This window comes from Homalodisca vitripennis, chromosome 4, assembly GCF_021130785.1.
Source record: "Homalodisca vitripennis isolate AUS2020 chromosome 4, UT_GWSS_2.1, whole genome shotgun sequence".
Lineage (NCBI taxonomy): Eukaryota > Metazoa > Arthropoda > Insecta > Hemiptera > Cicadellidae > Homalodisca > Homalodisca vitripennis.
The window spans coordinates 99,919,433-99,984,864 of record NC_060210.1 but is presented as its reverse complement, the minus strand read 5'-3'; the positions used below and the strand labels follow the sequence as shown (position 1 = coordinate 99,984,864).

General features: G+C 33.9%; 2 protein-coding genes across 2 annotated transcripts; one reads left to right on the top strand and one right to left on the bottom strand.

The window, feature by feature from the left end:
* Positions 1–20,685: 20,685 nt before the first annotated feature.
* On the bottom strand, positions 20,686–21,873 carry LOC124361135. Its single transcript, XM_046815172.1, has one exon. The coding sequence runs from the start codon at positions 21,871–21,873 to the stop codon at positions 20,686–20,688; it is 1,188 nt and encodes a 395-aa protein (XP_046671128.1).
* Positions 21,874–32,425: 10,552 nt separating this feature from the next.
* On the top strand, positions 32,426–55,304 carry LOC124361478 (polycystic kidney disease 2-like 2 protein). Its single transcript, XM_046815527.1, has 9 exons — positions 32,426–32,550; positions 33,276–33,459; positions 34,861–35,004; positions 37,435–37,646; positions 39,772–39,875; positions 41,005–41,082; positions 41,542–41,730; positions 51,872–52,101; positions 54,415–55,304. Exons 1-9 carry the CDS (start codon positions 32,513–32,515, stop codon positions 55,078–55,080), a joined length of 1,845 nt encoding a protein of 614 aa, XP_046671483.1. The 5' UTR covers positions 32,426–32,512; the 3' UTR covers positions 55,081–55,304.
* The last annotated feature ends 10,128 nt before the right edge of the window (positions 55,305–65,432 follow it).

Genomic DNA, 65,432 nt, shown 5'->3' with positions numbered 1-65,432 from the left:
CCTTCCAGAGCTCAAATGCTGAGATCTACGAGACTTATCATTAGTGGTATTGAATAAGTAGGTTTAAACAGTTTAAATAATGTTGTACTTTAATTTTGAAGTTTATTTGAAGTTTTAATTAATTAATTTAGGAAGTAACTTTTATACTTAAAGAAATAGACCCGTAATTGTGATATAATACAATCAAAACATCCGCAAAATCGTAAGTAATATTTTTTCATCCATGCTCGACAAGGTTATAGATAGTTCTAAGACATTAGTGGTGTGGAGTTAATTATATCTATAACTCTTTTTCGGATACGTTATATCACCGTATTTCTTTATAATTAGATAGTTGGTATAATTTAGAATCAACAGTAACGTTGTATTTAAAATAATTTTAGTATTTATAGGTCAAGCTTTGAAAATTAACACGTGCAATATTATAAAGTATATTCAACTTAATTCCAAGCTTAGCCTTAATACACTTCATTTTTTACCCTATAATTTTGACCCACCAGTTGACTCTACAGTAGTAGTGTACTAACTACAATATTGCAGTATAATATGCCTGATTTACAGGTTCATTTAATAATTATGAACGTAATGTATGGACTAATTCAGGTAATCCTGCAGAACTCTCAGAGTTTGTAAAGAGTAAGTATCCAATCCCCATAGTGCGCACTGGCACAGGCGCGACTGAGAAAGTTATCTAGCCGTAAAAAGGCGCATTGCGAATGTTGCCAAGTCCATAATACCGGACCGCTTTCATCGCAAGGCTGGTCACACGGAGTACGGGTACGAGCACATCTCGGTGTCAAGAGAAAGTTGCTAACCGGTCATTTGTCTTTCATTATTTTAATTCCTGTAATAGTTAGGAGAATATTTATGTTCTCTGCCACCGTTCATTCTTTAAATAACATACCGATAAAGTCGTGAATTTTCTTATCAGAACGTTGATATGTACATATGAAATCTATTTCAATAAGTTTTCGATCCCTATATCAGAACACAGGAGAGCCCTCAATATTACCGTTGTGTTATGTTGTGTGGCTGGCATCCGTGGAGTCATAAATGCAGTACATAAATACAATATTTTTTAGTAGAAAAGTATAAATTTATTTGATTTTTTAAAGGCTTTTATCATAATATAATGTAGTAAATAATGTAAAGCGTTGTATTTCCTACACTTCCTCTAAATTATATGAAATCATAAAAGACACAGAGGTGACACTGTGTGTTGTGTTGTGTGTGTGTGTGTGTGTGTGTGTGTGTGTGTGTGTGTGTGTGTGTGTGTGTGTGTGTGTGTGTGTGTGTGTTTGAGCTTGTGTTTGGGTATACGAACATCACCTAACCCACAAACTGAACAGGGGGGTGCGCTACAGAGCTTTATACTATGCCCGTGTTGCTAACCTACGTTAATGGCATTGTCTATAATACTTTCCGTATGCTGCATCCAACGTACAAGACCTACTTATTTACTGTCACTATAATACTCACGTCTCTATAATACTTTCCGTACGCTGCTGCATCCAACGTACAAGACCTACTTATTTACTGTCACTATAATACTCACTCTCTATAATACTTTCCGTACGCTGCATCCAACGTACAAGACCTACTTATTTACTGTCACTATAATACTCACGTCTCTATAATACTTTCCGTACGCTGCTGCAATACAAGACCTACTTAATTTACTGTCACTATAATACTCACGTCTCTATAATACTTTCCGTATGCTGCATCCAACGTACAAGACCTACTTATTTACTGTCACTATAATACTCACGTCTCTATAATACTTTCCGTACGCTGCTGCATCCAACGTACACAAGACCTACTTATTTACTGTCACTATAATACTCACGTCTCTATAATACTTTCCGTATGCTGCATCCAACATACTAAAGCACAAGACTACTTATTTACTGTCACTATAATACTCACGTCTCTATAATACTTTCCGTATGCTGCTGCATCCAACATACGTAAAGCACAAGACCTACTTATTTACTGTCACTATAATACTCACGTCTCTATAATACTTTCCGTACGCTGCTGCATCCAACATACTAAAGCACAAGACTTACTTATTTACTGTCACTATAATACTCACGTCTCTATAATACTTTCCGTATGCTGCATCCAACGTAACACAAGACCTACTTATTTACTGTCACTATAATACTCACGTCTCTATAATACTTTCCGTACGCTGCTGCATCCAACATACTAAAGCACAAGACTTACTTATTTAAAAAAATAACAATCGTTCTTAATAAATATGGCTCTTAATAAATCTACTAAAATGCATACAGGATGTGATGTTACTTACAAAATGGAGTAAAGAATCTGTGCAAAGTTATAAAATATATAAACCCTTGTTTTAATTTCAATAAATTGCATTGATGAAGTGAACTTTTTTAAAAAGTTGGCGGGCTAGTTCACTTATTTTATATATTTTAGAATTTCTAACCAGAGCATGTTTTTTTTAAGTATCGTGATTATGCCATTACTGCCATAACTATATTTCAGACAAAATATACACAATCTTCAAAATTTTTGTATAAAGATTGTTCCTAATAGCTTTCGAGATCTACATTATCTCATTTATTTATGTATCTTAGTATTTCTCGATATAGATTTGCTGTTTATAGTTATTCCTTTGTCTGATCTGTTTACTACGTATTATTAAAAACTCTTCCGTACCATACTATTCTTATTATATCTATTTTTCAAACCATTATTACTACTAAAATATATTAGTAATAAATAAAGACAAAGTAGCAGGTTCACTACATTCCAGTAGGCCGCAGTATTAATTATCTCGTGTTTCGCTAGCCTCGTAATTAGCTACGTTCCGGTGTATTTGTAGTTTCGACATTCTTTGACGGTCACCAAGGTTCCAACACATCGATCAAATGTCTTTTACTATAGTAATTTAATTTCAAAATCAGCCCATATTACTTTTTATTTATGCTATCCTACGAGGCTGAATGTATGGTGCGAAACGATAGACCCATCTTTACAAAGATTTAGTGCGAGCATTCCTATGTAACAGAGGATTACTTCGATGGATAACATATCGTAGGTAACATATCGACATAAATTCTCATTTCTAGTCCATTTCAATTCATTTCGATTTAAACATTAATTTGTTTTAAAATAAAGATACTGCGATGTCACAATACACTAATCCTAATACAATTTTAAATGCAAAAGTTCCTTTGTTTATTTTTTTTTCAAGCGTTAACTATTCAACCGATTGTAGGCTACTAAAACTTTTCATGGACAATTTTACCGTCCCTAATATGAATATAGGCCTATTTTTATGTTGAAAGCCCTTCCGGACTCCGTCCCACTGGTCTTTAAAATAGCAAAAAATCCCATTTTGGTCTCTAAAGTTGTGAAATATTAATTGAAAGAACATGTCAAATGTAATCAACTGTTCAATGTGCAAACATTGTTTATTATTTTTAATCATTATGTATCACACTATTTTAGATTTCAGCGATTAGGTAAAAATGATTAGGTATTTAAATACTCATCTAACTTAGAAAATGTCTTAACACATAAAATGGTTAGAATGTGGCTCCGAAGACTCCCATTGGAGCAGTCAGCAAGAACTATGCTAGATGGAAGTTCGCTGGACTGTGCTTTTGAACTAATGTAGCAATTCCAGCTTTAAATCTACAATGATACATATATTTTTTCAGGTTTAAATAAACAAACCGCGTAGTGTAATTGTTAATGTACTTTTAACTGTACATTTTTATCAAATTTTAGATTAAAAATTAGATATAAAAGAATAATTTACTATCTAACTTTGACTAGAAATTTAAATATTTATATAAAATCCGTCTTTGTTGTCTTTTGAAAGAAGTAAGCTTTCAGACCTGTGTGTGTATATATATATATATATATATATATATATATATATCTTCTTTCTTCTTGGCCGGAAATAAGGCTAAATCAACTTTGGATCATAACATACTAAGAAGGAAGTAAATTACAATAGCTATAAATATAAACTTTTTACGTATTTTCTTGATTGTGGCAACAAGGCAAACTGAACATAGTTGAAGAAATACTCGAACAGCAGGTAGGTAGGTAACGCCTACTATGTAGTTTGCACGAAAAGCAGCGTGCTAACTAGTAAAGATGTAGGAGATAATGTAGTCTTTTACTATACATTGAAATACTGCTATTAGACACGTATATAGGTATACATACGAGTAATTCTCATTGATATTTATATCAATCAACACTGCACATATTGTCACAAACGTATGTTTCACTCGTAAAACTGCCACAGGAATGAAGTTAAAACCATTATACAGTAATTAATACCATGATTGGTTCGTAATGAAATTGGTAAGAATTTCGTTTTTGGAAATATTTTAAGATGGTAAATTTTACCAAACCATTTTTACAAAGGATAGGCCACGCAATGCCTTAGTTTTAACTTATTCTCATAACTTCTTCATGTAGTATAGCAGAATCATCTGCAAAGCGAACAATTCCTTCATATGAATATTGGCAAGATTGTTAATACAAATCAAGAAAAGAATGGGACCAAATGTACTTCCCTGGATAAATCCGTAGTCGACTTGATTTTCTATTCACTACTCTTTGCTCCACAGATTGATATGTCTTGCTTCCTAGCCAACAAGTAGCTCCAAAACCATTAGTATTTGCTACCTCGACTACCTATACAATATAAATTTTTTAGGAACTTGTTCCGTGAAATGGATTCAAATACTTAAGCCAAATGAAAACAGTACTATGAGGAAACGCCTATTCGAACTAATAGATCAGTTAGTTCCTTTAGTCAGCATGTACAACATAGCTGTTATATGTTTATCACTTCTGAATCCATACTGACTCGAGAGTAAAATATAATTGTTTTTTTTTTTAATTTTTAAATAATTGATTTTTCATTAATTTTCGAGTATTTTAGAAAAATGCTTAATAATGATATTGGACGGCAATTACTTTTGCTACGAAAATTATTACTATGGAAATGAATAGGTTCGGCCAATTTAAAAAAGATGGCAAATTTCCTAGAAATGCTTAAGGTAATATGCAATAAGGGGTTAAATAATGCAATTTTATTTTTGAGACCCTTCTCAAAGGCCGACACACCATCACGCCCAGGCGCAGACGGTCCACGTAATCTATTAAATTGTTCAATCATGTCAGTCTCAGTAATAGTTGTTAAAGTAGAACTGGAGTCAGTTGAGTAATCTTAGTCACGTGACACTGATGGGCCACTTGAGTCGATTGCAGTTGCCAAGTTATATCCTACTTTCGAAAAATAGTTATTGAAGTCGTTGGCTATGTTCACATAGTGAGTAATGTTACTGTCCGTCCCCTGCATATATTCGTACTTCGGTATTGGGAAAGTCTTTTGATTCTACGCAATGCTGTTTTAAGGTGATGCAATCGACTATTGTTTGAAATGCCTATATATGCTGACTCGATTTGGACGCACGAGAAGAAATCGACTAATATGTTATGTATCTTAGATTTCAATCTGCTGTATAAAAGTACTGTAAGTTGTATAAAGTTTTGTGATCGTACTGTACTGTATAAACGTCGAAATCTGAAAATTTTAATGGTATACCAACAATACTCTGGAATCACTGACACTTCGTTAACCATAGAACATAGAGTTCGGGATAACAGAAATTTCTGCGCAATTTTGGGATTTCTTGTCCATTTCTACCGTTGCGACGTATATTTACTAACGTAAATTTTTTTTATTGAAGGCCAAAAGTTACACCCTCCTCAGCATTGAGTTCTATAAGTTTTCAATACCGCATACGTCTGTATCTGTATACGCTGTTTGACACATAATACTAATCAAAACCATATGTTTTTCCTAAAATCATACGATAGCAATTTATAGTTCAAAATAAAAAAATAAAAATCTTGTTATTGCAGCGACAATATGTACATTGTATGGCAAACGTCAATACGGTTTTTCTAAAATTCCAGGCATACATATAAACAATACACATTCATACATACAAACACGACTCTTTCATTCATCGCCAATGCAACCCACTTAGTACAGCAGAGTCTTCTAATTGGGGGCGGTCTCCCAGTCGAATGCCAAAAACTCACCCGCATTATAGAATACTTTAGACACCAAGAAGCGTTTGAGGCGAGTCTTTAACGCCTTAGGCGTTGGAGCATCTTTAATTGAATTGGGCAATCTGGTGAGGAACGCACACCCGCTTGCGAGGGTAGGCGTTTGTAAACCACCGTTCTGTGTCTCGCAGTTCGGTAGTTTGCTCTGCCACGTGTCTTATGCATGTGTATGTTTTGGTCTCTAGTTAAGGCACATCTACTCATACAAAATAAGTTGTATTCAATGTGACATTAACACCTATTTTTAACGTGCTCTCAACGTAACACATAATTTCATTCAAAAATATTCAGGAGACTGCATGTGGATCCTGACAGTAAACCGTATTTAAACTTTCTCGTTACTTTAAGAAGCTTTAATTTTTTAAATACTGACCGGACAATAGATACTGATCGGACGATAGATACTGACCGGACGATAGATACTAATAATAATAATAACTCTTTATTGCAGTAAGACAATTGACAAAATTGTAATGCAAGCGTCATTTCATAATGTTGATTAAAAATGTATAAACTACTAAATAATCTTACGTTATCATAGGCACAGTCAACTCCACATATTAATGCGTAAACCTAACAATATATTGCATTTTGCATGTTTTGGATATCGGAAAAGGAGAAATAGAATAATAATAAATTGCTAATGTTCATCCCAGCGGCCCATCGTAAACTCATCAACGAAGTAAAGTGCCTTTGACAACAAAAAGTGTCTTAATCGAGATTTGAATTGTTTGGGTTCATTAATTCGTTTGAGATCTCCAGGGAGCTTATTGATTATCTTGACACCCATTTGCGATGGCAAGTGTTTGAACATAGCCGTTCTATGCTGTTCAGTTCTAAAGTTGTTCCTGCCTCTGGTCTCGTACTGGTGTACGTCCCTGCCCTCAACCAGTTCACATTTGAATCGGCAGTACAGGGTGACATGGAGGATATAGAGGCTGGGTAAGGTCAGAAACCCAAGCTCCCTGAAGACAATTTTACACGACTCTCTGGGATTTAATTTCGAAACTATTCTAACAGCTTTCTTTTGCGTTCTAAATACTCTATCAAATTTGTATTTAGAACAACTGCCCCATAGTCTCAAACCGTAGGTCAAATGTGGATGTACTACCAAAGTAGGCTGTTTTCAGTACATCCAACGAGCAGAATTTTACTAGATTGCGTAAGACATAAATGCCTGAGGCAACCTTTGAGCAAACTCTGTCAATGTGATCGCTCCAGGTCAGTTCCCGGTCAAGGTACATCCCCAGAAACTTGGTGGATTCCGCTTCATTTATGATAGCTTCATCCGCCATCACAATGGGTCTGTATTCGTCTTCTTGTTGACGGAGACAAAATGTGATTACGTTAGTTTTGGCATAGTTAGTTTTCAGATTTATTTTTGAAAAGTGCTCAATGCATGCGTTTAGTTCAATAAAGACTTTGATCTCAAGATCTTGTTTCGTATTTTATCTGATGCAGAGAGTCGTATCATGGGCCCCAAAATTGAACCCTGGGGAACACCGTACTGCATTTTTACTTTGCCTGACAGGGTGTTCGCTATCTGCACACATTGCTCTCTGCCACTGAGGTATGACGAAAGCCACAAATGCGGCTGACCTCGGACACCACATGTCCATAACTGATGCAACTGTGTCCCATGATGCACACAGTCAAAGGCCTTTGAAAGGTCGAGAAATATGCTGAGCACTTGTTCTCGCCTCTCCAAGCCATCAACAACACAGTCAATGAGTTTTGTTACCGCATCAATAGTCGATTTGTTTTTCTTGAATCCGTACTGCTCAGGGTTAAGAATTTCAAACCGTCCAAGAAACCCTCAAGCCTTCTAATGAAAACTTTTTCGAAAATTTTGCTCATGACTGGAAGAATGGAAACAGGATGATAATTACTTGCCATGCAAGGATCATCCTTTTTAAAGATCGGAACCACTCTTGCTGTCTTCAAAGCCGAAGGGTAAACGCCTTGGGCGAAGGACAGATTTATCAACTTAGTAAGTGGTCTCAAGATGTGCTTGAAGCAACGCTTGATCAGCCACACTGACATTCCGTTGATGTCGCTGGACTTCTTCGGCTTGAGGTCTCTCAAGACCTCAAACCGAACCATTGAAGTTTTCTTCAATGGTTAACAGAACCATTGAAGAAACCGGTCTCACAACAAGAGTTTCGATAGGGCTGTCACAACTGAAAGATGTGTTTGGTACAGCCACAGTCGAGAAAAATTATTGAATTCGCTAGACACTAGAAAGGGGTCGTCTGTTAATTTACCGTAAATTTACCGTCACTGATCGGACGATAGATACTGACCGGAAATAGATACTGATCGGACGATACATACTGACCGGACGATAGATACTGATCGGACGATAGATACTGACCGGAAATAGATACTGACCGGAAATAGATACTGATCGGACGATAGATACTGACCGGACAATATATACAGACCTGACAATAGAAACTGATCGGACGATAGATACTGACCGGACAATATATACAGACCTGACAATAGAAACTGACCGGACAATAGATATTGACCGGACAATAGATACTGATCGGACGATAGATACTGATCGGACAATAGATACTGATCAGATGATATTGATCGGATGATAGATACTGACCGGACAATAGGTACTGATCGGACAATAGATACTGACCGGACAATAGATACTAACCAGATGATAGATACTGATCGTGTTGCAGTTTGTACTTTGGGGCTAGATTGTCACAATTAAACTTCCCTTGATCCAAATTCTGACCATTTTTTGCAGAGGTGTAACGGATGCTGCTGCTCACATTATTCAACGTTCCTGCATAATACTTGGCTATCGCAACAGACATCATGATGTTTTATGCAAGCGGTAAATGCAGCTTATCTCTACGTCGGTATGATTGTGGAACAATATGCATAACATAATCGATAATGATGAGGCACTCCGCGCCGCTTAAAAAGGCGTCAATCTATGACGTCTAGACGCTCAGGTAAGTGCCGTAAAAATTGCAATGTTTTGATAGCAACATTGCCTCCTCCTGCACGATTGTTTAGCGATGTACCTGTATGTGGCTGGAAGCTCAAATGAATTTAACGTATCTTTTCAGTTAAGGGAGTGTGTACAATGTACAAGTTTTTCAGTTATAACTTACTAAACTCAGAAAAAACCTTTGGTAGTAGTAAAAAGACGCATTTGGTTAAAAACGTACATATTTGCAATAATATCGTTTTACTATGGGGTTTTATAAGTCAGCAATCTTTTAACACAGTTCCAAAGGAGTTTGGCCAATTTCATAGCTTCTTCACTCTGCTGATGAGTTTTACACATTTTTCGGTCACTGAATGTATCCATTGTTAATAACGGGTTTTGCTGACGTTACGAACATAACTAAGATCGTAGAGCGATTAAATATTTGCATTTTGTACCTGTTTTAAAATCGATTCGTTTGTTCAGTATAGAAGTGGATTTGACATTAAAAGAGATTTTAAAATCAATGCATTGGTATGAAAAGTGCATGGGGGAAACTTTGGTGATTTATAGATAGCGCTACCTAACTAAAAATGTTGGTTATTTTTGTGTTACTTTCAGAGTTTACTCTATGCAACATTTAATACTCTTCTGTAATATATTTATAACCACTGTTTTATTCGTTTGCCACTAGATAGCGTGCAACTACAACCTTTTAAGTGGCAATTATTGCTTTTAGCATTGGATGAAATATTTTCTTATAGACTTTTATCTAGTCAAAACTTGAGTGGACATAAATGATTTCAATTAAAATTCACACTGCTTTGTGACAGGTGATAAAGATTGTAAGAAATTATACTTATCAATCACTTCATTATTGATTATCCGCAAGGTAATAAAGTGTGCAATCTATATTTATTTCCATTTCAATTCATTCTCTTTAAGTGACCGTAACAAATTGATTTTTACATTTGTAATGTAGAATTATATTACATAATACTATTACATTTCCATCATATAATTACAAAATGAAAAGAATATATGATTTATTTTTATATTTTATTGCTATAAAATATTTTTATTTTTGAACGAATAAAAATTATTACTGTTACATCCGAGTTAACTACAAGGCGTTTTAAATCCATAGCAATATTTTGTGTTCCTGCAAGAGTCCTAGTACAAGATTAGTTTATCATTCTCAACTGGTAGAGCCAATGGTCGAGTGGTACAATGAAGAGATAGTGCAGGTCCAAATCCTGTCTGCAACCGTAGTAGCTCTTTTATCACTACCATCGACCTTGTATTGTATCGACTCTACCACTTAATCTGATAAGATCCTCGTACAGACTTGTACCTATACGAACGTAGCAGATAAATTAATAAACTAATTTTTCCACACCTTCCGCTGCGTTAGACGGGCACCCCACGTTGCAAACTTTCCTCCTCAATTTTCTGGTTACCTAAACAAACAATAAGGAAAGGTACTGGTACCGATTGCGCAAATGAGATCTGCACATTACAATACACGTGACGTAGTGTAACGGCCTGCTGACTCTACAGCTCGCTCTTGCCGCATCAATGGATCGCAATCAAGGTGTTTTAATTGTGCCAATACCATGCACAACGCCTTCATTGCGTTCCTGCTCCTGCTTCCGCGTTTACTCTGCTGCAGAGTGCAATATCATGTTACAGCTGACATCACGTCACATGTCAACATCGCCTCACACCGCTCGGCACTGTTTTACTTGTTTATTCTTTTTATATTATTATTAGACGATTGCCATCCTTAAAATATTGATAATTTTATTAGTAAAAAAACTTTTTTATTAGTCCGCTAAAATTTTATTAGTCTTTGACCGGAGAACGAATTTGCTCAGAAATTATTTTTTTTATATATAGATACATTTCCCTGAAGGATTAAATTAATCATCAGCTTCGCTAGTTTTAGTTTTGATGTGGTCGAAATGGCCGAGTATCAAAAATATTTTAAATATGATCGATAATTTTTCAAATTATATATTTTTTATTGACGTGACAACGTCTTAAATTAGGTTTGCGGCTCGGAGTCACTCATGAAAAAGTGTAACGCCCGGTAACGTTACGATGCCCGTCCAGTGGGTCCGCCGCACGGGATAAAGCAGATAACTATGTTTATTCGTGAAAATGTGGAGTGCTTAGATTCGTCATTTACAACAACTACAACAATAAAGGTAAATAATTGTACACTGATATTTCATTATCGTAAACTATGATTGATTGATTAATTGTTAGATTGACACAAAAGTTGAGAAACTGAGTCTATAGGTTATGTCATACTATTGACAAATGTTGATAGTGTTAAGTAAATTATTAGTTTAAATCACTCTGCAATCAATCGTAATTCAGTCGATTGAGAAGAAACAGCGCGTATTGCTAGTCAAACATTTAAAATAACAAATTATAACCTCTAACCTGTCATAACAGTGCGACCAAACAAATGAACTAAACCGACCAATCACCACGCGCGGAGTTAGCATGTGGTGATAGATCTGTGTTTAGCAAGAATTTCAAATTCCAATTTTAGTAAATGTTTTATTCAACTTTACCATTTACAATAACAAATTTTAATTAATTTCAAATTATGTACAATGTTTTAGTAAACAAAATATATTTCTATAGTTAAAATTTGTGCAATTCTTATTTTCATTCAATTCCTTGTTCCTATTGTGCAATTTAATAATATTCATATCAATAAATATTCTACCGAGAAAAGGACGTTGTCACGTAAAATCTTCGCCCGTAAAACAACCGACTTTACAGGCAACCATAATTTTTTTAGTTTTTTATGCACTTAGAACCGACCTCATATACATAATTAAAAGTCGAAAATAATACTGGTCGAAAATTTTACAAAAAGGTTGAAAATATCAATTAAGGTATATAAGGTATATGATTTGCTGAAGTTGATTTAATTTCTATTTAAATGTCTGACGGAAGGATATAAATATGTCTATTTATTACAAATATTATCCGAGAAAAATTCACTGTCTTATAACCCTTTTGGTACTCTCCCATTTCGACCTTCACCAAGGTTAGTGAGACTGACGATCAATTTCTTTATTTTTTTATACGAGTTCAATAAAACCAGGTTTTGTGGTTATATTATGCAAATTTAGCATCGGCTTCTGGTCTATAAACCCCATTAATTTTTGCTGAATACGCTAAATAAATAATTATGTTATGATCGTTTCAATGTGGGTTAACTCCTCTTCTACTGTACTAAAACTGTTGTCAACACTATTTAAACTGTTGCGATACACTATTTTAATACATTAAAATGTCATTTGTAGATCGATAAGTGTACTTTTACTTCCCAGACATAACTGTATTTTTTAATCTACATTTTATAATTTTTAAATAAGTTATCTCAAAATTCAAAATAATTAGAACAACATTTCCAGATGTTTACATGTCATTCAAACCATGTTTATATTCATTGGATATTTATTGCATTAATCAAGAAACTTATTTGGCTTGTTACGTTACTAAGGTTAGATGCGGTACTTTAGAACTTTGATACTAAGACGTTCTGTTCTGAGATAGGCTCTCCTCCAAACTTATAGGGCCTATTTTAAAGTCGATACGAGCATTAGAATTCGGGCCTGTTTTAACCATTTTACAAAGAAATTGACTGTATATTACAATCTAACAGAGAATTGATTTATTCTGAAAGGTTAAGTCTACAATACTAATGACCTTTAGAATGGTTTCACACCTGGCTTTAGTCAGACTTGAGATTATATATCACTGATTTCAAATTATTACTCACAACGGTGATAGAATTAACTGAACTACTGATGAGAGCTAACTTACAACATGTATCTAAGCCTAACATTGGAGAACTCTGAGTATTTATTATTACAAAAGGGATTGAGTGTTTTACTTCTGATAACACAGATTAGATCTACTTTACCCTTGACATTTTCCTGTTGACATGTAAAAGAAGAGATAACTACATTTGATTTGTATATTAAGGACTGATCTAATCCTAATTTATTTAACAGACATTCGTTTGAGCTCCACTTTATAGTTAAAAAGGAACAATCTTATCATTGATTCCTCCATTTTTATACCAATCGCAACTATTTTGTGACCGAATTACACACTCAATTTTGAAATTATAAAGGCACAGATTGTGTTACTAGCTTTACAAATATTGCCTATTACTGCTTACATTGGGATTGTCAAGGTTAACCTACTTTAAGTGTTTGCTCATATTTTTACTTAAATTACTCTTAGAATGATTGTTATGATTTTTTACATTTGATGGACAATATGAAGCAAAATGTTTTTACGCTTACAAGAGAAACGCTCAATACCGTAAGTAGGATTCTGATTTACTAAATGACTTCTACCACAGTTCTAACAAATATGTATGAACGGCCTAAGCTTAGGTTAGAATACCTATTTACTGGTTGTGCTTGACTGAAATTGCCGGTATGGCTTATCTGCTTGTGCGTACTTGTGCTATCTGGGTAACTTCCAACTTCTTGATTTTCATTGAAACAGTTCGCCCATTTTGCACTTAGAAACCGCTTTGTCCAAAGTAATGTAAACTTCACAAAATAGAAAAATAGATTGGAATTTATGTCTTTCAACAGTTCTTTTTGAGACAAAAGTAGAGAGAAGTTCCTTTTTAACATAGACACTGGTTCTTACTTTACTGTACCACTAGTGTATAAAATTGGAATATTTCGTTCATCCTCTACTTTATGCGGGTAGAAATACTCTAAAACTATGATACCAAGAAAACTAGTTCTGAACTAGGTTCCCCTCCAAACTCATGGGACCTATTTTAAAGTCAATACGAGCTTTTGAATTTAAGCTTGTTGTAGCCATTTCACAAATAAATTGCCTGTATATTAAAATCCAACAGTGGACTGACTCTATATTTATTTTGAAATTCTAAAATACTCGCTACTTTAGAAGGGTTTAATACTAGTTTATTTCTTACTGGTAATCGTAATTAATAATTGACCTGACATCATGTTAACAGCTTTCAATAGTGTACTTAGAATGTTAAAACAACTTGTTATTTATTTTGAAAACACATATTATAAATTAGTGTTGATAAATAAGAAACATTCTACAATGGGATGATGCTGAAGGCAAAAGTTTAACAGATCAATTCTTTTTACATTTAGATACATTCACAGCCAAAAAAATAAATTATACATTGTGCTATATCTATAAATTCGTTTAATTTGCCGATACTCATTCAGAGTTCCTTTATCGTAAACAAGAATGTGGTAGTAAAATTTCTATTGTCCATGTAAACGTCTTTAAACGCCTACAGTTCTGTCACGATATTATTCAGGACTGTCAGTATTTAGAGTTATTGAAACTGAAGGCACTAGGCTGCAAGTAAATCACAAAATGTCTCTTGCACGCAATTGCATCTCACAACTGTTGTTGTTGTCTCAAATTGTGTTGTTTGTTGTGTGCAACTGTAATCAACAGCCGTAAATAGTAACCTAAAATAATTTAGTGTATTTGAGAGAAACTGTAATGAAGTACACAGATTCCAGGCAAGTATCAACACGACTTAATTGTTTAGATTTTTCCAGAATTAATATATATAGCATGTAAGGGAAATAATCTAAGAGTAATTTTTTGGGAAATATAGGAGAGTAGACCTGGTCATATTTTGTTAACACTACCATGGCCGTTTTATGATTCTGTGAAATTTAGTATAAATAGTACTAACATTTCATGAAATAATTTTAACCAACCATATTTAGTAAGCTCCTGTATTTTTATTGCGAATGTATTATTTATGTAATATTAATATTAATGTATTTTAAATAATGTATTTTTTAATATGAAAGGGTCCGATTTGTAGGACCAAAAATGTTTTCAATGCACTTATGTGTGGTATTCTATTTTGAATGTGAGGGTAGTATTCAAAATTGGAATTATTCCAGAAGCAATCATAAATATAAGAAATCTCCCAGATGTAAAAAGCTTATAGACGGAAGATCGAGTGGTCTCTATCGGCCTAGACTTAGAAGAGATAATGAGCACCCATTAAGAGTAAGGGATTCTTTAGAGATAGGAATTTTCCAGCTGACAAAGTTCGGAATCCTTTAAAGACGTTTAAATTATACATTAATGCATTATCAAGATGTCGGATATCAAGATATCAGAAACTTCTCAGCGGTCTAAAAAATCAGTGGCCTGGAGCTGCTAGAGGTTACGAGATCGATGATCCAGAGTGGTCTTAGAAGAAGAGTCCTCCAATGATCAGGTTGCTTTAGAGACCAAAAGTGCTTAAATTTGAAACTTAGTTGCAAATCCTCTTAGAAGGTGTTAAACCCAGAACACTACTGCTCCGAGTATTTGGGAGATTGTAGAGACTAGAATCTTTCAGACGCCTACCAGATATCAGAGGGTATTAAATGCCAAGAGAGTTAGAGGAAAGAAGCTACCAGAAGACGGGGTTTCTCTATACAGACCTCGAGCCTAGACGATCCCGGAGCCTGAGATATCCTTGTAGCCAGCGAATTCAGGACAATTTTCAGAAACCATCAACTTGTATTAACTGTTGCAATGCACGATTTGCGGTCATTAACCAAACATCTATAAGTAGAAACATTCTGAACAGGCTCCGGACTAAGGTGATTGGCAACCTGGGCAAAAACGTCAACTCGCCCCCCTCCTTTTCTTACTCGGTCACTCGGTAATATTGTTTTTCTTTTATCGTGGTAATCTTTTTTCTTTGATAGACTAAGTACACCACAGTCTGATTTAATCTAATGGCACAGCCCATCCCAAGCTGACCTGGCCTAGCTATTGTTATCAATCAAGGTTAGTTTAGGTAGTGCCTATATAATTAAATAGTGGTAGCCTATACCGTACGTATAACGGAGAAGATCCATGTTTTTACAAGCACTAGACTTACAAATTTTGAACATGTGACACAGGAAAGAACAACAAAGGCTGATTGATTCTAATACAAACCTTTTGCTATTTATTTATACAGTAAGGATAATGATCTCTAATATTTCAACAACGTGTGGTTACATTTTCATAACAGTTTTCTTTCTGGCTTTCAACTTTGCAAAGATGTTTATAATCCCACTAATATTATAAATGCGAAAGTTTGAATGTTTGGATATTTGGATGTTTGGATGTTTCGAGGTTTGTCCTCGAATCACGCTGAAACTGCTATTGGGATTGTGCTGAAATTTAGAACAGGTATATCTTTTGGTCTGAATTAACATTTAGAATGCTTTTTACCACCCATAACATATTCATTTCACCAAATAAATTCGAATTCAAATTGAAAAATTAGTTTGTTTACATTCGAATGTTATGATAAGAACGAAACGTATTTTGACAGCTATAGTTCGACAAACTTTCTGAAACATCTGTTTCCATTTGAATTTTTATCAATAATAAGTAAACAGTGCTTGATCGGTTGTGTAATGCAGATAGTAAATAAAACATTAATATATAAAATTTACTCCAGATTGCGCCAGTGACGTATTAAAATCATCTAATGCATTAAATACTGTTATAAAACTAACCTTAATAAACAATGTTATGAATGTTTTCACATAAGTTACTTTAAACTGGTGGGCTTCCTTCACATTATGATATTACATTTTAACAATGGCTTACGGAAAAACAGAGAAATGAATACTAACATACCTTAACGATTCATTATTTCCCTGGCTACAGTCCAAAAAACAAGTGTAACGCAAAACTTTAATAACGATTATTTTGGAATGTTGCATAACCTTAATAAGGATTTCCCCCTTATAACGGAAGTACATAAGACCAGGTCGTAATAGGCTTTTCAGTCCTAGCAAACTCAACTATGCCAACACGATTTTGACCTAAATAGATTTCCGAGAACTACAGTATATAATCGAACGTATATAGTATTTTGATCGAGGCATTATGGCAAGCTAACCTGTGATATAGTAGGTATGTGAATTTTAAAATGAATTAAGTAGACACTTTTTAAACGAAGTAGGCATCTCGGTCCTATGTAAGTATATATACATATATATATACACATATATATATATATATATATATATATATATATATATATGTATATATATATATATATATATATATATATATATATATATATATATATATAGGCACAGCTGAATCTGCCTTGTAATTCCGATCAAGAAAACACAAATCTCGGAAACTTACTTTGGTCATATATCATAGTCCTTGTCATATATTTCAGGTCTAAGATATTTCCAGTACCATAGTAGAGTTTGGCTTGTTCTGACGAAGAATATATATGGTACTGGAAAATATCTTAGACCTGAAATATATGACAAGGACTATGATATATGACCAAAGTAAGTTTCCGAGATTTGTGTTTTCTTGATCGGGATTACAAGGCAGATTCAGCTGTGACATTATGTATATAATTAATTAGAACCAGAAATGCTCCGTGTCAAATATGATATAATAATTAAGACTCTGATATTATTTACAACGAACTTAAATAATATCTACCTGATGTATGCATACTTACGTTTTAAAATGATTGTAGGACTCCCATTATATTACATCATAATTGCTTTTTATAAGGACTTCGGTTCTCAAAATTACGTGCGAAGCCGCGGGTAACAGCTAGTATCAGAAAAGTCTTTACTGACAGTTGTCTTTTTCACAATATAACAATAACATTCTTAACATGGGTAAAAACAGATAATCTTCTTGCTGCGGTACGGTTGATGACGGGTAATCTAAGAAAAATTCCTGATGGACACATCAAAATTGAGAAATTTAGTTTTCAGATCATTTTTGTATTGTAATTATATAACTGAATTATTTCTTACAATCTTCCTCTTCCACATACATGTTTTAGATGATGGCACTCATTTTCCAAGTCACTATCAATATACATCATTATGTACATTTCATAGAGTTTGTAATGTGTCTTCCTTCTGTGGTTCATTTTGTAAGAGAATGGAAAGTATTTATATTAGTTGGCCACATGTTCATAAGCTGTTTTTTCGTCTTGATAGGTTACACAATAATGAGTCACTTATTGTTATGTGCACTTGAGTTTTGAAAACGGATCTTCTATTAAGTTTAGATTCAGCACCATGGCACCATAGATTCAGCACCCTCACCTACAAAGGTTTTTCTTGATCTGACTCCTTTTATAGTTAAGATTCAGATTCAACTTGCCTGACTTTTTGGCTGCTTCTTCGAACTTATACTCATTCCTTTTTTCTTTTAAATAGTCCTCCAAGGTTTGGAGTTTCTCTGTATCTGCTACGATATTTAGCGATTCACTTTGTAAATATTGGCTGACTTTATCAAACTTATTCAATACCGTACTTATTCCACAAAATGGCAAGAAATCCTATTTCGAAAATTTCAACATTATTTTCAGCTAAACAGCTTCCACTTGAACACCAAGCTTCTGAGTGGGGTATACAGCAATAAGGTTGAGTAATGCTTAAATTTCATGAAAGCCTTTGACAAGAGACTTTACAGCAACAGATTTTGCTGACCACATTTTATCCGATAAGTATTTCACCACAGGAATTTTACTTTTCTCCAAACATGTCTTTGATATTCCCCACATATAATATGAGTCTAAAAAATGAGATTGTAGGACTGTAGGTCCACGACTAGTTTTGACGAGGGTGGCTGACGTCACTTTTCTGCAGGGTAGGACAGTTAGTCCACGCCGACAGCCGTGGACTAACTGTCCTACTTTTCAAAACTGATCTGGCCGTGCGATAATTTTTCTACCTGCGCTCAGTCTTCCTTATGTGGAAGAATGTGAGTGATACTTACACTACACACGCCCAGCGTACTGCTTAGGCAGTAAATATAAACAACAACTTACTCAAACCAAAACTCAAGGTATCACATATGAAGTGGGTTGCTAATTGGGATTAAATTTGAACAAATTCCATACATCACTATATTACTATCTGAGTACATCCGCAATATTCTAATGGATGATAAACATCTACAGTAAGTTTGTTTTAATTATACCTTATCTTGGTCCATCGTTAGTATCAGGAGGTAAGATATCATTGAAAATTTAAATTTTAAAATAGGTATAACTCAATTAGGTAAATTTGTTGATTATTTGTACTAACAACGAACTTTATGTTTATTAAAAAACAACTTGCAGTACTGAAAATTTTACAAAAGGTTATGAAAACTAATTATGATCTCATATTAACAATTCTTATTTTTAAATTACCAATACATGGTTAATTACAATTTACAAATAAATGCTTAATTGGATAGTAACACTAGATTAACCTAAACTTTTGACTTACAAATTGAATATAATTCTGGAAGAAAATTACTTTACCGACGGGTACTGTTATTGAAGAAAATAATAACTTATACAAATTTAATAAGTGGGACTATTGCCCAAAGTCCAGGTAGGTAATAAATTAAAACAACGTATATTACTCATACTCGTATATGTATTTATATCCATAGTAAAATTTTAAAAGGAGGAAGATTAACAATAAAATAATACTTTTCAACAGAAATGTTATGAACATGAAGTTTATTGCATCTTTGTGTGTTTTATTATTGTTTAGCGCTAGAGTTTATATGATAGCCTTACAGTAAATATTATACATCTATTTTAAGTAAAACTATACATTTACAAAGTTAGAAACCTAGCTGAAAAAAATAAATACCTGTATACATTTTTCATGTAACATGTTCTGCTCAGTGAATTGCTTTGTTATTTGGTATTCACGGTTTTGCTATAAGATGTTTAATCCTGTCATAATATAAGTGCTAAACCACAAACATTTATGAGAATCCAAGTATTATCTCACAAAACTGAATTGATTTAAACAATTGTACTACAGCGAGGATAGTATTTAAAGGCATTTGACCTATTATATTTTAGTTGATGTTACATAGGTGAGATGACATGCCCCTTTCATATTACATGGGAAATGTTTATGTGGACATTAGATCCACTTAAAGTAAATTAATTTCTAAAGAAGGAAGTCCTTTAAGCATTGACGTATAAAATAAACGTAGTACTTGCACATTATTTATTACTCTTCTGATATATATTTGTACAAAACAAGTGTAACAGATATATTTTGAAGGACAATATATATATATATATATATATATATATAGCCTATATATATATATATATATATATATATAATATATATATATATATATATAAAATATATACATACATATAGTTATATAAGTTTTGAAAAGATTATTAATACATTGGTCGGTGTAGTAAAAAGTTAAATAATTTATTTAAATAATAACAAATAATTTAAATAAATCAGAATGAGCAAAACATACGATTAGTCTCAAACACCATGTACGCATAGAAACAATGATAGGAAAATTATTAATAAAATGTAAATATAAAAATTAATTTTTAAATTAATAATAATAATAGCAATAAAAAAGTAACATACAAAAATTCAATGACGATTAGCGCAGAAAAAAAAACATATTTTGACCACAGCCTCCTAAAATGGTATAAATTACAAACAAAATAAACTCCGAATACAATAATAGTAAGAAACTTACAAATATGAATGTTTTTAATAATATCTTATCGTAGAGCCTACAGCTCTCAGAAAACTGGGCAGGTCTCTCTTTCCAGAAACATAGTCTTGGCAAAGTCCCTGAAGCCTTCGCTGGTGTTTTTGGAGACTAGTCTTTGTAGTGGGCACATCTTGCGCCAAAGATAGAGATCTTGTTCTTTCCATTGCTTCATCCTTACGTATAGCTTCTAAGACGGTCCAGATTGATGGATTGTTCTGGTTTATTAGGCTGTTGAACCTATTGTTCCAGGACTCGCAAGCGTTATTGGTACGATGGTAGTTACCTAACGTGGCCTCGTGGACGTTCCACACTCTAGGAGAAAACAATGGAGAACTAGGGGTTTGTCCAACGGTTCCGCTTACATATGTGGTGTCAAAGTAATGCAATAACTCCAAAAGCTGAAAAGGAGCAGCTCCCCATAGAAACTCCATTCCCAACAGAACGTCCTTCATCGGCAAGAAAGCTAGACCGTTAATCATACCGCAGAAAAGTCGGATTTGAGAATCTTCTTTGTAACTTTTCGTAAGACCGAGACGCTGAATTTGCCGCCATGTACTCTGGCATAAGTGGAAATAACAGCCTTTCACTGAAACGCTGGAACTAAAAACCTCCGATACAGCTGACATGGCTGCTAATTCAAAGTCGGTCATCACGACTTTAGGTCTTGCTGTGTTACCTAACTCCAAGCAATTTATTAAAACAACTTGAAGAAGCTTTTTATACATTTCTGTCGTCTTCTCTGTCATTAGGGCATATACGCAAGTTGAAATAATATTGTTCTGCTCCCCACGGATTACATATACCTGTTTAAAAAGATTTGATGACATTTTAAACGTTCCATCCATAAACCAGGTGTGAGAATTTGTTAAGTTTTGTAACCCATTATCAGTTGAAAATATCAACAGTCGTTGAGAAGAACCCGGACCCGAATCATGAGCTAGAAATCTTCTAGGTGACGTTCCTCCAGTAGTTTTCCACTCTTCTGGTATATGCAAGTCTGCGACAACCTTCGGGATTGCCGGAAAGAGTCTTTGCCGCTGTCTTCTTATATCCCTCTTTACACTTGATAACCTGCCGCAGTAGTAAGCCTTTGCATCATCAGATGATTGTAGCAGGGAGGTAGAGAGAACATCTACAGGTTTCACTTTGCTGCTGCAGGCCTGGTTTCGCATTTGTATCCTCATCCGTACAACCTCCTCTCCCGCAACGTTGGGTGGATGACAATGTTCAACACATACTTGCGGATTCGTGTACTGCGAAAAAAAAAACAAAAAAATTAAACAATTGTTTTATTACTGGTCCTCCCCCCTCCTATATGTGTAATGAAACAAAAAAATACTACGTAGTTAATTGTTTTTTTTTAAACTGTCCCTCCGGTATTTGTGAAAGACAGTAATATTTTGGATGTTACAAAAGTAACACATTTGTACTATACTCTCAACAGACTACGGACACAGGAAATATCTTGGACTGGAAGTAAATTGCTATGCCCAAAAGTAGTTACTTTTTGACCGAAGTAGACGTTTCAGATCTATACAGGGTGTCCCACAAGTAACCCGACAAACTTCTCATGTGGTTTCCTCTTATCAAAAGATTTTTTGTTTTGTAAAATGAACTATAAATAACCCCGACCTGTATTTTTAAAATCTTGTTTCTCAACGTACAATGTATTAGGTAAATGTTTTGTAACTATTTAGTTGAAGAGTTATAACATTAATCGATTTTTAAGACTCTTGGAGCAATTGGGGAAACCTATAAATATTAATAAATGTAAATAATACGTAACATTTATTAATATTAAACGATTTGTTTTTACGAAGAACGTTCATTTCTTATTTTTCTTATGTGTTTATTTTAAACATTATATTTGTAGTATTGTGTTTGTTTATTATTAGCCTATTTTATATTATTCTCTTCGGAATTAAATTCTCTAAAAGTTTTAGTTAGAAAGTTTGCTTGTTTATTACCCATTTAATGGAAGTTGGATAATGTATTTAAATCTAAACAAAACATGTTTTTCGAGACCAAATATTGCATACTTTGTCTGATATCTCTGAAATGGGTGGTTTAACAGGTCTGGGACGTATTTTATAGTTAATGCTATATAAAACCCAGTAAATTTAGCAATCTTTATGCCATAAAAACATCAGTTTCGCTTTATTTCCGTCCTTTCCTGAAAAATCACGCGAAATATCTCGCTAGCCGTAACTCCCTAACAAGGCGTTTCCGGTAATACTTGTATGTTTATATGAACTATTTTTATTATTTCGATGAGAAGATTGTCCGAATACTCAGGGGACGTACATTATATTTAATCCACAATTTTTGTGGGTTACTCCAAGTGGTTATCTTTAATGTTACGTAATGTTTAACGAAAAATTTATATAAAAACAATAATTATTGTTAAGTTTTATCACAGAAACATCAATTTAGTAAAATAATCGTGAAAAACCTTTTATGGTTGGGCGAATTATTTTGGTTTTAATTCCTAAAATTACCATTTGATTGGATATTTTATTATTTAAACAATTTCATAGTTACATATAAAATCGTATTTGTTTTCGTTTCTTTTGTCTTGGTTTTCAATCTATTAAATTATGTAAATGGATCTAGTTGCTTGCCTAAACATCCACGTTAGTGACACTTTGTGACATTTCATGCGGTAAAAATCTGATAAAATATTAAAAGAGCATATTATTAATCAAATTAAACAGCAGCTGTTGCAGAAATGTCTTTGCAACTATTCTTACCAGTTATAAATACACAAATAATTTTAGTACAAGTTATGATGTTGAAAAAAACTTACTGTTATATCTTGAAATACACTAAAGCTACCTAACAGTTTAAAGCTTCAAAACTGGGTATTTTGTTTTATTGATTATACGGTACTACAGTGACTATAAAATTCAATATCTCAATTTTAATTTCATAAAGCACACGTTGTAATATAATGGCACGTAAAGAATAAAATGGCGTTTTAGTTCAGGCTTGAACTGTATTATAATTTTCAATTCCTTGACTTGTACGTACTTTTGATAAGACACTCCCTCAATGTGGAAGAGTAAAACATAAACGTCCACTTGGGTAGAAATGTAAAGGGCCTATTAAGGTATGAAATGATAAAAAAATAACTTGTGCTATTACCATGTTGTGAATTGATATTGCCTTTGTATAAAATAATGAGCGAAAGGCTTGCCCCATTAGCTCATGTATTTATATTGTTGTACCAGTGTTAATATTATTGCTTTATTGAAAAATAATTAAAGCTTATCCATATAATTACGATGATAGAACATTGCGGCCGGCGAGATGCTGATGCGATAGAGTAGGCCTAATGTGTTGAATAAATAATGGGAGCTGAATTTTAGCTTCTCGTTTAACATGAGTTCACCTAGTCAATTCCTTTGAGAATGTTTATAAAATTTCATATTCTTCAAGCGTGTTTAATTTGCTGCCTTTTCGACACTGACGAAAAACATCCATATTTTTATTCATCGGACAGACAGCCAGGTCGTTTAGCCAAAGATTTGAGACCAATGCCCGAAACCCAAATTACATAAACAAACTTCTGCACTTTGTTCAACACTTGATGGATGAGAACCACACAATAACACAATAAACGGTGTCAGTTGTCCTGTCTTCTGTCGGCCGCGATGTTCCGTCATGTTTAATATTCGTGTGTGATAGACCTACCAATGTGTTTCTCGCACTATTTATTTATTCGTTGTGTCTGTACTGTGTTGAAGTGAATTACAAACTATGACGACTCTAAATGGATAATCCTCGCTTTTAATATAATATATTGGCACCGACACTAGAAAGTAACTTTTAAAAGTCGAAACTACAGTAGTGTATGACTACAGTTTGAACTGTTTGACGAAGATACGTAGTTATCAATCAATGTATGTTATTAGTCAATCCGCAGTTCAGGGCCATACAATATGAAAAATTAATTTATCCACATAGTTTTTAATCCTAATATTTCCAAACATATGTTTTAAGCATACTAAAGTAGCCTAAAGATAAAACTGTAAACACAGATTTTTACGTTGCACTGTAAATATAAAACGCCTACACAACTTGTTATCGATTGTTGCTATTATTTCAAAAGGATATCACGTCATACTGTATAAAACGATTAAAACAAATAAAGTTACATCTTACCATTATAATTATTTTAGGTTAGTAAAATTCAGATTTTGAAACTAAAAAACATAAACCGTCACTTGGAATGCTTAATATAAATAAATACAAAACATGTAGCGTTACACAACATAAAAATACATTTCTATTTCAAATCCAGCTCCCAAAACGTAGCAGATTTCCTAATTTTAATCTTTTTTTTCTGAATGTTATAGTATTTAAATTGCACACCAATCCCACACTTCATGTATCGTGGTTAAATTTATTATTTTCAATGTTAAGTTTATTCGAATTATTTTAATATCAACTATCAAATGTAGTTTTGAAAAACTAATACCCTTATTTTTTTTAATGGCTATATTAACAAATTTTAATATTGAATCTAAATGGTTCTCCGTAGAAACAAAAATTGTTACTTTATTTATTAAATAGGTTAACTAAAAAGGAAATTGATGTAGTAACCTTTCTTATTTATCATCGTGGAAAAGCGTATTCGTTATGTAACTTTATTACTTATTTGTTAGAAGTAAATAACGTATTCCGTACTTCACAACGGTATATACATATTAACATACGATTAGCGTTATGTAGTATAATATTAGAGTAACAGAAATAAAATCATTTGTAGCTTTAATAATTAAATTTTTATTATTAATTTATAGCATTTTATCAATAAAATAACTTTCTTTGATACATGATATAAATCATAAGTAATTCAAAAATTAAAACTTTTTAATTGAAAAGTATACTGAATAAAAAATGTTTAAGACCGTTCATTGATGTGGTAAGAATTCTACATCAGTATAAAAATTATTTGTTTTGTTAACTTAAAACCGAAAAAAATGAAATTTACGTTCTTTTCTTCTAACTTTTTAATCTTTAAGAACATTTTTCATTATCAACGTTTTACAAAAGTCCTACAAAAGGAACATACGTATACAAGTACATTTAATTTGTCCAATGTAGTATTTCTCTTTATATTTTTAAGACTTTCAAAATAAAAAATTCTTCAAATTTTAAACTACACGTAAATTATTTGATTGTTATTGAGATGGATACCAAAATTCAAATTGTTGCATGTGTTGCATATTTAACATATAACGATGTAAAATGTCGAAAACCTACATTTATATATGGTAAATTTACTGCAAAATTCGTACAAAGAGCTGTAATTAGAATTTTAAAATAAGAGTAATGGATATGTACTTACCGGTTTTATACTCGTTGTAATGCTCCCGTTGCAAGAATATTTCCTGTAATAAGAACATCTCCAACGCACAACACTAACACCGTCTCTTCTTCTCTTGGAGTATTGATGTCCCCCGTAAAATAAATGTTCTGCTCCCCGTAACCCTACCACAGATTGTAAGGAGTCCATCCTGCTTTACGTTTGGACTCAGATTGACAAAATTAAGAAAATGGCCTGACTACTTATACAGGGTGATTCATGAAGTTTCTCCCCCCACTTCTACAGCACATTGTACTAGTAAAAATAATGAAAAAAATGTTATATAAACATAGGTCCGAAAACGCTTCGTTAGCGAGTTACAGCTAGCGAAAGATTTCGCCTGAATTCCTGGGTAAAGAGTAAAATAAAGCCATACTGAACTTTTTGGAAAGGTTAATTAAGTAAGAAATATCGTGGATTCTTATGTATTTTTACCTGATAAAGCTAATAAAATAGGTTTCAGAACTGTACCTGTAGTAGTTTTTTTTGAGGGAATTCAGGGTTAAATGCAAAAAATTGGGGCACAAAAACAATGTTTTTTTAAGTTTGATGTACAATAACTTTGTTAAATTTGGTAATAAATACATAAAATCAACAAACATTAATTGTAGAGAATTTAATTCTGAGAAAAAATTGATATAATCAAAGTCTAAAATAAAAACAGAAATAAGTACAAAAAAAATCGATTTTATTCAGTATAATACATTACTAGCTGTAAAGAAATACCGTACGGTATTTAGTTAAAAATAAAACAAAAACAAAATGTTTGTTCCTTAATGATGAGATAAATTGAGAAAAACAAGATTAACTGTTAAATAAATTTGTTTGTAAATAAAAAATATCATGTTTTATTTCATTGTATTTTATTTTTTTTTTTAATAAAATTTACATCAAATGTTTGAAAATAAATGAAGCAAACATTTTCCCATTATTGTTTACTTAATCATCGAAATGCAGTTTTTTGTTTTATTAATTTCTAAGTTGGTAACGCACGAATAACAGCTGATCAACAATGGTATTCTGTACTGTTACGTTAGAACTGTGTATTAGTGGTGTTTTGCAGGCTACAGCAGGAGATCGGGTTCTGTGAATCGTGTTATTAAATACAATTTTTCTGTGAGTTATAATTCGATTGTTTATTCAGCGAAAAAATGCCTTACTTATTTACATCAGAGGAATACGCTGATATGGTTTTTATTTTGGGTTACTGTAATGGTAATGCTAGAAGCTGCTGTAGAAGAATATGAACTACGTTACCCTAATAGGAGGATTCCAGATACCAAAACAATTTCAGGAACTTTTCGTACTCTTCGGGAAACAGGATCACTACCAAGTACTAGAACCAATTATGAACGAGCTGTCCAACTTGATGATGATATTGTTATTAATACTGTTTCATCGCAGTCCAGGTGTAAGTACACGACGTATTTCTAGGCGGATAGGAGTTTCGCAGTCAACGGTGTGGAGGTCACTTAATCGAAACAAATTTTTATCCGTTTCATAAACAAAAGGTTCAGCATCTACAGCTAGGGGATGGTCCGCTTCGCTTGGAGTTTTTGCAACTTTTTGTATATTAATAATCAACTCTACAAGCGTATTTTGTTTACGGATGAGGCAAAATTCACTGGGGATGGTGTCAATAACTTGCACAATGAACACTCATGGGCAGAAGAAAATCCACATGAGGTAGTGGAACAGAACTTTCAACACCGATTTTAGCGTCAATGTCTGGTGTGGCCTTTTGCACAATCTGCTGATTGGACCTTTCATATTACCTGGACGCCTAAATGCTGAGTTCTATTTGCATTTCCTTCCAGAAGAGTTGCCGCAGCTGTTAGAGAATGTTTCCTTTACATCTCAGACAAAATTTGTACTTCCAGCATGACGGAGCACTTCCCCACTTTTCACGTGCCGTTTCTGCTTACTTAAATCATCAATTTCCTGGACACTGGATTGGTCGTGGAGGGCCTCACCCTTGGCCACCAAGATCACCAGATCTATCTCCATTGGATTATTGCATCTGGGGATGGATGAAAGACATTGTACACAAGACAAAAGTGAAATTCTCGTGATGAATTAATTGCCCGTATTATGGATTCGGCTGTGCAGATACAGGGAAGTCCTGAAAAATTAAGAAAAACGCAACAAAAGCAATACACAAACGTGCTGCAAAATGTATTGATAATGATGGCCTCATTTTCGAACGTCTATTATAAAAAGGTGCGTACGGTTGGCCCAACCTGATTAATTTTGCTTAAAACTAGTAATGTATTATACTGAATAAAATCGATTTTTTTTGTACTTATTTCTGTTTTATTTTAGACTTTTGATTATATCAATTTTCTCAGAATTAAATTCTCTACAATTAATGTTTGTTGATTTTATGTATTTATTACCAATTTAACAAAGTTATTGTACATCAAACTTAAAAAAACATTGTTTTGTGCCCCAATTTTTTGCATTTAACCCTGAATCCCTCAAAAACTACTACTACAGGTACAGTTCTGAAAACCTATTTTATTAGCTTTATCAGGTAAAAAATACATAAGAATCCACGATATTTCTTACTTAATTAACCTTTCCAAAAGTTCAGTATGGCTTTATTTTACTCTTTACCCAGGAATTCAGGCGAAATCTTTCGCTAGCTTTAACTCGCTAACGAAGCGTTTTCGGACCTATGTTTATATAACATTTTTTCATTATTTTTACTAGTACAATGTGCTGTAGAATAGTGGGGGGGAGAACTTCATGAATCACCCTGTATGTTCTAGACAATGCTCTCGCAGAGTGGTCTATACCTGGAATATTCGCATAATTTATATTTCCGTCACTAACGTTGAGATTTATTTGTTCCTACGATCCAGGAAATATGTCTAAAAGTGTATACTTATAGCGATTGTAATTTATTCCTGGCTTAATTTATTTTGTGCCTTAGTTGGCTTTGTTACCTTGTTTGCTCGATCAAGGAAATATGTATATATATATACACACACACAAAGATCTGAGAAACCTATTTCTGTCAAAAGATAACTAAGATGCGTTTTAGAACATTCTTTAAATTTATAGTAAAAGTTATATAGTAAATGCTTCTTTGATATCAACTTTACAGTACTCACCAAACACTGCATACTCAATATTTGCTAAAGTGTACAATTAAAAGTAGATTTTTACCAAAACTTTTAATTTTATTATCTGTATATTTTTCTTACTATGTGTTCAACAGTGGTTGCAAAAAAAGGTTAAATAAGTAGTTGTTACAATCAAGCTGATTCTATGCTTTCAACATCAAATACAAATAAATTGAAAATAGTGGTAAAATAATTACACATATGATTGTGCTATCACAAAATAATATTTAAACAGAACAGTTTAACAAAACTGTTAACTAAAGTAAACAGACTCGTATTATGTAAAATTCTTGTTCTAATTACCTGATTTTCGGTGCATTTTACGTTACTTTAATAGTTGTTTTAAAAGACCATTATAATCGTACAGCATTTCTTAAGTTATAAATTGTGTATTACTTAACAATACACTTAAGAAAATAAACCCGACTTTCATTTATGCATTTAGCTTTTTGTTTCAATCTTTCTGTAGGTGGTCTTCTTCTGTGGCGAGTCGGAAAGAAGTAGTAAAAATAAAGTAGTCTACTGAATAATATTTGTCAGGTATAGAGTATAGATCTGGAGACAAACCGTTCAAGGCCAGTAGAGTGAATACGGCGATCCCCTGTCAAACCCTCGTCAAAACAAACTCGTGAGTCGGACAGTAGGTCCACGGTCCCGGCCTGGGACCCACTGTCCACCCCTCCAGAAGCAGGTAAGAAATGCTTCCGGCAGTTTTACGACGTGGACCTACAGTCCGGTTACCAAAAAATGAACATACAAAGAAGAGGAAATCTATGATAATAGGACGCAATTTTGTGCACTATCTTAAAGCTTTTGTGTATCACTTTACTTTTTAGGAGCACACTCCCTAATTTCAGCACCACTTATTTTTTCGTATTGAAATAAAATTGTAAACTTAATTATTCAAACAGACTAAATTAAAACATTACTGTATTGTTATGGAGGTGAGAGTGTGGATCAAATTAAACTACATCACCAAATCTAAATAATGGAAAAAACAAATTATTTTAGCTACACTTACTTCACGTTAAAAATCAATCATAAAATGGCGAATAGATTGAGGTTAGGATATGTCAGTTAATGTCGCAGAACGCCAATGCCAGTCCACCGATTTTTGTTGCAGAACAGAAGCAGCGTCTGACCGCCTGTCATGCATTGCTGCCAAGGGATCAGGCCTCAACTGAGACTCTCGTAAAAATTCCCTTTAATTAAATCGCTTCCCAGTCTCGGAACGGAAACCTGTGTAAGCTCAAAAACGTAATACCACAACGATTACATATTATCCAGGAACGTGGCAGCTGACGGATGGATTTCTACCACAACACACACACACACCATTTAATTAATGTAAAATTAAAAAAAGAATACACTAGTCATTTCCAGATTTATGACTATTTTCTGTTATTTAATTTTTATGCTTTCATAGAAGACTTATGTAATAAAACTAAGATAAATTAAGACAAACTAGTATGGATTCGGCTAAAAATACTGTACAGTTATATTTAGGTAAATATACTAAACAATAAGTGCATATAAATATATTTAATTCATATTTTAATTTATTTTTGTGGGCATATTTTTAAAATATTTAAATAAAAGGACAATATGACATAAAAGGGCGTATGCATGTAATGAAAAGATTTCTTCAATAAGGTTTCATAATCAAGAGTAGACCTCAAGGTTTTCCTGATACTGAGAGGTTTCAAGAGTCGGCAGCTTCGAAAGGCTGGGAACTTCTAGAGACTGGGACCATTTGGAGAATGTTAATCGCTAATAAATAATCTGCTCTAAATGCCAGGTGCTTCTATTATGTAGGTTTAACAACACCTGATGATCATATAACTAGTATAGACCGCCAGTTTTCAAAGAATATGTTGTTCCAGAGATGGGTTCAGGTGGGTTAAAAATGCTAAGTGTTACGTTTCAAAGGGCGAACTGAAATCTACCTAAATATTATTGCTTGCGAGACATAAACACTCTGTTTTTGTATGTAAAAAATCTTAAAAAGCTATTAGAACCGTATTATTGATGTTGATCAAATTAGATCTGGGTATTGTGATGCAATAACATATTTTAGTCAGAATTGTTTACGTATTCCTATTTTTAAAAGAGTATTAGTGGGATGTAAAGTTAAATTTTACAATAGCAAACTTACTTTTTTTAGTTGAGAGGTTTATACATCCAAAATTTAGTATAAATTAACTTTTTGTATCGTGTCACATTTATAAAACTCATTGTATTTTAAAAACTACCCACGGGAAGGCTGCAGTATATGTTTATGTAGTTGATTTTAGCTAATCTTATTATTATTTTATACAGAAATATATTAATTATTTGTAATATGCTAAAGACGCCTAAAAATTAAAAATATGTGACTTTTTTACATATATTTTTTAGCCCACCCAACAACACAAAAGATTAGCCGCAAATAACACGGTATTTTAAAAATAATCTGTAGATATACAGGGAAGGGGCTATATTTATTTTAAGAACTACAAGTAACAACCCCTCGTCTTATACTTTTATTTCAAAGATTGTATAGTAAGATTTCAAATGTCTTTCATTAACAAAAATAAGTCTGCATTTTGTATTAATATGTATTTTAAACTTAAATTTTTGTTGCAAAATCTTAAACTACTCGTACAGGGTATATTTAATGTGTGACTAACTGTATATCGTACAACAAACACGACATGTGTTTTCTATAAATCCACTGCCATCTGAAGACAAACCCTCTTAAATAAATTTGGGGGGTGGGGGGGGGGGGGGGTGGGGGGGGGGGGGGGTGGGGGGGGGGGGGGGTGGGGGGGGGGGGGGGTGGGGGGGGGGGGGGGTGGGGGGGGGGGGGTTTTTACTCGATTCATTCCTTTTTGTATTAAAATGTACTTTATAATAAAAATATATAAATTTCTCATTCGTATTTACAAATCGACAATTTTTTTCAGAAATTACAATATTATTTTATAGTAATATCAATAGCAAAAATCTTTTACGTAAGCAAATGTTGCATTTTACGTACAAACACATCATTTTAATAATTGTCTACTTTAATTAATGAAGACATTAATTTTTATAATATGTATAATTGTGTGGTTTTTGTATTTCGTATGTGTAAAAATAACAAATTTAAAAAATTCAATATGTGAGATAATAGTTCTTAAGTTGTATAGTACATGAGTCAATATTTGTCTCCAACCTTGTTACTCAAATAACAAATATTCATTGTTGTCAGGGAAATCCATATATGGCACATTTAAGCGTATAGTGATAAAAACTATAAGTTCACCACCTTTACCTCCAATCCAACTTCCTTCGACAGTTATCATGGTGAGAGTGAGGAAAATATGGCTCGTAACTGCTTGGTAAGGTATAATCTGCAATGTTTACTTTTACATTTATTTCATTTGCATTTTTAAACAGTACAGATATAATGTTTACATTCATATAATAAAATTATGTGTGCAATCTTTTTAGTCTATAACCATGTTCTCTAATTTTTTAATCTAATTGGTAATCGTAAACCTGTTGTTCTTAAGGTCCATTGCTGTACTTAATATCTTAATAAATACGAACTTTCAAAGGGGTTGTATATTTCTCATGGTTATACTAAACAATTGTAAATTACTGCACAAGAAAATTAAAAATATTTGCTTAGTTCCATTTAAAAATACAGACATTTAAAATTGTACGGATGTCAAATTGATATCAGAAATCGTTGGTTTATAATTGATCCTTTGAATGTAATGAATTATTTGTTTGGATATCTATTAAGTACTAAATTGCAAACCTTTAGTAAGCCTAATATACAAAAAATCTATGTAAAACAGAAAAATTCTTAATAAAAACATGAATGATATTCTATCATTCCGAAATACTCAACAGGGTATTGATCCAGTTTCGTACTGAAATCAAAATGTTTTTCAAAAAGCATGCGTAGTGTGTGTACAGCAGTACCATCTATCTTAATTAATAGATCTATTTTAATATCGCTGTAGGCCAACTTCAATTATCCAGTGAATAGTATCATCGTAACATGGATATTGATTTGTTATTGTAAGTTCATTCTGAGATTTATTTACCGTTTCAGGAGTTTATGCATCATCATAACAGCTGTGACTGCTTATCTAGTCATGCTTTACGGATTGAAACTTGGTCCAGTAAAAAGTAAAGAATGGCTATCTACTGTGTTGGCTGCTATAGGGGGTGAAACATTTATTAGTGATCCAGCCAAGATCATATTTTTTTCTATCATTCTCACAATGGCATTTCAGGTAATTGGCTAAGTATGACGTTATAATAATAGCACGCTTAGGTTGATTATATGCATTCACTCGTTTGTTAAAGGTTCTGCTAAACATTTCAGAATATTGACTGCTACAATGTCATATTAAACAATCGCGCATAGTGTAATACCTAATGCGAGCAAGCCAATTTAAATTTTTCAGAATTTTGGGACAATATTACCTCTGTATAGTATATATAATAGTCATATGTTCATACATCATCTATGTGTTCTGCATATGTCATGACCCTCAAAGGAACTGTTTTCTTGGACTAATATGTAAGAAACATTATCTAATACAGTAGAAGGCAAAGTTAACAGTTCATTCACTTGCAATAAATGTTTTAAAAATATACATCATAACCAGAACTACAAATGTTATAACTATACTATATTATACTATATTATAAAGTATAGTTGTGTTATCACAGCAAAATGTGATAGCCGTCATCGACGTAGTTTTGAAATAGAAACATATCACTACAGACATTCTGATATTATTTTACTAGTTTAATTTTGATTTCGTAGTAAGTGGTAAATTTCGTAGTAAATTAGAGACCATTACCCGCTTAGAGCGTTTAAAGAGCTACATACCATTAGTAACCTTCTGGTATTATTTTTCTAGTTTAGTTGTAATCTCATAGTAAATGGTTGTGGACATTATCCACTTAGAGTGTTTAAAGAGTTATATACTACTAGTAACCTTCTGGTATTATTGTAATAGTGTGTTTGTGGCATCACAGTAACATATAGACCTTGGACTTTATCATATCTATAATTAGAACGTGTAGCATATATCCAATGTTCTAGTAGATACCGTAGTTCTCAACACTGACTGGATTGCGACAGACGCCTTGGAGTGCATAGTCATATTAGGAATATACAAGATCTCAGTATAAAGCTGCAGTGAAATTGTAAACCAAGTTTTCTAGAACCATCCAATTTTTTTAAAAGATTAGGAAAGAAGGCGTTTACGTATATCTATAACACAGTGTGGGATAATAAACACAGTTCGGTTCATTCCAATGGAAATTCTCATTGTACCAATAATTCAAAATAATTTGTTGATGTTTAAAATTTGACTAAATTTTACATGTCTATGATATTGATATATGTATGATATATTTATGCCTACATTTTGACATGACATGGCTTAATGTTTATGTGTTGCGTTTTAAACTTGCTGCATGTTCTTGTTCTAGGAAATTATTGTATGAATTCTCCAAGTAGCATTTTTATAATATACTTTACATTATTCTGTATGTTAACTTCTTAGTGTTTTTTTCTTCAGAGATATAAATTGATTATTAAAAAGATGTGTGCTTAAAGCATACGTAATTTTTTATGTTGTTTTTGCGTTAATTTTAAAACCAAGTCTTACAAATTTTAGAGAAAATATGAAGTAGATACACACGGAGTTGAATACCTGCAGGCTATACGCTTTAAAGTTCGAAGCGATAGAAAATACATAGAAGATTTATTGCAGAGACGGCGCCACCCAATGTACGCTCCCATACTACCAGAAATAAGACAGGTAATAGATGCGTCCAATGATTTCTAAGTAAACGTAATAGTGAATTGTAATGTAATTTGGAAATTTAATCTCTTTTTTGTGAATACTGCAAAAAACTGTATATTCAATGAATATCTCATGCCACCAAAAGGCACAGGTATACACTTTGATTACTAACATTAATTATTCTAAAACGTGCACAATACAGTTACTCAGATAAAAATGTATTATAAAAGTATACGAGTTATACAGATGTCAATAATAATCTTGCACATAGGTATGTATGATTACTTAAAATATGTCTTGCAGACAGGACTGTGTCTGAAGTAATGGGCAAAATTTGAAGTCTGACTATTGTGGTTACAAGTTGTGTGTTCTTCTAACTTTTCATTAAATGTTTCGTCAGATTAGCAATTTTATTTAATACCTGACTAATATACTGAGTATACTTTTTTACTATGAATTCATTTTTAATGAGTTAGCTCATTGAATAGATCATGAAGCAAATTCAAATTTATATAAAATACAAAAATTATTATATTTAAAGTAATCACTTGAGGAATGTATCGTGCTCCAAGATTACTGGCACGTGTGAGATTATGCAGCACACGTTTTATATTTATTAAAATACAGTTAGTCAATCTATAACCGCCTGCCTAGCTACACAGTGGTGAAAACTTTACGACTGTTGTTTTAGCGTCAGATTAAAGATGGCTAGGATTTTTCCAGGACTCTCGAGTCGATAGCTCTACCTCATCATGATAATTCCTTGCGGTTGTTAATAAGGACCTTTTCTCACATTACATTGGCTCTAACTGCGGGAGAAAAGGGGGTTTAATAAAGTAGATTACTCTTATCTCCAAACCAAAAGGGGAATCATTCTAACGAGTAATATCTGTGAAAGTTAATTGCCCACAGTTGGCCTCGATGTCATGGGTGCCGGACTAGCTTACTCCTCAACAGTTCAAATTATACCTAAATCAAATAATACTTCTCAACATAGTTGGACTTAAATTATAATTATGTCTACATTTAGTACTATGATTTCGAAAAGTTTGAAAACCGAAATGAAACGATGTATATAAAATCAGCTACAGAGTGATGTTCTAGAACAACTTGCTTTTTGTCTATGTACCACGAATGTTTAGCCCCCTTCCGAAAAATTCACATTGGTATTAAAACTACGCCTATTATGTCTGTAAATTAAATCGTTGGTTGTTCATACTGAGATAATGTCCATGCTTCTCGCCAATTGTTTGCACGAAAAGATAATTGAAATAATAATTCAAATTCTTGTCTTGATGGTCCGAAGACCATCATATGAATTTGGATGAAGCCAACATACATCGGAAACCACATTTCTTCAAAAAGAAATTAATTGAGGCAACATACATTAAATTGGCAGACCAACCAATCAGTCAACCATCAGTCGAGATTAGGCCGCTTTGGTTGCCAATTCTAAAAAAAATGAACTAAAGAGAAAACCAAAAGTATCAAACGGATCAGATATTTGTAATAAACCAATGCGGAGTCACAATATGGTTTTAAAAAGTTCATCTCGCATGAACCAATAATAACGAAAGGGCCCATTCCTGTCCCCCTTCCCTTTTATTTCCGCCATCTTGTTTTAGCCAGCCGTGACGATTACCAATGGCTAGTCCCTCTGGTCAGTCGTAGGTGGTTAGTAGACGAGTGAAGACGTATTGTGACCTGTATTCCGTAGTTAAGTTTTAATGATTAGTGTTTTGTATAGTTTTTTTATTAAGTGCACGTTTATAGAGTTAGTGAAGTTGACAAACAACATGTAGGTTGTGATTCCTGACTTAGGCGTGCCACAACGCTTCGGTAAGATTTGTTTATTTTAACCTAATTTGTAATTATGTATTAGGTTAGTTCTTTACCTGAAGAAGGGATCAGATTGCAGATCTCGAAACGTAGTGTTACTGATTTCTTGTTTCACTGAACGATGGCAAATGTCCGGAAAAATCCTGTTTCTTTCACAATAAGATATGTTTATTATTGAATTTTTAAAGGCCAGCGGAGCGGGAACTCTGAGGTCGGAGAGACAATCCATCCCTTAATGTTCTTTCTTTCATAATTTGATTTTTGCTAAGCGTTGATTAATCAGCGAGTCAGTCATGACATCTCTGGGTACTGGTAATTGATTCAGTGGCTCTGCTGTTAAGATAACCGATGTCCCTGAATACTTCCGTCTCACGTTTTCAGGCTTACCACATTATTGTTTCCATCCTTCAATTACAAGGTTTTAGATTTCTGATTTTGTGATAGATTTTAACTGTTAATGATATTTTAATGCCTCATTTCAATTACGTCTGACATTATTACTTTTTAATAACTGTATCCTTAAAAAATACTTTGCATAGCGAACACTACGTATGTTTCTAAGTAATGATAAGTATTGCTAACCTTTTAAAATGATCGTTTTGCTAGGAGATGTTGCGGAAACAAAACACGAGGAGAAATTGGCTATATTTTATAGACTTTATAGCATCTGCATTGTTCGTTGTGGTGATCAGCATCATAATCAATCGACTGTGGAGTTCTCACTATTATACAAACAATCAGGTGAAGAAATTAATCACTGCATCTCACCAACCAGACGTGGGGGTTATTGATTTCTATAATATTAGAGATACCTCTGAGTGAGTATTACATAAATTATTTTGGTAAATTTTGAAAGTATTTTTTAAGATTTTATGGTGGAGTTTTCAGTGCATAATAAAATAACTAAACAAAAATTAATCGATGCCTTGAGTTATATTATATATGTATTACGGTTTTACTAAAGACATGCCGTACAGACACATTGATACTTTTACACCAAGCTAAGGCTAAATAATTACACAAAAGTTAATTAATACTGCTAGTGTAACTTTACAGTTATCCCGCAATCACGAATGTTGTAAATTTTTGAAGTTAAATAACATATTTAAAGATAAAAAAGTTCTTCTTGCAGTACTGGTGATGTTTTTAGAACAACGCTATTATTTTGATGTTAGAATAGGTAAACTTGTAATCCATTGCTTGGAGATAAAAACTAAGTGGAAGTTTTTATACCGAGATTAATTCAAAATGTATTCAGTGAATATGTGATTTTTTCACATAAAAGAGTAATATGTAATACAAATTTATCGAATCTTTTTAGCTTTAGGATTTCATCACTCGTTGGGCTGAAAAAATTCCACACGATATCAAGAAAACGATTGGCCTGTAGACTTGAAAGTTTGCATGACTCTTTAATTTTAAACTAGGAACACTGAGCTGTTCAATAGCGGTGTATGTCATTATATGGGATTATTATATTCATATAGTAAAAAGAAAATATAATAGACTGGAGTCAATTCTGAAAGTCGAGACAGTATTCGACTTCAGCGCACTCTTCCGTTGTAGTACCCTAGCTTGGTCGCCGGACATTTTATTTGAATGCTATAAAACCTAACTTACAGAACAAAGATGTGAATAAATAAAAGTCGCAATATATCAAGAAATATTTTATCCGTACATTTTGAATTTTGCTGGAAACTTAATTTTTACATTGACAATGAGTTCTACGACGGTACATGTCCAATCATAGAGTTTGGCTGAGCGTCGTTGATGCCTGTCACTCAGTAGGCTATGACAATTTCTCCTTTCTGACTGGAAGATGTAAACATATATTCTGTATGATTGCATGTTTGTCTGTATGTCCACATTATATTTAGAGAGTGAATGTGCAATATAGATCTGAAATCTTGCACGGAACCATCGCGAAGCCTGTGGTGTTCTTACTCTCTTACCTTGTAAATTAAATTTTGCAGATTCTACGTGAATATCTTGGTACTGTAGGCACTTTAATACATTTCAATGACAAATTAAAGTGGGTAAAACAAAGAAACTAACTTTATCTATAGTCTATACTCTTAAAATTATCGTATAAGGATTCTTTCTGCCCTTGTTTTTTATCCAAATCCTAGAAAGTAATTTGTATAGTATTTGAATTCAGTCATCACCACTATTAATTCATCTCCGTAAGATTTTAGCTCAGAATTTACATTGACATGAAGGTGAACTTTAGTGACTCGAGCAATGCGGCTTTGATATTCAGTCTTAATGAGTGTTGCTTGTCAGAAGCGTGCTCAGAGATTCATCGGGCTCGCGTTACTTCCTTATGTCGCAAAATGTGAAAGCATACAATTTTTGGCAGACATAGGAATGCCAGATGGGTTTTCTATTTTAGTATCATATAATATCAAAATATTGAACCAAGCAAATGTGGGGGGGGGACCCTATGTCTTTGATTTAGTTTTTCATGTTATGAGACTTGTTTTGATAACCGATTCCCAAATCCATATGGCTTATAATACTCTCCTATTTATGGAACCAAGTGGTTATCCACTAATAACCTCATAGTCTTTTGAGCAAATTTGATTGTTTATCTTGACTATTCAATTCTGAAAGGTTCGTAATTCTTTCCGATTTCCACAGCTGGCTGGAAGTCCGAGTACCTAAATACATATATTATTGATAATTACAACAGAGACTATGATCATGTAGTATCAAAATGTTACATAATCCAATTTTAATAAAATATCGGTCATAATAACTGAATTAAAAACTAATCCAGTTATTATAACCGATATAAAATTAAAACAATTATTAGCAAAATATTTATTGATCGCAGATATACAGTTACAAAATATTATTCTCTTAAATACAAATGTAATGACCCTCTGATTTAATTTTGAAAATATCATCATTATTATTATTACGTTTAATATGTTCACACAGCATGGAAAAATATTTGGAATATACAATAATGTATTCACTGTACAACACAAGATGGTACAATGACAAAGAAATCTCAGAGATGCAGAATGGAAATAGCACTCATGGTGAGTTATATTGAGTATGTAGTTTGTGTGTACAAGTTTATATATTTGGAATATACAATTATGTTTGCATTACCATAAACAAGTGAAATGGTCATTAAGAAGGTAATCAGACATAAAACCGCTACGATTATTAAAGTTCAATGCCATGTATTACGAGTACTATAATTCTAATACTAACAACTATTGATGTGTTAAGCTATAATGTAAACTATACATTTTCATTACAAGTTAGGACATTTATATGCTTACATAATTGAAATAAATTATTATTACTATCCACGTGAAGAGAGTTTTTAAATAAAATTATTTAAGTTTTTTATGGAAGTATCTAACTACGCACAAAGGAAATCTATATACATAATTAGAAAGCTTCTTGTGACATTTCATATTTCAATCATTTAATTCTTATTTTAAAAACTTTTTAAGAACTAGATTATTTTATCGATCTCATTATCATGCACGTGTAAATGAAGGAGATCAAAGCCATTATTTTGATTGGGTGAGAACTAATAAAAATAGTAAGGGATTTCTCATGAATAGACAGTGTGATAGAGACATTTCATATAAAAATTCTCTTTCTTTACGCGTTAATTCTATATCATATTATCAATAATATCTTAGTGTCTAATAGGGAGTGATAAAATGTTCATGTGTAATTGATTAACTTAGAATTTATTGTTTTATAAATAATGTAGTATAATTCGTGAAGGTATTTTGGGCTGTTATAAAATTTAAGGCCAGTCAAATCGTGCTTCTTTGATAGCTCTAATCTGAATATCTATAGAGTACTAAACGGCTTCAATTAGCATTGCTTCTATCAAAATTATAGTTACATAGTTTTTTACAGACAAGAATCTTTGAGACTGGGCCGCTTCGCTGACTTCGTTTTGCTCAGTCTCTTATCTTACACATACTCTCAAGGAAGAAAAGAGTTTCCATAAACCGATGGAGTAGGTAGCGGTATTATTATACCTTGCCAACAATATTTAAGATTTTGATCTAAGTTGACATTGCGATGGCTGTCTATGTCGCAATTGAGATATTTAACATCTTCAAGATCCTTTACATAAAAGTACACTATATGTGCAGTTAGACAATACGAGTTTTCATATAATGCTAAAACTTACAGATCCGTTGTACTGGACGGAAGATTGTGCCAAAAGAATGCTGGGGCTTCCCAAGTTGAGGCAACTTCGCACAAAAACGAGTAGGTTTAACTTTTAAATTTACTTTTAAGAAAGAATTATTTTTTAACAAATTCTAACATTTTGTACAACTATAGTAAACTAATAGTATTTATACAATATATCTTGATTTGGTAACATAAGCATCCCTTGCAGCTTGATCATTATTTATCCACAGCTGGTTGTACGAATGAAGAGACATCTCACCTTAATAGTATTGATTGGGTTATTCTCTGGGGAGTTTTCTTCACAGGGTTTCTTCCCGATGTTTTGCAGTTAATATTGATTGAACTATAGAAGAACATAGAGGCACGCATGTTTATAATAATTCATGTAGTGTCATATTTCACAGTAAAACTGCTGAAATTCCACTAGTACAGATGTGTGAGCTTACTGTTAAATCTATCAAACGAGTAGTCAGTGTTAAAGAATATTTTGTACATCTTAATACAAATGACCTTTCTTGTTTACTGACAATTCAGGAAAATGCCGAAACATTCTAAAACAAGAAGCAATGTGTCTACCTAAACTAAGCGAAAAGTATAAAGACACAGATGTGTATGGAGTGGGGTGGACACCTGCACACTGGACTGAAGTAATTAGAAACAACTCTCCATGGCAATATACGCAAGACCTCTCCAGTTTCATATTCAGACTGTACAGATTGTACGGTAGGTGTGGTGTTTTAATACAATTAGTTAAAATACACAGAGAAAACTGAGTTAAAACAAGAAGAATATTATAGCTTTAGTAGGCTATGGCTTTATATTTCTCGTCCAGCAATTGGGAATATTGTACCTTTATATCACGTTGCGGATATGTAAGACTAGATAATATTGGACACGTTGTGGTTAAAGAATCGGAATCTTATCATAGATTAACGTTCATACTTTTCTTTGACGGGATTACTTTTGAATATCCATTTTAAAGTGTATGCAGAAATATTTGCACAAAATAGGAACCCATTTTGATAATAATGAGGGAAGATAGACCACTAAAATATGGCTAAGGGCACTTGAACATTATTGCCGAACTTATTCTAGAAGTGCATATATTCCCATTATCAACCCGAAATGATGATTAAGGCAAACACTCAGCACTTATAGATATACACTTCAGATTTATTTTCTCCTAACGGTGTCACCAATTTAACATGGAACCAGATATATAACCTATCCTACGAGTGTGCATCTTTAATTAACAAGAATAACAATAATTGACTAACAATTTAACAATATAACAAGTGATAATTACATTAATAAAAGTCTCACAGTAATATATAATATGGCAATAATAATGTTCGAACAATAACAAATAATAGGAATATTATCGATCGAAGTTCATTTAACGTTATTTATGAAATTTTGTTTCTCAAAATAAATTACTCGATCGTATTAACCATTAAATGTAATGTGGAATCTACTTAACATATGACAGGCGCCAAAAGGTTGAAATCATTTAAAATATATATTGTAGTAGATTTTTTAGTATAAATGGAATGATTTTAAATATAGTTGATTGAAATTATTTATCCCTAAAATTATGAATTCGGGTGTTAGCTAATTTTTTTTTATTTCAAACACTCATACACGGAAGCGCGCGCGCGCACACACACACACACACACACACACACACACAATCATCGTCATCATCTGCATCATCTTCCTCTTTCTTGATTTCCTTCTTGACATCGGTGTGTAAAGTGCGTGTCTCCTTGGTGTCACGCAATTCCTTGATCAACGGCTGGTATTGCTTTTCAAACATCTCCTCGGACTCCAATTCACCCCGCTTAAACCGATTATACTTTTGTTTTTATAGCTTTCTTTAATTTTGATATCTCCGTCATAAGCTGCTTCTTGTTTCGCGTCATGATTGACACTGAACCCACAGCCTGCTATCTGTTTATTTATATAGGATTTCCTCATCTGTTCGAAAAATGATGAAGTATCGAATAATCTGCACTCGTCATACCGCGAAACTAGCCTTACCTCCACTCTATCGTCAAACCTTACCCTCTTCATGGCAGTTCTACTTGTCTAAAAAACAATGCCCGCTTCTTGTGTTTTCTAATGTAACGAATCACTTCTTTAAGTGAAACACCAGAGGTCAATGGTAGGCCGTAGTAATATCTGTCTGTCTCAGGATTGAATCTAGGTATGCGTTCTCGTAGCGTCATATCTCTAAAAATAAATGTTCTTTTAATACCGTGCCGCCACTGAGGGATCTCAGCGACCGTATACTGATCGTTTGACACTGTTCTGTCCATATATTCCTTCAAACGTTGAATAGGTCGATCAACGTTAGTGTTGTGCAACAGATATGAGTTTAGAAGAAGAAACTCATCCGAGTTTGCGCCGGTAAATTCATGCCAGCTTCTAAACAGGTTTGGTTGCGTTATTTTATACTCACCGGTTTTCGTTACCAAAGAGATGCCGAATTTTTCGCACTGCAGTGGTACTGTGGGTAATGCAATTTTCAAGAAATCTGCTGTGTACAGTCCTTGACATATGTTGTTCACTGCAGCAAACGGTTTACCCCGCCTTCCCATTACACTACTAGGCATTGGGCCGTAACTTACATTGTAACTTATGTTTAAGTAACACCGCGACCGCAGTGCACGTCTATAGAGTGTAACGGGGGATCTAACTGGTATACTGCGCTCAGTCAACACTATACACTTAGTGGCATAAGGTATATCACAAGCATACTTCAACATCCTTAAGTATATCTGAGTAAAGTTCAAACTACCGTGACTGTTACTGAGTTTCAATATCGGCTTGCCAAAGAGGTCGGGGAACGGTCTAAACCGAGACAGTAGGTTCATGGGTTCACGCACCGTACCGTTTAGCATGTCCTCATGGTAAATTACCAATTCAATAGGTACATTCTTCTCCTGACACTCGGCTATAAACGCTATCCACCTATCTCTGTTGTATATACGCTGGCTAGATGAAATCATCAACAGCACTATTGGCGGTAAGCTCCTGCTGTAGCAACCTGGTCTTCTATGACGCCAACAAAGTCTATTATACGCATGACCGTGTGCACCACGTCTACTGCAATAGTTACCGCAAAACCTTTTCTTATCTGCGTAATACCACGTGCAAAGATTAGAGCTTACCTTTGTAAGTCTCTTGATACCACCGTAACCGGCATCTGCATACCTTCTAACGTCGTTGTAGTAATAGATCCGCGTACTCATAGTGACTCAAGGAAAGTGTCAACCCCAACGCGGTATCTGCCCTTATAAAGGTCGCGATCCTTGTCTATGACAAGAAATCCATGCTTGTCATTCCACGCTAGAGTGCATAGTTTTTTCAAAGAGTCATACGGCATGTCTGTATTGATGTGATCAGCGTACACGTGTTTTAAGATTCATGTCATCCTGTTTAAAGAGTATTAAAAAATTTGCATTGTCTCGTATCAGTTGTTTGGGGATCCTGCTGTACGTTTGGCCAAGATAGAAAACATCGATATTGTTGTGACGGCCCATAGTGAAATAAGCGCGGATGTTGTCATGCTTTTCACACGCTATGTCGTCGAAAACCATAATGGAATGCGGTTTGGCTTCGCTAGGACTTATAACGGTGTTATTGTCATCTGAAGGAAAGTAACCAATCTCTTTAGGCAATACCTTTGCAAGAAATTGGTATTTGGGTTGATAAAGTGATTTAGAAAAAACGTACACGTTCTCGTAAACAAGGCCGTTTGGATCAAACAAGAGGTTGAACAGCACGTTGGTTTTACCGCAATTAGAAGGCCCTGCAATAATACAGCGTATAGAGTTTGGTAGGAGAAGACCGTGCTTGCTTTTTTCCAAATCTCCCCTCCACCCACATACCGGTCAAAATTAGACACGGGTAGCTCCAGAGACTGCTTCACGACACGCATTCCAGCTGTTACTGACTGCGCATCGTAAATATCTATGTTTAAATATAGCTTGCACCAGCAGTCGCTCTCTCTCTCTCTCTCTCTTGGACGGAACATTAAGTCCTCAGATAATATGCTTCTTGTCTATCCACGTATCACTTGTTTTATCGAAACCTGTCCATCTAACAAGTACTTTATCTTTTTTTCTTTTTAATACTTTTTCAATTAGATAAACGTCACCAGTTTTTGCTTTGGCTAGTTCCTCTTTGTAAAAACCACCTTTTAACACAGTCCCGCTAGAGTCCATCAGAATGTATGTCTTTGGATTGCTCGGTTTCACGGCGAACACTGTGAATATTTCATTCGTCCAGTTCGGCATGTAACCTTTTTTAAAAACACGCTTGTACTTGCTAATTCTTACTTTATCGTTCACGTTGAACTTTGACTCGATCTGTTTTTTCCCTTTATTTCTTCTCGATTTTTCGATACGCGTCAGAATAAGCTTTACGTGTTTTTCCCTCACATCCTTCGGTTTCATACCGATGCTCCTGTGAACGGACGCGTTGTACTCCTTAACTATTCTCGGTAACATGGAGAGCCACTCGTAATTACCTCTAGCAGTAAACAGTTTCCACATTTTTTCTTTTAGCGTCCGATTGAGCCGTTCTACTATACTTGCTTTAAGCTCTGAGTAAGTGTTATAGTGATTTATTTCGTACGCCGTCATCAGTTTGTTAACATGAATGTTGAACCATTCTTTACCCTGATCGGTCTGAAAGTTCTTCATCTTATGCTTCTTCAAAATTGGTTCTAACGCTCTCGCTACCTCTAATCCGGTTTTACTCTTTAGCGGTACAGCAAAAGCAAACTTTGTTAAGCAATTTATCATCGTAAGTATGTATTTCATACCTTTGTTTTCACCAGCGTACGGTAGCATCTCTACAAGATCCGCTTGGTACAAATCGTCTTTACCTTTCAAGGTGACGCCACGCCTCTTGAAATTGCGACGAGCCGGTCTGTGTAGCTCGTTAGCTATTGCTTGACGCTTGTCCATTACGCAAATGATGAATATCTAAGTAATCTTTTATATTTAACCCCCTAAATTCTACAGCCCCTCCACCGCTGTAGACCGTGGCATGCTCCAAAAGACGCTAGTTCATGCCTCCGTTATCCCCCTGGCATTACCGATGGTTGTCAACACTCTGATCGACTGTCAACACGCCGACCGGGAATACCCATACAGCCCCAACCAACGCTGTATGCTGTGATGGGACAACGAGTTCCCACCTCCCTTCCTTGTCCGTTGAACAAGGGTATTCTCTCGAGCAGCGATAAAGACCGAGAGTATGATACTATATTCCCTTTAGTAGTGGTGGTAGGATTGTGGAAAGAGTTTATATAATCTAGAGTCTGCAGAGGCATAAATCGGATTAGTGGCTGAAATTAGCCTTATTGCATACTTCATATCATTATACACCTGCTGACGTAAACACGGGTTTCCGAGCGCTTTAACAGGGTGGTGGACGCTAGAGGTGCCCGTCCAGTGAAGGTTTCACCCATCTACATGCGTGAGTCCTCGCACCTTACATGGTCACACCTCGTAACGACCGAAGGAAAAGTTTGTTTCTACGGTGTTTAGACCAACCTCCTCGTCACCCCGGCTCTGGAACCGCGAATACAACAGCGCAGGAAGTGCGTCACAACATGTGTTGACCACATGTGCTAGTAGAGGCGCCGTTCTGCCACGTATCCCGCTCTCAGTACTGAGTTCGGCTCCGTGCAGAGTGCTACCAATTATTCTTGGTGCGTATCACCTATACTCGTTTCTCGTTGATACGTTTTTAATAATACCACTATCACGATCATCCTCTGCGTCATCCGTGGTCTCCAGTGCTAGTGATTAGTAGTTTTTTGCGGAATTCGCAATCAGGATATTCGGGTGAGGAAGATGAAGAACCAGAATATTTCCGGTGTCGTGGTGATGGTGGATGGAGTACGACTAAAGGGAATACAGTACAGAGGTAAATTTATTCATTATTTTCTCATTTTCGCTCCAAACTCAATTCGACTGTGACAATAGACTCATTACTTGTTAACATAATTCTGTATTGTCAGCATAAGGTACCATCTAACTGGTTTTTGACATTTTACAATAACCATAAGGCAGGGTTCCATACTCACCTTCGCGTCTGCGTTTTGGACCTGTAATTTTGAAAACCTTTGTCTCTTTGACAGTAACTATTTGCCTGGACTTTGTTCTCCTAATTCTGTTTTCTTCAATATCGAGTGTTACCCAGGTTTCACTAAGAACCATTTCTTTAAGTTTTTCAAAATTTAGATTTTTTGAAGTTTTTAGGTTAAGAGTGAGACCCTTGATTTTGCAGACAGATACAAAATCGTTTTTGTTTGTGGAAAAACGCGATAAGCATACGTCTTTGGACCACCGGAAACAAATTCTACAATATGAGATCCGGGACCGTAGTCTTTAGCCAGCTCGTCTGTCATCTGCCCTAGGTAGTCGCCGGTATTTACTCTGTACAAGCCATTTTTGTATACGTACACAACACTGTCTGTATCGTAGTACAATACTTGTTTACCCAGTGCCTCCAGATGATCATAAAGCTTTAAACGGGCTTGACTTGTAGTGTAGGCAGCTAGGACAACGTTTACAGTGGCTAATGACTCGCCCACTTCTTCTAAATGTTGCCAGCTTACCAGGACAACGTCATCGTTGATTTCCTGTATTCTGTTTACGGCAACGCTAGAATCCATACACAGCTTAAACAGTTCCTCAGGGTCTCTGGTGATGAGCGTTTTTGTCTGGTTTTCTCTCTGCCCAAACTTACCCCAGAACGAGTTAAGCATTAACTTTGCTAGAGAGCGGAGGCCTTCGTTTTTCTCTATCTTTGACGGATCAAGCTTTACTCCCTCGTGGTCGTAATAATCCTGCACATATTTTTCCTTTTCTTCGTCTGTCTGACACCATGATGGATAGCCTGACGCCTCTTGTTTTATCTTTAGAAATTTGTCGATAAAGTCTGTAAACAATCCGCCCGTTTCGAAAGTGGCTACGTTGTACTCCCACAGCTCGTACATTTCAACAACTCTATAGCCTTTTTCAACTGCCTTCCGTACTTCATCCATCGTCCATGTGCCAATCAACGCCCTTTCCTCGTCACTGTGTTGACAGTCATCGTTGTTGAGCTCTTCGCCACAGACATTGCACAGTACAAACATTAATTTGTCATTCATTCTAGCTGGAAGCACTGGATGATAAAGATCTTTTGGAGGTAGCATTTTGCACTTTAGCAAGCCCTCAACCTGCATTCCCCTCTCTCTGCACTCTTTGTCACCAATATAGATGGTAGGATGGGATATCGGATATTTACCGTGTTTACAAACGTAGGGATATAGGGAGCATACGTCCACATACTGTATTGTCTCATCTTCCGTACACTTGTAATACGTCATGGCATTTCCGGTTCTTCCTCCGAAAAATGCGTCTCGTGGATTGAGCGGTAAGGTGTTCAACACGGGATGGTTTTCCAAATATGTTAGCTCCTTTTCTGATTTTAGTTTATTAAAGTCACACTGCCACATCTCTACCACCTCATAAGGTGTACGTGACAGCTTCTCGATTTTGGCTCTTGTCCTCTCGTATCTGAGTTCGAGGGTGTCAGAAGGATCTTCTTTCAACGGTTCACCTCTTTTGTACGGGAAACACTTTGGACATCCGTGATAGTAACAACCTTGAAATTCATATATTCTGTCTCCATCAAATCCATCCACCTTCATTCCCTCAATGTTGACCTCTCGCTCTCTTCCTGCGTGCTGTATTCTAACACCTCGCCGCTCTTCTTCCCACGTCAACCATTGTAAAGAAATGCCAGAATGATTGTCCACTAATCTGTATCCTTTCTTTGGCAATATTCCGATTGTTTCAGGCTTTAAGAAATTACGTCTAAACGCTAGGTTACATGCGCTAGCTATGGTGACAGCTTCCAGAAACGGGTCGACATTGCATTCGGCTAAAAATAGGGATCTAAATTTAATACACGCCTTTGCCAGTATGTCAACGTCAGAGATGCAATATTCTATCAATTCCTTCTGAAAGTCAAACACATAGTTATTGCATACCTGTTCATTGTGCCATTTCTCGAAGTCTTTGTAGTTCTTTTCAAACATTGACTCTGGGCAATAGAATACTTTTGCTGGTATCGGTCCCACGTAGTTTTGGTTTGCGATCGTGTTGAACAGATGAGGGAAGTAGCCTTTCTTCATTTCGGGACCAAGATCAAAGGCTTTAGGAAGAGCGGACAGTGACATGGGAAAGTAGTTGAGAGAGTCAATGAAACGTACGTTGTCAAACTCCAGCAAAATTACTTTTGTCCCACGAGTAATGACTTCCGGTGTGAATTTGGTCTCTTCCAGAATATATCTCAAGATGAATTGGAAGTCGAATCCTTGTCCGTTATGAGCTATGACGCACACGTCTTTGTATGGTTTGCGAATTTCCATTACATAGTTCATAAAACTGGATATTGGGTCTTCCTGAAAGATTTTTCTGCGTTGGAGGCAGTTTTCACAAAACTCGTTATTATTTATACATTGGCTACAGAACTGTTCTGAGACGCACAAGTTAGCTTTGTGAACCTTGATGTCAGGCTCGTTCTCTAAACATTCGTCCTGACGAGTCTCCAGGTCAAAGAATATGTACAGAAAGTTATCATTCTTAGTGGGTACTTTGTTTTGGCGCATGTAACATTGATGATTAGCGGGTTTTAAATTCTGCGCAAGTGCTACAATATACTTCACCGCATTCATGTTGTGTTTTTCTATGTTTCTTGTATATGTTTTTTCTCACAGTCGAGACACTTCTGTACGTTTTTGCAGAGATCACCTTGGTGAGCAGCAAAGCAGCGCTGGTTTTTAAAGTGACGATTACACTCAGGGCAAGTTATTCCTGAATGCTCGAGCTTGCAGGGAGGTGAGATTGTGCTACAAGCAGAGCAGACATTAGAACATCGGTGATCACCTCTGTGGTCATACGGCACATGACAAGCTTCACAATAGAAATGGCAAGCGAAAGCTGCTGTCAAATTAGTTATCACGTTGAAGTGACCTTTGTGAAACAACAAGTTTATTTTGTATGAGGCTTCCGTATTGTTACCACTGAAGTATACGTCCCGCCCTTTTGCATTATAGCTGAATACTGTTATGTTATATTTCTTCAAGTGGTCTTGAAACTTTTCAAGTTCAGCTATACCAGCCCCCTCTTCTGAAATATTAACTCTTGCCTTTGCCATTAGTTTCTGTGCTCTAAATGTTTGTCTCTTAGCCATGTCCTGCCTTATTGCTTTAAGTTGAGGATCTTTTTTGGCATAGGCTTTTGCTACCACTATAGCTCGGGGCAGACACAGATTATCGCTATTCTTAATGACTACGATACCTTTTCGTCCTTTGCACTCTTCGCTGAAGCTATTGTATTTACCGGGCCTATTTCTACCTCTACCTACGGGCAGATTGACAACCGTACAAGACACTTGAAACGTATCACTAGAAGTGACAGATTCAGCGTTACTCTGTACAATACCTCCAAAGATTTTCCATAACACGTCAAGGTTAACTTCATCAGCTGGTCTAAAGGCTACGTATCCCGGATCTTTATTCTTGAAATTTAAACTGTTCAAAGTGAAACCTAGGTAATCTGTATCTGAAGCTTTAGCTTTCATTTGCTCTACAACTTCTCCGAACCCCCGCTTAATCCAATCCAGTTCAGATATTCCTTCAGGAGGACTGTTGAATTTAAACGTTGTCCTCATACCGTAAAGTCTAAACTTTTTGACATACGTTTCACTGGTGTTTACTAAATATACAGGCTCTAGCATATTTACCGACATGATATATGGCTTATTGAGAAATGTAGTTGAGGTTTATGTTAAACAAATATGACAATGTTATTTTAAATTTGTTTAAATGAACGGCTATCGTTGAGATGGTACAATGTAGCTATACACAATGACAATGACAGAATAGTGTTAAGTGAACAAGTAAGAAGCAGGCTTACCACAGTGAAGAGCAGCACGGTTAATGACTGGCCATCGGTCGGCCGCTCTATTTATATAGCGCTCCGGTAATGTTCGGTAACCTGAGCACCTATAAATAGCTGACTCACCGGTATGGACTGAAGACTAATGATCTGCACGTGGCTCACGTAGCTCCCAGGCTGACGCAATATGATTTAATGTTTCATGTTGGTTACTGTGGAATGCACATCTGTGTAGTTATTATTGGAGTCGTTGGAATGTGCACCTGCATCCGTCACCGAGAGAGGGAGAAGAGCCGTTGGAATGCACATCTGTGTAGTTATTATTGGACTCGTTGATCGCCGGGCGCCCCGCGCCGCACGTACAGCCATATCGCGCCGCCACGCACAACTCGTCTCCGTGGTCCAGTGGTCAGCGCGACAGTCTCGCATTCGTAGGGGTCCGGGTTCGGATACCGGCCGCCGGAGACACAAATTTTTGTTCATCCGCCATGACACCGTCCGCCATCGCTCGTCCGCCATCGCTCTCGTAAGGTGGGGGGCTTGCTGCTCTCCCATTGGCTGGGGGGTCGTCGCAGGGGGTCTAGGAGGGGGCGGGGGGTGTGGGAGGGGGGAGGGGAGGGGGGCAGGGGGCGTGGCCTAGCCGCCATTGCTGCTTTCTCATTGGTCCAGAATAACTCCATAAGAGCCCATGTTACGGCCAAAGTGGCGCCCGTTCTACTCACACACACATACATATATAAAATGAAACATTTTTAGGAAGCTTAGCAAGGGTTCCTGTATTTCTATTCCTAAGAGACCGCGTTGCAAACATAAAAAACAAGTTGGTAGAAATATTTTAGTCAAAGTAAATGTTTCTTTATCCATAAAAGTACCAATTGAGCTAATATTCTTAGGTAAATCTGGAAAAATGTATGAACGTGGAGGATATCTAACGACTCTGGGACCTAAGAGGCGCCAGGCAGATCTGACACTAGCAGACTTGAGAGAAAACTACTGGCAGGACGCCCGGACACGGGTGGTCTTCTTGGAACTGACTCTGTACAACGCAAACAAAAACCTCTTCAGTCAGGTCACGCTTACAGTGGAGTATATGATTACCGGCAGCACCCTCCTGAATGCACGGGTAATACTCCTAGTAGAATAAGCTGACACTGTGCTGAGTCAATTACTTTTTTCTGCAATGTTTTATTGCTGATAAAATTCCATTGATAGGCAATAGTATTGAACATTAGCAGGACTAATGACGGAGTTTTTTGCAGGATTTTGATCAGTTTTTTTTTTATTTATAATGGCTGTAGGGATATTCCTTTTTGAAATGTTCTATATGAAGATACAGAGTGTTCAACTTAAAATTGGCCCCAAATCTGTGCAAATAACAATTGGTAGGTTTGCATTGGTAATGTTTGTCTGTAATTCCAGTAGTGTATGAGGATTGCTCACAGTTGTCCTATTATTCTTCGCCTTGAAACCGCTCACCATACGCCTATTTTTTGGTGTAGGGGGGTTTGGATGAATATGTAAGGGTTGGGTTGTCAGTACCCCATGTCCGGTAGTTGTGGCTATTAACATAACCTCCAAGACTCATTCGTAAAGGCCACTTGATCTAAATTGTCAACGTTGCCTCTAATGAATTTCTTGAACCGTTTGCAATAGTGAACCCTTTTTACACTATCAGCATCCTTCAGTTCATGGAAGATCTGTATTCGGTATGGATAACATTTCAGTATTCTCACAGAAGTGTGGGTTGAACCTAAGAAATGTTCTTTTCTAGGCTTAGTCTTCGCAAAGTTTATGTGCTCTCGTAACTGATATCTAATATCCTTAACGACCTGCGGAGTTAAAACTGGCCGCTGCCTGTGACGAATTGTTTGGGAATAATCAAGGGAATATTAAACATGATAGTTGTGAATATTTGTTATATTGTCTATACAATATAAAAACTAAATGAACATTCTCTTGTTGCTTGATCTGTCTTGACGAATTGTTTGGGAATAATCAAGGAAATATTAAACATGATAGTTGTGAATATTTGTTATATTGTCTATACAATATAAAAACTAAATGAACATTCTCTTGTTGCTTGATCTGTCTTGACGAATTGTTTGGGAATAATCAAGGGAATATTAAACATGATAGTTGTGAATATTTGTTATATTGTCTATACAATATAAAAACTAAATGAACATTCTCTTGTTGCTTGATCTGTCTTGACGAATTGTTTGGGAATAATCAAGGAAATATTAAACATGATAGTTGTGAATGTTTGTTATATTATTGTCTATACAATATAAAAACTAAATGAACATTCTCTTGTTGCTTGATCTGTCTTGACGAATTGTTTGGGAATAATCAAGGAAATATTAAACATGATAGTTGTGAATGTTTGTTATATTGTCTATACAATATAAAAACTAAATGAACATTCTCTTGTTGCTTGATCTGTCTTGACGAATTGTTTGGGAATAATCAAGGGAATATTAAACATGATAGTTGTGAATATTTGTTATTATATTGTCTATACAATATAAAAACTAAATGAACATTATCTTGTTGCTTGATCTGTCTTGACGAATTGTTTGGGAATAATCAAGGGAATATCAAACATGATAGTTGTGAATATTTGTTATATTATTGTCTATACAATATAAAAACTAAATGAACATTCTCTTGTTGCTTGATCTGTCTTGACGAATTGTTTGGGAATAATCATGGGAATATTAAACATAATAGTTATGACTATTTGTTGTATTGTCTATACAGCATAAAAAATAAATGAACATTCTCTTGTTGCTTGATCTGTCTTGACGAATTGTTTGGGAATAATCATGGGAATATTAAACATAATAGTTATGACTATTTGTTATATTGTCTATACAACATTAAAAAAATCCATTCTTACCATACTTTAAACGATGCAAAGCAGTGAAAAATAAGTTTCTGGTAAAGACTAATAAACGTTTGTATCTCATATTATTTCTAAAAGTAATAAAAGAATAAGCAATGTAAAAAAATTAGAACTATGTATACTATTTACACAGTTTATCGTAACCTATTCAAGATTTATGTACATTTCAAAACTCCAGAATTGTAACAGTGTTTTGACAACGTAAATACCCTTATTGACTAACTCTGCTAAACCGTAAAAGATTTTTAAGTAAAAACATTCTCAGCTGATAAACAATTGAGTTTTTGAGATTACAATAATTTTAATACATCTACGAATGTCTTTTTTTATTACAAATACACTTCAAAGTCGTTGAGACCACATAGCAAGCAAGTCCTTAAGTTGTTTTGCGAACTACATATAGTTTCACACTATCACAAATGCATTATAAGATATACTGATGATTATTAGTTATAACTATTTCAAGAATTCATTACGTTAAGATTGTTTATTATTGAAATTCCAAATGCATATTGTTTTGTTTTGTTGCAGATTACTTCAGTTCAGCACACCATGATCTTCATTGTATGGCTTATCATTTTCTTATCTTACCTTGTGTTCTACTTTTGTCGTTGTTTTTTCCTGATTAATCTACAAGGTTTCTTCGGATATCTTTCCTCCACTAGTAACGTACTCCGTTTACTTATAATTATTACGGGTTTCTTAACTGTTGTCATATACATATTATGCTATTTTAATATTCGTAGTTACTTAGAATTATTTCAAAAGCAGGGCACGGATAGTTATTTTGACTTTGATGACTTGACATTTTATTTTCTAACGTTAAAGATATGTCTGTCGGTTTTGTTGTGCTTAGCCATTGTGCGTATGCTTGTATTATTCCGTTTTGGCAAATCTATAACTATGTATTATTACGCATTTGTAATCTCAATACAATGGATTGTTTGGTTAATGCTATTATTAGTGTTATGCATAGTTGCTCTTCATTTGATAAGTTATTTTCTCAACACTTATCTAATTTATGATGTACCACGAATAGTGGAAAAGTACAGAAAAGTGATGCAACACTACAATCCGCCTGAATATGAGTATCACACTGCTAAATTATTTATCCTCGTTAAGGTAATATCTTTAAGTGTCTTTACATTACTTCTCATTACATTATTTATGTACTACACAAAGACAGCAAGGTACTAGATTTTGAAACCTTTATATTATTTTTATTTCATGCATATCCTTTCTCATTGTTTATAAATAGATTAATAGGCCAATCAAGTTTCAATAGTAATTATGTTTTCTTTATTACTGCATTACTACAGTCTACGTTTAGTATCAAAATGACAGATTTTTCATTGTTAGTTCATAGGCGTGTCGTTTATCTGAGTTTTAATGTAATAATTTGAAATTGTTGCAATAAAAGAGTTTACTGTAGCAATTTTCGTTTATTTCTGGTATTATAGGTTAGATTTTTTATTGCTCACCATTTTTATACAGTAATGTATACAAATATTTGTGCAATAATTTGGAGTAATATTGATAAAATGATTATTCGTAAAGACAATAATCAACCATATAAAGGATGTTGAATGGGCGTTAAAAAGGAGTATTCAAACTATTTCAATATGTTGTAAACATAATAATTCTTTAAATGCCGGTTCACATGCTGATTTACCAAGGGAAATAATTAGTAGAAAATACTTGCATAATCTTTAAATATAAAGATAATCATTCCTTTATTTATGCTTTTCGGTTTGTTATTAAAAAATAAAATTTCATCCCGAACGAGGAAACGAACATTATGAAAAATGTTCTCTCCCGTTTCGTTATCCAATGTCATCAAAATATGTAAAATTGTTTAAAAAGATTAGGTCAGAATATAAGTATCCGAAAGTGTTAATAAATATTTATGGTTAAGATGAAAAGATTAATTGAGCCAATGAAAGTATCAGCGCACATAATTTAAAGATTTATAAACAACATGATTTATGTAAGCTAACAGTGTCATATGCAGGTAAAACAGTAAAAGTTCTCAATTACTATAAAAATGTCCTCATCCTTATGTCATTTCTATGGGTATTTAAAGTATTTAAACCAAATTTCATCTTGTAAATACTCCTGAGAAATCAAAAACCAGTAAAACTCAGAATAATATTCCAAATGTTGTCGTAACAACATACATTTAATACATTTGGTTTCAAATGTAACAAAAAAAATCGTATTTACAATCCTATATGTTATATGTAGATATTACATGATCAAGATTTGTTAAATTGTCATCAAGAACCCAAAATATATTAAAATACATAGCAAAATAGTATAGTAAAGTATAATATACGTTAAGAGACAATATGAAAATGTTGATTTAATCTACAAATACAATTTACTTGTGATAAGTCGAATTATATTTAAATTGTGCCAATTTTTAAATGTGTATGGCCTCTGAAAGACAGATTGAATTATATTTTTGATCTTAGACAACATATATTGTGTACCATATTACAATTTTGGTTTTGCGGTTTGATTTACAATGTAATATATTAAAAAGTATTTATATGCAGAACACGTAAAATGTTTGATTTTAACTTCAAACAATAGCTCTATTCTTAATACACAACAAGATTTATACAACTTGTCACCTGTAGTTTTATTTGATGTTTTGCTGAACATTAAAGTGTATTTATTGCAGCTAACTTATTGAAGGCGACCTAATTGACTCGCTCTTTTTATGAAAGTCAGACGGAGCTGCGGTGTAGTCTGAATCTCATATTTATACGATCTATCATAATTCCACGACATTTATAAGAGTTTTGAAAATAATGACGCAAGATAGATCTTCTACAGTTTAATCCATATTAATTGTTATTAACAATTTTAACATTTAATAAAAATAAAAAATTTACAACGAATATATTTAAGGAGGAGCAATATGTTTGGTTGAAATAATCTTTTTTTAAAGCCATACCCTTTATGTTCCTGTCTTAAAAGTACGAAAAGTATAAAAAATGTAATAGTTTAAGTAGGAATCTAGGGCGATTTTATAACCAGGCCGATTTAAATAGTCATTCTGGATCATTCGGAAGAAGAAACAGGTAGATTTTGTGAAAACTGAAATATTATTTGTTTATTCCAATCAATTTTCCTTGCACTCGATACTTTCAACCACTTTGAGATAAACAAAATTCGTGACATTTTTTTTAGTATACGTTATAAGCATTCCAGGACGCGTTTTGTTTTTCTCTCAGTGTATAAAAAACCTAGTTTTGAACTTTTTAAAGATTGAACATCCTCAATACTGAATCAAGGTGGCCAACGAACTTATCCAAAATATTTACATAATTTTTAAAGAAATTTGTGTACCACGTTTCAACATTTTTGTTTGTTTTTTGTCTTTGTTTTTGTTTTTGTTTTTTTTTTTTTTTTTTTTTTTTTTTTTGAGGGGGAGGGACTGTTATCGTTTCCACAAGCCGCGTTATATATAGCCCACATTTTGGGTATTTTGGGTGGTGTGTGCTCTGAGGATCATGTTCGATGAAGTTGTACACATATTTTCGTTAGGGAGGATAATTGCAATAGGCTGATGTTGTATAATAAACCTATCTAAAACTGCTAAAGTTAAAAATGTTCTCTCAGAATGTGTATGAGTTATATATAAGTTCAGAGATAGAAATATTTGCATTCAATACAATTTCAATAAATACAAATTTGCAATAAAATATTATTTAAAGAAATATCTTTGGTGTAGATAAAGAACATGAAATTCTCTCCAGTCCTTTTTCATATACATGTCGCCTGTATATTCCATTGATTTTCTTTGGACCTGATTATAATATGCCCATTATTTCTGCTTCACATTCCTATGACTTCTTGTAAAATGATTAATTTTTTGTAATTTTTTTAAGAAGGGGCAGAGGTCAATACATTTTACAAATCAAAATTGGATTCAGATTTGTTTTAATTCAACCAATTTATTTATTTTAATAACCAACCCAATGAGTTGAACTTTTTAAACATAATCTAAATTTACAATCTCACATTTAAATGTTCTAACGTTTTAAGTATCGCGCAATTTTAAACACAAATTTAAACTAAAGCTCGAAAATTTAATGATTTCAATGTTTTTAATGTTTAATTTTACACAATTTAAAGATTTAAAGGTCTACCTAATTCAGATCCAGTAACATCTAATTTCTTATTTAATCGATTTAAAATATTTCTAACTATAGGAATCACATCTTTTTTACAATTTGAACGGTGGTTCTAACATAAGGTACAATATTCGTCACAATTGGAAGGATTTCTCTAAAATCTAATAGCTCTTTCAATAATCCACAGCTTTTTAGTTCTTTCAAATGATTATTTGAAAGTTGTATTCTGAGTCCTTTATTGTTTTTGTTTTTTTAGTATGTTATATTGTCTGTTTATTTTTACCATTTTTTCATTTATCTACATTTAATTGATTGCTAACATTAATCTTGTTTGAAAGGTACATTTTATCTTACATTTTTATTTTTACTGAAATTACGTTCACAGATTGCTTTTCCATTTACTAAGCTAAAATTTAGAATTTTCTTCCATTCTAATTTTTTTAATTGCTCCAGCTGTTGGAATTGCTTTAAATCTTCCACCTAAACTAGCACCTTTTGATCAAAATGTATCCATTACTTTATTTTGTAACATTTTATATTGCACATATGTCTAGAATGTTTACCTCTATGTTTTGCATGACAATAACGTGTTCCAATGCAGTATATCTATTAAATCAGGATCCCCTCTTTTTATTCTTTTCTCAAGTTTTGGTCCCAGATACTGATAGCCTGGCACTTGCAATTCAAATGGTAAATTGTTAATGAAATCGTTCTAAAACTCCACTACCTTCTATTAAAACTTATTTACTTATTTCTGATAAAATTCTCTTTAAATACTTAATTTCATCTTTTTCAACTGCTTTCTTTTCGTTCAGAAATGTTTTTTTCCACATTTTTTAGCATAAATGTAGTTAGTAATACTATCAAGTTTTGTTAAATCATCTATATATCTGTACTTGTCCGGCTATTGCTGATTTTTTTATTTCAGGTCCTTCAATTCGTTTATCAAAAATCTTTTTAAATAAATTTATATATTTTTTACCACTGCTTGATCGCTTTTTTAAGGGATCATTATTTTTATAAAATTGACTCATAAAAGTCATAAAAATTGACACTAAACAAACTCAACATTTAATCACGACATTTTTACTCTGTTACTGGTCCACGAATTATTTGTATAGCCCCAGTGTGGATCTGTTTTGATACTGTGGGATAACTGAACTCTCCATCATCTTCATCTTCATAATTCTGAAAAGTCTGAGGGATGCTTGTACAAACGTTGGGTTAGGACTAAAGGAAACAGTACTGTGCTCCTGTTGTTCCACACCATATGGTGTTACTTGGACATTTTGCTGTTCATTCTTCTAAAACTGTTGAAAATTATTTTGAGTAAGTTTTGTGTTTTCATCTGGTTTAAATTCGTATTTTCTGTGATTATTTACATGATGTCATTATTTACTCCTTAAAATTTCAGTATATTTTTCTCTAACATTTATGAGAATATACATTGTCTTTTGGTACATCGTTGTCTGTTAAGAATCTCCACAAACCATGAGTTCCTTCATGTTTTAAATAATCAATAATTATATTATTCAATTCTAAACTTAAAATATTTCAAGTTAAAAAGAAAAGCCACTTTAAGCAACTCAATTAGCAATAACTGAACTTGTTTTTATTGGAATTCTAAACGTAATAAAATACTATTCCTTATCAATCACTTTAAAAAACAAGAACAAAACAAAATAATATCAACCATGTCTTTACATTTTACAACAAACAATTAATTCAGAACATTAGAAACATGTGTTTTTTCTCCATTGATTTGAATTTAAAAACAATTATATAAGAGCAGTTCACTGCCAACTTTAATCGATTAAGTAAAACTGTCAAAACATTATCTACAACATCATCCCACTTTTAACTTTGGAGAGGCTCAACCATACCAACTCTTCCAATGTCGTGTTGAACTCTAATCGAGGAGTCGTCTCGGTAGCTTAATCCTTTTCTTGTATGCTTCGAAGTATTCGCTTTTTTTGTTGTAGTGCTTTCAAGGGTTGTCTCCCGTTCGTCACCTTCTTCAGTTCGATTGTATCTCCAAAGACCACCTCACCATGGTGGATTAAGCAGAAGGTGGGTTAAACCTCCATTATTTGCGGTCCATAAGAGTGATGTTGACGAATCCAATCTAAGTGGTTCATACCATTATAAAAACCCTCTACAGGTTTTGCCTAGATCGCTGTTATTTAAGGATGGGCGACCACGTCTTGCATTAAAACTGTGTAAGGCCAATATAAAACATTAGATTATTAAAGGCTGTACGAGTTCCAAATGGATTGCTTGTTGAGTGTGCATGAAAAAATGTAACTCCATTATTTACTCCCAATACGTAGACATAAATGCCCTGCAAAGTCAACACCGGTTACTTCAAAACATGCAACATTACGTATTCTGTCGTCTGATAATAAAAAAATGGAGGCATTAAGGTGTTTACTAGTAGAATGTTTACATACAACACAGCCGTTAAGAACATGTACCTTTCAATATCCAAAAGTTCTCTTCAATAAGTTTTGACTTTGCGCACAAATTTGTCTATTTCTACAACTCTTCGTACAATTTTATAATTAGATAGTAGAACTGCTGGCATTCGAAAAACTTACAAATCTTTTCTTCCACTTATTGTTGTTTTGAGTTTAATCACCTCTTCATTATCATGAAAATCTAGCAAAGTTGCTGTAGACCGTCAAATGATCAACTGGAAACAGCTTTACAGTGTTACTTTCTGCATATTTAAGTTCTTCCAAAATCAAACTGTGCTCATCATTTGATTGCATTTGTTCAGAGAATTACTTTTTAACCTCACAATCCAAGAAACTATGTGGATTATTGGATTATTCAAAAAAAATAAAAAAATAAAAAAACCTGAGGAGCGGTGACCTAAATAGTTACCAAATATTGTTGTTAAGTTCTATTACAGCTGACTTTTTCCGTCCACTGTCTATTTATTCTTTAAAGTTTTATTTCTTAAACCGACCATTATGATAAGAGTTGTTTTAACCAGGATATCCCATCCCACAATTTTTAGATTTAACAAGCTGTTTTGGACTACTAGGTTAGTCCGCAGGATTATGCCTTCCAGGAACATGATTTCAATATTCCTTCTTCATAAGTTTCGTAATTGCTCTAACTCGATTATTTACTAATACTCCTCAAAGTACAATTCAATCAACAGTTTTTCCTACCAAACCTATGTGTAGGGCCAGACGAAGGAAAGCTATTCACGCGTTGTAGAATTTTTAACTGTAGACTGTATTAATACTGAAATTTTGTTTCGTTACCAATATACTCGTTCCCGTCTATTTTATTGATTTGAGTCCTAAAGATGATACAGTTCTTTAAAAAACCATCAAATGCACTCAGGTTTAACTTAGATTAATGGCATGTTTAGAAAAAGAAAGGTTTGAAATGACAACTGACTCCTGGTCTTAACCTTGGCCAGGCCATACTTCAAAATTAAGATGTCATATTAAAAATTTATTGCTATCTATCTCTTATTTTAAATTTCACCTCATCATACTCAGCATCAGGTACTTTTTAAGCGCTTTCTGTAGAAAAATATTAGCTCACTAATCTGATCGTCTATAACAAAGAGCCTATTTCTTTATAAGATAACTTTTCATAAAATTCCGAGACGTCTTAAAGAAATTCCACCTTAAACTGCTCATCCAATTGATTGTTACAGCGTGTGAGTCCTCTTCTCTACAGTATTGTATTCTTTCTTTCTTTAGTCGATCTATGTTCTGTTTTTCCATCGTCGTTCCCATCAGGGATTCCAAACTCTTCTGTGGTGGGAATTTCAACTGACAATAGACCTAACAGATTTCAAGTTAAAATGAAAACAATTCAAACGACTCAATAAACAATAACTCAATTTGTTGTAATGGAATTCTAAACTTAATACAATGCTATTACTTTTCAATTATTAAAAAAAATAACAAAATCTAAAACATATCAGCTATGTGTTTACATTTTACAACAAACTATTCAAAACATAGAAACATTGCAGTTTAAGAGCAGTCCACTGCCAACATGAATCAATAGAGTCAAACTTTCAAAAAGTATTATTTACAACATTAACAACGTGGCTGGAACATGTAATTTATGTTTCAATTGTATAAAATATTAAGATTACAATCCTTAATCAATGGTGTATTGCAGATAGCAAAGTTAATCTCTACCTTTATTCCAGTTTGCGCCAGTGACGAATTGAAAAAAATAATGCATTGTAAATATTATTTAAGCAATAAAACTAACCTTAATTAACAAGGCTTTAAAATTCTCATATAAGGTACTCTTAACTTCATTGGCTTCCGTGACATTTTGATATAGTATTTTACTGGTGGCTTAAAAGGAAACGGTGAAATGAACATTAACATGCCTCAAAATTCTTCCCAGACTTCAGTTAGAAAACCTTATTTTGGAGGATTATTTTGAAATGTACCATGAACTTAGTAAGGATATCCCCCTTATACCGGAAGTAGATATGAGTTAGGTAGGATTTCCCTCTAGACCGTAATAGGCCTCTCAGTCCTACTTATATTTTCTTTATCGGAATAATAAGGCAAACCCAACTATGGTAATGAAAATATATTAGATCGAAAGTAGATTACAAGAGCCGGAAGTAAACGTTTTTTTACCGAACCAGATTTCCGAGAACTACATACATATATAGCTGTTTTATCGGGGCAAGAAAAACCGACTAAAACAAATGTGGCAACAAGCAGGCGCGCACCCATGAGGGGGGCTAAAGGGGCTGTAGCCCCCCTCAAGAAAAAATGGTTTACTCATACTGAATACTGAGCACAGCAGAGCGCTCCTTTTCCAGTCTTCGGAGAATCAAGACATACTTAACCTACAGTGTCTGAGAGTAGACTTAGCCAATCTCAATATCCACAGGGAAATTCTAGTTGAAACAGACAGTGTATTATCCATACTGACGAAGACCCAAAGAAGACTCAATTTTGTTTTAAAAGACAGCTGATATAAAAGGTTTTATCAAAATAAAACCTAAAAACTTTTTAATCTGCTGGGTTTTATCATTCATTACTATAGTCCATACTCAAAACTTGCAATCAAAGAGCTAAAATAAAGTTAAAGTAATGCCTTAAAATACCGGTTTTTCTAAGGAATTTTTAAAAAGTTTTCCGGTTGTTGCCCCAGGGACCCACGGTTAGCCCCCCCTCCATAATTATTTTCTGGATGCGCCACTGAACGTAAGTGAAATCAAATGGCCGGAAGTAGACAGATTTTAACCGAAGTAGGCTTCTCAGTCCTAACTATATAAATTTCTATCCTTCTTCGAACAACAAGGCAAACTCTACTGTGGCAAAGTAAATATACTAGACCGGAAGTATATGGCAAGAGTTATGTCACTTTTTGACCGAAGTAGGTTTCCGAGACCTTTGTATTTGTATTGCCCAGATCGGAACAACAAGGCGGACTAAGTTATGGTGACGAAAATATAATTAATCCTAACCAACGGTTGCTAAAATAATATGTACATGATTTATGCCTAATTACGTTTGAAAAATATACTAAGTAGTTAATGGAAATTTTCGTGTGAAGCTGCGGGTACCTGCTAGTGTATAGTGACATATAGTGACATATGGCTTCTCCACTGTACTCAAGAAGATCATGTATAGTAAAATGGCAAATGGTTACATCACTTACTACTTACAGTATGAACTAAACACACTCGATTGTGTTAGTAGTAAGAGTAAAAAACAACATAACTGCACGAGCACCTAAACACTTAAGCCCCTTGAGATTTTCTCGTTTGAAGGTTTGTTACGCGAGTCGATTAATGACTGACAGTCGGTTATCTTTTATGAATTCCTTAAATAGCCAATATAGGATTCATATTGGATAGAAAAACTCTGTTGGAGGTACCAGCGAGCGGTTAGGGAGAGGAGGTTGGTGAAAGGCTGTCGGCAGTCAGTGTGCAGTGCGCGTCGAGCCAGGACATGGCGCTCTGTTGGTGGTTCATCGCTACCGTACTCGTCGTACACGTCACTTGTGACCATCTAGCCCCGCACAAGGTAATATACATATCATAAGTATGTAGCAACAAATCTCAAGTCTTTATTAGCAACAAAAACTACCTTATTAATAAATAAAAATGTAATTAACACACTAAATACAATACAAAAACTTAATTAATTATACTAATTTTATTAATTATATTATTATTACTTAATAATTTGCCAACGTAAATCTGGTATTTCATATGTTTTATGATTCTTATTTATATTTTTACATCAAAATATTTTAAAAGAATTATATGAATTCTTTAATGATCTTTTTCCACCCTTTCCGCCCCAATTTAAAATAAATACCTTCATTACATTTGATACATAAGATTTGATCAAAACATTGCAATATTGAAATAGTTATAAGTTAATAAACATATTTAAAAAAAACAACCTTTCCGTTTATTGTGGTATACTTTTTCACACCAAAAAACTTCTAAGAAACAAATAAACGAAAGGGAATAAAACATTGTGTTGTACAGTTTTTCTGCGGATAACTACAACATTTCAGTCTTGATATGTATAGATATACTTAGCTCCTAACTAAGTTTTTGAAATTGCTTTTTTTAAGTTTCATATTGCATTATAAAATTTGACTCACCATGTAAGATATTTAAAATATTCAAAGTTAGAGGTATACTAAAATTAAGACTACATATATAGCATTCAATTGATTGATGGTTTATTTATGTATACGCTTTCAGTATTGAATACGTGTTTTCTTATGTTGAAATTGTTCTGTGACAATCTTGACATCCACACTAATCACACGAAACATGAGAGATTTGTTTACATAGAGTAGTGCACACATGGCATAGTATAGCATCTGTCTTGCCGAGATCCCTTATTCACAGATTTATTCATTTTATATGTTTAATTTATTTTTATGATTTAAATTCTTATTCTAATGTTAGATTTAAACTGACAAGTTGTCAATTAAAATTACTTATCTGAATCAACATACATACGTAAGTTAAAATTTTCTTATTTCACAGTTCAAATGAATATAACTACGAAAATTCAACTATAATTAGTTTTAATAACGTATATAAAGTCCAAATCTAATAATAAAACATATTTGGGATCAAATATTATATGTTAATCTAGAATACCATATAATTATGTGTATGATATTCCTGTATGGGTATATGGGTTGGTTCTAAACTCCACAAGGATTTCAGTAAAGCATGGTAATATAACCATATTACAATCCTTAAGATTGTGTTGCCTTTCTGTACATTGGATGTGCAGACAACCGTTGTATCGGTTTTTGTTGTCTCTGCGAAAACGTCCTAAAGACTTCAAACTTGGTTTTAGAGTCCTCTTGGTCCAATGGACTCTATTTATTTTGGAGTGAAAGGGCAGCAAATTAGTTTTA

Excerpts from the sequence above, each read along its gene's own strand:
- LOC124361135 (XM_046815172.1), bottom strand. The coding sequence starts at position 21,873 with ATGAGGATACAAATGCGAAACCAGGCCTGCAGCAGCAAAGTGAAACCT.
- LOC124361478 (XM_046815527.1), top strand. The coding sequence starts at position 32,513 with ATGGTGAGAGTGAGGAAAATATGGCTCGTAACTGCTTG. Across the intron at positions 35,005-37,434 it reads TACTACCAGAAATAAGACAG|GAGATGTTGCGGAAACAAAA; the intron begins GTAATAGATGCG and ends TCGTTTTGCTAG. Across the intron at positions 52,102-54,414 it reads GCACCCTCCTGAATGCACGG|ATTACTTCAGTTCAGCACAC; the intron begins GTAATACTCCTA and ends GTTTTGTTGCAG.